General features: G+C 35.7%; 6 protein-coding genes and 1 long non-coding RNA gene across 11 annotated transcripts in view; 5 read left to right on the top strand and 2 right to left on the bottom strand.

The window, feature by feature from the left end:
- The window catches only part of atp6v1aa (ATPase H+ transporting V1 subunit Aa), a 13,205-nt gene extending 3,840 nt beyond the window's left edge, over positions 1 to 9,365 (bottom strand). Inside the window, exons 1-11 of the mRNA XM_056457730.1 lie at positions 9,186 to 9,365; positions 8,547 to 8,645; positions 8,250 to 8,378; positions 7,590 to 7,804; positions 6,030 to 6,167; positions 5,649 to 5,800; positions 3,412 to 3,574; positions 2,121 to 2,229; positions 1,311 to 1,433; positions 597 to 711; positions 335 to 398 (exon numbers count right to left, since the gene is read on the bottom strand). Of these exons, the coding sequence (XP_056313705.1) occupies positions 335 to 398; positions 597 to 711; positions 1,311 to 1,433; positions 2,121 to 2,229; positions 3,412 to 3,574; positions 5,649 to 5,800; positions 6,030 to 6,167; positions 7,590 to 7,804; positions 8,250 to 8,378; positions 8,547 to 8,628 (1,290 nt within the window). The 5' untranslated portion in view covers positions 8,629 to 8,645; positions 9,186 to 9,365. The remainder of the gene's footprint in view (positions 1 to 334; positions 399 to 596; positions 712 to 1,310; positions 1,434 to 2,120; positions 2,230 to 3,411; positions 3,575 to 5,648; positions 5,801 to 6,029; positions 6,168 to 7,589; positions 7,805 to 8,249; positions 8,379 to 8,546; positions 8,646 to 9,185) is intronic.
- Positions 9,366 to 9,637: 272 nt separating this feature from the next.
- phf23a (PHD finger protein 23a) lies at positions 9,638 to 14,719 on the top strand. Of its 2 annotated transcripts, none has more exons than XM_056457732.1 (5): positions 9,638 to 10,250; positions 10,833 to 10,866; positions 11,134 to 11,226; positions 12,775 to 13,318; positions 13,463 to 14,719. In XM_056457732.1, the coding sequence occupies exons 1-5, from the start codon at positions 10,225 to 10,227 to the stop codon at positions 13,648 to 13,650; spliced, it is 885 nt and encodes a 294-aa protein (XP_056313707.1). In that variant the 5' UTR covers positions 9,638 to 10,224; the 3' UTR covers positions 13,651 to 14,719. The 2 variants fall into 2 exon arrangements, with proteins under 2 accessions (XP_056313707.1, XP_056313706.1); XM_056457731.1 differs by having other exon boundaries at positions 9,638 to 10,255; positions 10,835 to 10,866.
- Positions 14,720 to 14,815: 96 nt separating this feature from the next.
- plscr3a (phospholipid scramblase 3a) lies at positions 14,816 to 19,656 on the top strand. 3 transcript variants are annotated; one of them, XM_056457733.1, is made up of 7 exons: positions 14,816 to 14,910; positions 15,305 to 15,370; positions 15,495 to 15,537; positions 16,828 to 17,048; positions 18,193 to 18,354; positions 19,157 to 19,315; positions 19,396 to 19,656. In XM_056457733.1, the coding sequence occupies exons 2-7, from the start codon at positions 15,311 to 15,313 to the stop codon at positions 19,453 to 19,455; spliced, it is 705 nt and encodes a 234-aa protein (XP_056313708.1). In that variant the 5' UTR covers positions 14,816 to 14,910; positions 15,305 to 15,310; the 3' UTR covers positions 19,456 to 19,656. The 3 variants fall into 3 exon arrangements, with proteins under 3 accessions (XP_056313708.1, XP_056313710.1, XP_056313711.1); XM_056457735.1 differs by having other exon boundaries at positions 14,824 to 14,910; positions 15,276 to 15,370; XM_056457736.1 differs by having other exon boundaries at positions 14,831 to 14,910; positions 15,309 to 15,370.
- Positions 19,657 to 20,924: 1,268 nt separating this feature from the next.
- LOC130229104 (uncharacterized) lies at positions 20,925 to 21,624 on the bottom strand. Its single transcript, XR_008837827.1, has 3 exons — positions 21,541 to 21,624; positions 21,334 to 21,420; positions 20,925 to 21,099 (listed from the first exon to the last, which is right to left on the bottom strand). It is a non-coding gene; the product is annotated as an uncharacterized LOC130229104 (long non-coding RNA).
- A 2,237-nt stretch (positions 21,625 to 23,861) lies between these two features.
- Positions 23,862 to 39,214, top strand: senp3a (SUMO specific peptidase 3a). 2 transcript variants are annotated; one of them, XM_056457727.1, is made up of 11 exons: positions 23,862 to 24,034; positions 28,098 to 28,799; positions 32,088 to 32,249; positions 32,333 to 32,444; positions 32,552 to 32,699; positions 36,632 to 36,679; positions 36,883 to 36,960; positions 37,750 to 37,887; positions 37,985 to 38,068; positions 38,201 to 38,251; positions 38,540 to 39,214. In XM_056457727.1, the coding sequence occupies exons 2-11, from the start codon at positions 28,136 to 28,138 to the stop codon at positions 38,648 to 38,650; spliced, it is 1,596 nt and encodes a 531-aa protein (XP_056313702.1). In that variant the 5' UTR covers positions 23,862 to 24,034; positions 28,098 to 28,135; the 3' UTR covers positions 38,651 to 39,214. The 2 variants fall into 2 exon arrangements, with proteins under 2 accessions (XP_056313702.1, XP_056313701.1); XM_056457726.1 differs by having other exon boundaries at positions 28,093 to 28,799.
- Positions 39,215 to 39,832: 618 nt separating this feature from the next.
- On the top strand, positions 39,833 to 50,756 carry eif4a1b (eukaryotic translation initiation factor 4A1B). The gene is made up of 11 exons (XM_056457728.1): positions 39,833 to 39,893; positions 40,500 to 40,548; positions 40,836 to 40,968; positions 41,091 to 41,230; positions 43,527 to 43,695; positions 43,811 to 43,920; positions 44,770 to 44,913; positions 45,067 to 45,204; positions 48,395 to 48,484; positions 49,628 to 49,707; positions 49,813 to 50,756. Exons 1-11 carry the CDS (start codon positions 39,871 to 39,873, stop codon positions 49,955 to 49,957), a joined length of 1,221 nt encoding a protein of 406 aa, XP_056313703.1. The 5' UTR covers positions 39,833 to 39,870; the 3' UTR covers positions 49,958 to 50,756.
- Positions 50,757 to 58,042: 7,286 nt separating this feature from the next.
- sox19a (SRY-box transcription factor 19a) lies at positions 58,043 to 60,303 on the top strand. Its single transcript, XM_056457725.1, has 2 exons — positions 58,043 to 58,946; positions 59,035 to 60,303. Exons 1-2 carry the CDS (start codon positions 58,300 to 58,302, stop codon positions 59,279 to 59,281), a joined length of 894 nt encoding a protein of 297 aa, XP_056313700.1. The 5' UTR covers positions 58,043 to 58,299; the 3' UTR covers positions 59,282 to 60,303.
- Positions 60,304 to 71,147: the final 10,844 nt, after the last annotated feature.

The raw sequence follows: 71,147 nt of genomic DNA, 5'->3' as shown, positions 1-71,147 counted from the left end.
TCTTATATTTTCAGATTTTTCATAGCATATGTATTAATTATGGTACTTTTACCATAAACCAACATATCAATCATTTGGTAGAGGTTGATATTTTAGAAATTATGGGATGTGTTGGAAAAAAAGGACGCATTGAGGGTGTTAACTAGCGAAATTACGAGAAATGCAATCAAAAAGTTTTTTTCTTAGTGGGGCAGTTAAAGAGATAAAAATACATGCCTGAGCCAAACATTAGGAGAGAAAATATTGTTTAAAAAAAAACTAATATAGACTAAAATGTCTAAAAGGTCGCATGAGGGTTAGTAATTTGAATTGTGTTATCCATTTTCATACCCACCTGCACAATACCAAGAGTGGCAGAAGTCACAGGATCTGAAAAGTCACCACCAGGGGGAGACACACTGTAGGAAACATCCATTTTGAAGGGATCACAAGAGAATAGAAACATCTGTAGTTACAAACCACCACACGATGCATCTAAGACTTTTATAAACTTACAGAAAATAATTACCATTACCCACTTTCACGTTAAAAAGGCAGCACAATCAATTTATACATTTACTGAAAATGCTCACTTAGTGTTCCTGAAATGTACTTACGCTCCCACAATGCTGACGCTGCCCTCCCTCTCTGGGTTACCCAGACACTTCACTCGACCTGCTCTCTCATAGAACGACGCCAGACGGGCTCCAAGATATGCAGGATATCCACTGTCTGTGAAGGAATTACAAGAAGGTTCGATTATCCAATAAAAGGAGGCTTGCATAAGACAAAACTGACAACTATTTGAATTAGAGGGTAAAGAAAATCTAAATATTGAAAATCACATTTAAAGTGGTCTCAATGAAGTGCTTAGCAATGCTGTCACCATTTAAAAATTAAGATTTGATACATTTACTGCAGAAAATTGACAATATTATTAGGGAACGTTACTTTTTCTTATAATCCTAATGATTTCTGGCATAAAAGAAAAAAAAAAAATCGATAATTTTATCAATATCAAAACTATCTCTTTTTTACAATAGCAACATAAGGCTGGTTTTGTGCTCAAGGGTCACATAAACTTTTGATTTGTATGACTGCAAGACCACTATTGGACATTTGCTAAGTCATCTTGGGTGGCTGCGATAAGCTAACATTTCTAGGATCTTTAACACATTGTTAATGTTATTAGCAGGTTTTATAACATAACAAATATACATTTTATTAGTGACATTTAAACAATTTTTTATTGTAAAGTTCTAAATGTTGTAAGTTGTCTCTATATAGATAAATAAAACATACATATACATTTGCAATAGAGCTGTACATACCAGCAGGCATCTCAGCCAGACGTCCTGAGATCTCCCTAAGAGCCTCAGCCCAACGAGAAGTGGAGTCAGCCATCATACTGACATTATAGCCCATGTCTCTAAAGTACTCAGACAACGTGATACCTGTTCACAGATACATGCATTCACATTTTGCAATTAATCACTGGTTTTATACAACCTGATTCTAAATTAAATTTTATTCCAGAGTTCCCACTCTAAATCAGATATCAAATTCCCTGACTAAAAAGCTGAATTTCCATGACCTATAATGAACAGACAGTTCGTTGTTGTGTTTTGCATAAAATTAAAATGGTTTTAGCTTGAATATAATTTTGCAGGATTTTATTAGCCAATATTTGAACAGCAATGGATAACTTACCTTGGGTTTTGAAAAAAAATCTGATGTACTTACTGTTCAGTTATTGAAGTGGTCATTTTAAAGCCAAAGCTACTAAAATGTATACTATCCTGACATGTTAGGCTAAGTAAAGAACTATAGTCTGATGACTGCCAGTTGATGAGTGTGAAAGGAATAAAATGTAGCTGAAAAATAGTCAAACCATAAAAACAAGCGTGAAAAATTCAAATAAAAAATTGTATAGAAACAATTACATTTCGATAAATGGAAACAAAAATGTAAAACTAACAAACAAAAACTACATCTTGGACAAAAAAATATAAATATTTCCTGACTTTCAATGTCTACAATAGACCTTTTAAAATTCCATAATAATCCAAATATTCCATAACCCCAGGAAACTCTGGCTTTCATCAAGTCACTCTATTTGTGCAGATGGCTCATGAGTTTACCAGTATAGATGGAGGCTTCTCTGGCAGCCACAGGCATGTTTGAGGTGTTGGCCACCAGTGCTGTTCTCTTCATAATGCTCTCCACCTTCCCGTCCACCTCCATGGTAAGCTATTCAACGAAAGTACTATTAATCACCTAAGCCTGGATCATTTAAATCAAACAAAAGGGTCACATGAACCCCTGCAGTTATGAAATTCATCTCACATTCATGAACATTGAATTATCAAAGGCTACGTTCACACTGCCAGGCTTAGTGCTCAAATCTGATTTTTTTTCTCAGATCTGATGTTTTTGTATGGCTGTTCACACTGCCCTTATAAATGTGGCCAATATCAGATTTGCAGTGTGAACAGATCATGGTCCTAAACTAACCCGCATGCGCAAAAGTACATATACGGACAGCACAAAATGTCTAATTATGCACACGTGATACTGTATGAAGTAAGCAAGTTGTCAGATCATGCTTATATGATTATTGTCATTTTCACAGACAACCGTGGTGTGTTTTAAGAACTGTAAATGATTGTTCTGCTACTACTAATGTGTATTTCAGCATTTGAAATCTAAAATAAGTCACTTGTGATTGAAAACACTGATAATTTCTTATTTATGACAACCGCGGTGTGCGTTTGTTTGACCACTGGTGTAGTGAACTCGTCAAGGGTTGATGAGCAGCCACAGACTGAACTGTGAAGGCGGAGTTGTTTTATCTCCGTTTGCATTTAATTTTACTTCGTTATAAACAGCAGACACGTACAGAAGGGGGGTTTGGGTGGCCGAGCACCTGCTCTTTTTTTCTCTTGGAGAGAAATTTCTCCCTCCCTTGCACATGGATCCCCTATCCGCAACATGCACGCCGCTCTTCAGCTTTGCGATCAACCCGTGCCCCAATCGTTAACAAGCACCAGTTTTGCCTTCAAAATCTTTTTCAAAATGAACAACCAACTTTCTGTGGTAAAGTAATCACCATGTGTGCCATTCTACTGTGATGCTGCGGAGTAGATGATATTTGCAGCAGAGAATGATGACGCATGTCGCTCAAAGATTATGTAAAAGTCACATGAAACCGACATAACCGTTCACACTGCGGTCGCATTGCAAAACATCAGATCTGTGTCTGATTTAAAACTACATATGAAAGTGGCACAGATCTGACCTGAGAAGATCAGATTCCATGCGGTTTGGGCTGTTCACACTATCATCATCACTGCAAAAAATCTGATTTGGGCCACATTTGGTTGCAGTTTGAACGTAGCCAAAGTGAGCAGGTACACTAACTGTCACACCAACCTCTGGAAAGTCTCTTAATACTTCAGACATCTCATTTCCACGCTCTCCGCAACCCACATAAATGATGACATCGCTGTTGGAGTACTTGGAGAGAGACTGAGAGATCACAGTCTTACCACAACCGAAGGCTCCTGGAATGGCAGTGGTCCCTCCTTGGACACACCTGCAAAAGAGCATTTTTAAGCATTAGAGATGGAAAGCTTTGGACCTCGAGCAGGGAATCAAACTCAGATCACAGTGAGCACCTCTGTGCTATATGTCGGCACACTTTAAAAACATTTTTAATCATTAATACAACTCAGAACTATCACATCTTCTTTGATCTAACGCATGTATTATTAATTTACATAGATATATCTGTCACACTGAATATTCTTGCAGCATTATTTCATCCATGTATTGACATTTTATTTTTTAGAAGTTATTTGAAACATTATGGAGGTCACTTGCATTTAATATTCCTTCTAATTTCAATTTGATGCAGACCCTAAAATAGGGTGTCTCATCTTTTACCCATATTTATTATATTTTAAACAATTCATGAATGAGAATGAGAAGTATGCACTTTCTTTTCCTGGAGTGCTTAAAACGTGTGCAGTAGTTTGAGAAGTTTAAATACGGCTATTAACTATTGAATTAGGAGATCTAGCCAACTGTCATAAGGAACAATTCAATGTCAGACGAAAGCTAGAAAGTTTAAACACTTAACAGGAAATGAATCCATTCGAGAAAAAAAGTGAACACAAAAAAGAAAGTCTGTGCAGGCTTGTTAGAGGCACAGAATGTAATTTTTGCCCCTAGAGGGCGTTTATGCAGAACAAACAAAAACATAGGCTGTTTCAATATGCATTCTTCAGCGATCTTGTGTCCTCATGTTCTCGTGTAACATCGTCATCAACCGCCAATGTTCAGTTCCAAAACTCAAGACCGCAAGAATGGAGGATGCGTGAAAGTTCCCTGATGTGTTGATAGAGGACGCACTGATGCAGACTTGAGCGTAAAACTCGCTGGAGAAGTCCTAGAAGTCATTGCGACTGAATAAAGGAGGTGGGGAAGTTCAGCATTTTATATAGATTTATTATTAAAATTCAGAAATAAAACTTATTTGCCTCAGGAGTTTCCCCTAAATGATACGGTGAAAGTAAACATTACCAGGAAAATCTTAATAAAGGCATAAACACATTACGGGTGTTTATTTGCTGAAATTTGTATTAAAATCTGTTTTACTTATATTGTGCAATATATATTTGCAAGGTTTTTGCACATGTTATATATATATATTGAATATTGAAAAAGGAAAAAAACAATAAATTTATTGTATGAATGCTGTAAAGTTTGAATAATTTTCTGTTAAAAATGCGTGAAGGTCATGTGACCATCAGGAAGAACGCAGCATCTTATTTCTCACAGGACACATTGTGTGTTCTCGCCGTCTCCCGAGTTCGTTCTTCAGAGGTGACCTGGTAAAATGGCTCTCCATGAGAACGCAAATCTGTTCTCTGCGTTCTTGGTATTGAGAAACAGCCTGAACTTGATGGTGCCGTGACTGAGCGTGGAATAGTGTGAGTCGTCTTTATTACATCCTATGGGACTCTGCCAGAAATCATGTACATGGATGAGCTAAAATATTCAAAACTTATGAATGTTGTAGCATTAAGCAGAGAAAGGCTGACAGCCATTGAATAAAACAAGGCTGCTAAAACAATTGCTGATGAGCGACGACCGCAACATGGCATAAATGTGGTGGAGCTTTTATTATGCCATGATCACATTGGGAAGAAGCAATACTGTTTTATCATACTAAATACATTTTAAGGATCTGTCATATTGCTGCTCCATGCAGTCTAAAAAAACACACATCATATTAAGGTGTCTTTTGTGTTTTCTTATTTTCTATTAAACCAAACTGAAAATCGAGCATCATTAGCATGGCGGCACAGGACACATTTTGTATCACTAATAAAATGGCTTATTTCTCTGGATTTGATCACACATGGGATAATGTAAACCAACACAATATAGAATACTAATTTTTTGGGATTATTTCATGAATAAATCTTGCCTTTAAAATGAAAAGTAAATCTTGCAATAAATAACCAGTTGGCCAAAATTGCAGACAATAGGTTTCACACTTAATTAGCTTTTTAAAATGCAGATTGCAAAATGTTTACAATCGATATTAAAATGCAATTGTGCAGAAATATAACCACACTTTTCTAGATGTGTTTGACACTCACGGAAAGAGGGCGTCCAGTACTCTTTGTCCAGTCAGTAGGGGGTGGTTGGCAGGGAGCTTCTCAGTAACAGGCCTCACTTGTCGCACAGGCCACACCTGCACCATGGTGAACTTCTCCTTCACTCCTTCAAACTCCAGCTCCAGCACCACATCCTGACACACACGCATAATGAAAAGGGAACTTTCAGTATTTCATAAGTCTGGGGTTTTTCCTCATCTTGCCCAAACATAAAGGAGTTTTTTTTTTACATTTAACGATTGCCTTAGTAAGGTGTTATATGCAAATACATCTGACCTGACATGAAGAGTTTTCCTGTCTATATATATATATATGTGTAGTAATGTCGAAAGACATGTGAGAATGAATTTGAGTGTGACTCACAGAGACATCATAATTTCCTGGCGGAGCAACATATGTGACTGTTCCTCTGCTGCGGGGTGGTAGCATGAGCTTGTGTTTGATAAGAGAGTTCTCATTCACCAGTCCATAGATATCACCTCCTGTAACATGGCTTCCAACCTAAAAAACAATATTGTAAACAATTTTAAATATGGAGAGATTCATTTCAATGTATTATACATCCTACCTACTGTTTTTAAAATACTCAGGCACATTCAAATTGCACTAAAATTACATTTAGTCATTAATAGTTACATTTAATCACTTACAAATGACATTTAGCTACTTTTTAAAGATGTACTCTTAAGTGCCCAAGAAAGAGAAGAGAGAAGAGAGGGGGATTATTGTACATGTAGAATATTTATTGTTGCTTTTTGGTGAAATGTTACTGTTTTGTAACCAAACTATGTTATTTGGTCTATATGACTGATGCCAAAACAATGAGTTAAAGCATGCAGGTAGCTGCAGGAATCAATCCAAACTACAATAAAATATCCAAATAATATAAACCAATAATATATCCAAACAGAGAGATAAGGTGCAGTTTACACATGCAATGATCAGTGCTAATGATTTAAATTCATTTATTTCTAAAAGCTTTGAAAAACACAGAATATTATGGGGATAGTTTACCAACAAACAACAATTATTATTTTTGTTTAGCTGGATTGTAGCCATTGTCTCAGATTTTTTGAATCATGAAGAAAATAGAAAATGTTCTTCTAATGTTAAGAGTAACATGCATCTTGGAAGACCTGAGGGTTAGTCGATTAACAGGGTTTATGGCCAGTGTAAAAGATTTTGACTTGCCCCGTTCCAATTCAAATTCAGTTACTCCTTAGCCACATATTTCAATAAGGAGTCAAAATAAGCAAATTCTAGAGAATAATAATAATAATAATAATAATAATAATATTAATAATAATAAATTTTTTTTTCAGCCTAATTTTTTTTTTTTTACTTCAACAAATTAAATGTATGCACAACGTACATTTATGCATAAATAAATGGACGAATACATTTTAATTGCATTTTAAACAAATGTCATTGTAAGAATGTAATGAAGACGATTAAACCCTATTAGTAAATAGAGTTAATAAAATTTACTTTTGTTAAATGTTTTTTTGAGATGGATTGTTGGTTGTACCTATTGGGTAGCTTTACATGGACAAAGAAAAATGTTATCCTGTTTAATAGTATTTAAGACCATGTTTCCAAATTTAAGACTTTTTACTCCATGAATTAACAATAAATTGTACTTTTTGGCTGAACAATTCCTTTATTATTTTAGATTAGTTGCAGTTTTCATTGGTTCATTAAATAAATACCCAGGGCTCACAAAATCTGATATAGCCCGCTGGGCAAGGTGTAGACCAGATTTTTCGAGCCCTGATACTTATGATTTGAGTATTTGAACCCAGCCACCAAGCATATAATAACTATCATAACTCACACAGTCTTGGAAAAAGAGACAGAAATGTCCAAAAAATAAATAAACTAAGTGCACAACACCTCTATATAAAGAAACACACATTTCATTACCCTCAAGTTATTAATAGGTGTGAAGTCCCATTTAAGGTCCCGGTTGAGTGCTCCTATATTAACACCTCTGGGGATGTAGATGCTCTGCGTGAGGTCATTGATGTCTTTGAGGGGGCGCTGAATACCATCAAAGATAGAGCCCATAATTCCAGGCCCCAGCTCTACAGAGAGGGGCTTTCCTGTGCGGAGCACTGGATCTCCCACACAAACTCCAGCTGTGTTACTTTGGTTCAGGAAAACATATAGACAATGCAGAGTAGACAAACACATACAAAACAAATTCTGCAACAGCACCACAATGCTGTAACAGTGTGAGATGGTAAGACCATTGTAATATGCCTTACAGTACTGTGAATGAAACACTATGTCACAATAGTACGTGTTGACAATGGGTTGATTTATTTTGCCAACAACATTATTTTGACAACAAAAGACTATGATTTGATGTGCGGGAGCAAGTGTACAGCAGGTTTGTTTATTGTTCAACACCATGGCGGAACCCATACCTGGGTTATTGAGACTTCAAACAGAATCTAAATCATAAATTCCTGTTGTTTTTTTCTCCTCTAATTATTCAACAATTTTATTTGGATTAACTATATTTAAAACTTTTTGGGAAATCACAGTGTAAGTAAATCACAGATGAATGGTAAAGGATACAAGTCTCCTCGTACACCTGGATGGTTGCCATATCTCCTTCCAATCGGATAATCTCTCCCACCAGCTCACTGTGGCCGACACGAACCAGTTCATACATAGCTGCACCTGCCATGCTGGTGGCCGTCACCACTGTATTGAATAGAGACACAAACTGTAACCTGCCCATCACATGACTTCACTTTTAACATCAGATGAAAAACTACTGGTGAGATAAACACTGTGCAGTTAGCTAATTTGTAACAAACTGACTTCATCTATTTGGCAATGGTGAATATGTTAGTTTTTTTTTTTTTTTACCGGGGCCTGAGACTCCATGAACATATCCAAACTGACTCTCACGTTCCTCATCTCGGATCTTAGGCAGCTTGGAAAAATCCATCTTGTGTATTACCAAACCTAAAAGACAGATTCAAGACACAATTGTGGTAAAAATACATCAATATCTCTCAGTTTTTTTAGAATAAAAACAACATGACAAGATTTATTTTTATAATGTTAACAGAATCACAATCTAAACATGTTTTGTTCACGTTAAAAGGAACATATTTGAAGGGAATTTACAGTAAATATCTCAATTACCACTGACAAGTAGCCTATAACGACTTGGATGACAGCACAGAAATACAGTTAATAAACTGCAGAGCCACTATGGCCGACCGGGATCAGATTAACACTAGATTTCTGCTGTAACGACTTTAGAAATTAAGGAATTTAGATAACCGTACTAAACGCACAATCGCGTTTAACTATTGAATGAGAAAATCTAGCAGACTGTCGTGAGGAACCATTGAATGTCAGGTGACAGATGGCTGCTAGCAAAGCCTCTGATCAGCAAATGAGCACAATTCGCCTGCGTAGAAAATGAGATGGGAGCAAACCGACAGAGATGCCAATAAACAAAATAAGAGTAACAAATAATGAAAGGATTAATCTTACTGTACTAGCATGAACCGAACGCCAATCCGTGGAATACCCTACCAAGCAGTAGATCGAGGGAAAAAACTGTCACGACATAGATCAGCTGACTTGCCAGGATTAAGGAAGTCCGTTTACACACTGCAACGGAAAGTGCGCCATTATGGCTCTCCTAGAGGATATTTTCGTGGAAAGGCATTGCGCGTATGATCCAAAATGGCGTCCATAAAGCCACAGTTTTCTTATTTCCTGTGCTCTTCGCGTGAAGGCAAGGACGTAACCAAGTTACCGAGCATCAAATCTGGACATTAACGCAACCTGGGCACAAGCATTTCACCACTGTTGAGAATCACAGACGAATAAAACACTGCTCTTGGCAGTTATTTTTCCAGAACGTATGCATAATCATTACGCTTTTATCAATATGCATTACGCAAAAAGTCTGGCGCTCTTTGCGTGGTTGCGTCACAGTCAGGGTGATTCCTGTTGAGACCGCGCGTAACCCAGACGTTCAAGACTTTGTTGAATGCAGTTGCAAAAAGCTCGTTCTTGTTTTATCAACATTTGGAATTTAATACTTGATCTGGTGGTTTTGTCGTGTTTTCTTTGCGTTCGTGGATGCATTCGTGGAGTCATCGCTTTTGGAAATCTAAAGCCACCAGCTTAAATTCGTTTGTAATCATCGAGGACCGAAGATAAGTCACCACCACCACCTTCATCATCATCATCGTCGTCGACGTCCATAATTGAAATCTGGGCGAAATAATACACCATTCGGTTTATTTTTGGCTGAACCTCCATCTGATCGTCGAAATATAGTCTCCTTTGCGTAGTTTTTACCGTTGGACCAGACGACCCCGCTGAGCATATGGCAAATCACCCTTCGGTTCTGCGGTAACGTTAGATCATTTTTGCCTGGTGTATTTAAAAACAACTGAAGTTACATCTTTTTTCACCATCTGAAAGACATTTTACCTTCTAAAGTGACACTGTAAGGTCATTACCAATACACCAAAGAGCCAGCAGTAAGAAGATCCCAACTTTGTGGTACCACCCCACCATGTTGGGCATTATGGATCATCATCATCAAGGTAAATGCTTTGATTATTGTCATATACACAAATTTAGTCTCGTTTCATTGGAGTCTATCACGTTAATAATCGAAGTTTTACACAAGCCTCGTGTAACACACCCATTTAACAAAGAGCTTCTGAATGGATTAACTACTCATGCTTGCAGCGACATATCCTCTTAGGTTAAGTATAAGTTACATGGCAAGACCTCGGTACTATCTCCAGATACATAACATGTAATTTTGTAAGCATATTTGAATTGCTCGGAGACTAATTCGTCGTCTTGTTTTGCTGAGTAGACGAGGATTCATCTGCTGTTCATTAGCTTTTAGCATAAGCAGCTTCAATTCGGATGTAAATATATTAACGTTAACTCGAACAAATGAGCCCTCGGCAAATTTTCAACTATATATAATGTTTTAAATGCGATTGCATTCATGTCACCTTCCACTAATCTTCTGCGAAAACGATACAAAAGTAACTTTAACAGTTCCAATATAGCTTAGGCTAAAGCTAGCTTGACAGTTCATCTAACGCGGTAGTTACGCATGATCAATGTATCGCCAATAATGTGGATGTCTTCTGTTTCTTTTACAGACACCGTCCGGAAATGTAAATCGGAGGCTTTGGTGAGTGCTGTCGTTGTTATATTTTGTAATAGTTTGAAATGGTGACACAGCCTCGTTACTTATTTATAGCTTAGGCCACATGTGCCCGAGCATGGGGGGAAGGGCTGAGAATAGGATCAGTATCTGCCAGTATGCACTGATAGTAATTAGCAAAAATATTTTGGTTTCGAACAGGATGTCAGACTGATGTCATGACATTATATATGTTTAAACGTGCCATTATTAACTACTACAGATCACTATTAATCACGTTGTTTTTTATTCCAGCCTCCAGAGCGTAGGAAGAGGACTGTAGAGGATTTCAATAAGTTTTGCAGTTTTGTCCTGACCTATGCTGGGTACATTCCACCCCAAAAAGAGGTGAGAACCTAATTTTAAGTCTCTGGAAGTGATACAAACATAAGTATTGTTTTTAGTATGGGAACTATAAAGTGAAATTGTCAATACTGTCAACATTTATATATGTATTGTTTGCATTAAGACACTTTGCATAATAATAATGTACGTGAAATGTATTTTCTAAACAAATAATTGTACATGTTTTTCCCAAGTTGCTTTGACTACTAAATTTCAATTTAAAAGTTCAATGAGCAAAAGAATTGTCTCTTTATAAAATGTTAATTCCAGAAAAATTCAATTGCTCAAATTTCAATTCAGTTGCTGATTGACGCTTTATATATATATATATATATATATATATATATAGATGAGTAGCAGTGCAATGTGGCCAGTGACAATATAGTCACATTGCACTGCTACGAGTGTGATATTGCGTTTTTACAACAGTTGGACAGCATAATCGTGTGTATAAAAAAGATAATCAAGCACATGGAGTCTAAAAACCCTTTTGTATGAACTATTTCCACCATTCATTCACATCTGCAGCTGACGATCAGAATACCAGAAATTGTTGCGAATTCACAAACGTCACCTTAGAGCTAGTATTTGAGTGATTCTCTAGCATAATGTCTAAAGCGATGACGAAACAGGGGATTTTGCTCACATTTTAAGATTATAAGACTGAACTACATGAAATGCCATCAGTCTACAGAGATTTCTCTGTTGCATCCTGGAGATCACAATAATTATCCCAGAAAAAGCCAAAGCAGCGCAAACACTACCAGATTACTGTTGTGTTTGCGATAAGGAAAAACACATGCAGGCATTTCTTTTTTCTGTCTGTTTACTGAACTAGTCTGCAGTAACGAAATCAGGAGACTCCTAAGAAACCAACAAATGAGCCAACCAAAAAAGTAACTCGGGTTATACAAAGAGTGGCCAACACAAAATACACACATTCCTTATATGCGAGTCCCATCACACACTTAATACACTACATTTACTTTGGTATAAATACAGCACTACAACTTACAAAAGAAAGAGATCAACTCAGAAAGTCACTTATTAATTTATTAATGATTTGATCAGCTGTAGTTAGAAATTACAATGTTTTTCCTCTTCTAAGGGCTCATTATGTGGTCTCTGTCGCTATCTTGTGGAAGGAAAACATCAACCGTCTTTGCTCAATGACAGACTAATGGTTGCCGACGTGCTGTCTCTCAGAAATTGTAAACATTTAAAAATAGGCACTATCCTTATAAATAAACTGCATAGCGATCTAAACAACTACATTCTCGACTAAAAAGCCTCAAAAGTACATTATGTTGCCCGAAAGCAGAAATATTTGTCGAAGAGTGTCCTCTGCTTGTCGCTGTATGTGGGCGGAGTAATACACAAGGGTGATAATTATATATATATATATATATATATAATAAAAGTTGTTCAGATCAATATGCATTCGTTTGAAAAAATACTCTGAACCATTTTAAAAAGCGAAACCACATGCATTATTCATGCAAAATCTCATTATTAGGATATTGTATTAATTGTATTAATGTGTGTTTCCAGGAGAGTTCATGGTCTCCGTCTTCATCTCCATGCACACATGACCTTTCTGAGCTGTCTGGTGAAGGCTCTGTGAAAGACAGCTGGACAGATACTCACTCCGATCTCAACAACATTCACAACTTGGTCCATAAAGCTGAAACGGACAGCAGCAGCAGCAGAGAGTTCAGCCATCTTCCGTCGGACAGCTCTTTAGACAAGATGACTCTCAAAGACTCTCTGAACCATGTCCATAGTAAAGCTGAGAGGAAGAAGGTGAAGAAATTCCACCGCTTGTCTTTAGGAAGGCTGAGAAAAAGCATCTCTGAGGCAGGAGCGCACAAACAATCAAAAGCAGCACTAAAGAAAATTAAGACCTCCATAAAGGCTGAGAGACACTTCACATCTTCAAGCCCTTTGAACGAGGGGTTTGCAAAGGAGGAGCTAACTGAGCAGGCCATTCACATGCATGAGGCAGGGCTTAAAGTGGAGTCCAATCAAGAAACAGACCTGAGCTCCTGTGAAACGGACACATTGGTGACTGATGAGGATATAATGGTGGAATCTGGTAGGTGTCTGATTCAAATCAGTGTGCTAAAAGTTAAAAGACCTTCGATGGTTATAAATACACGTCGTAAAAGTTATGCTGATAAATGTTTGTTTTTTTTAGTGCTGCATCTGATCATAACCTCTATTATTTGTCTACTTGTAGGAGACGATTCATGGGATTTGATTACATGTTATTGTGGGAAGCCTTTTGCCGGACGTCCCATGATAGAATGTGAAGAGTGCTCCATATGGGTCCATCTTTCCTGCGCTAAAATTAAGAAGTCCAACGTGCCAGACATTTTCTACTGCTACAGATGTCTGAGGAGACCAACGGTCAAAAGAGACCAATGAGAAACAGTGTATGGGAGCAGATCCTGCTTGTGTATTTAAATGAATGTTCTCATACCTGTCATTTTTACTTTTCTGATTAGTAATTAAGTAGCTTCTGTTAAATTAAAAGAAAAGTTGATTTATATAACTCCATCTGTTCTCCTTTGTTCTGTGTTGACAGACCGTCATGGTTTCTGCCATTTAGCGTTTAAGAAGCTGTCTTAAAAATGCACTTATTTGCACTACTGTATGCGTAGTGCATTTCTGATGTACACAAATGAACTTCAATATTGATGAGGAATGTGTATTGACGGCATATTATGTGCATAAACTAATGAGTGAATTTAATGATCCTCTGGTAGCCCAAAACAATCCGAAGCTAAATAAAACAAAACTCTGTCTGCACATATAAATCTAAAAAGGAGAATTAAGCATATGATAGCATCATGATTTGATTTTGCAGTGTTTTTATGATATTTCCCCACAAGTTTTCAGAGTTATTATTGTTTATTTGGTTTATCCAGATTACCCATTCAGCCAAGTCCACTTCATGTGCAGAGGCGGTGTTGTAATCCAATGTTTATCAGTGTCAGCTTGACAACTTGTACTGTTAATGGAGCCCCATAGGAAAAGTCTAACAAGCGCAATTAGGAGTGTTAGATGAGGGAGAACGGTAAGCTCAGATCCGTATGATGTGGACACTGTTTAAATCTTCTGTTCTCCAAAGTAATGTTCTGCGTAACGCTTTTCAGTCATGTGATAAATAGACTCTCTTTAATGTTCCCAAATTAACCTTTGACCACTGTAAAGCAGATTTCAACATGATTAGACCACATTCAACACTTTTATAGCTTGATCGTAGTTCTTTGTGTATTACGTTACAGTTAAGTTGCAAGGACATGGCTTTTATTCATGAATTTGGGTTGCCATTTTTGACCATCATAAACCTGAAATAAATCATTTGTCTTGTTTATCCCAGTGTATATAGTACATGTATGTACAGCTGTATATGTTTGAAAGATGAGGAGATGCTATATTTTTCTGAGCATTACATTAGGAAATTCTGAAAATAAATGTCCTTTAAAGTCAAGCCGAATAATTTGCAGTGTTTTGTTTGCTGATGTCACTGGTTTTCCAGTGAGCAATGTCCAAAGGGAGTGTAGTCAAAGGGGTGTGACGACTCCTGTTCACGTTAGTCACATGCTTCAGTGCAGGTGCATCACTCTACAGCTCGCCTGCTGTGATTGCTGTTATTTGTAATCATCAGCTACTTGACGTGAGGTAAGTGTATTTACGATTTAAAACTTAAACTTCGTTTTTCCATGGTGAGCATCTTTTTGTCAGTGTGTGATGTTTCATTGTTTAATTTACATAATGGTCCACTGGTTCAAAATTTGCAAGGTAATGCAAATTTTGTAAAGCAATTTTTTCCATGTTTATGGTAGGATGTTGAACATAACCTGTGCTTTAATGTAATTACATAGAAATGGTCTCAAATGAAAAGCTCTGTGTAAGGGAAAATGTTGATCTATATGATGAGGAGCAAATAAAGCTTATTTCTGTAATTTTACACCAGGTTTACATTTACCGTGGTTAGTTTTACATGTGAGCTGCATGGAATAATACAATTTTTGCTAACCTTTTAGGGATCATTTTGCTGTTTTCTTTTTCCAAGTTAGACATGGAGCAGCCTTATTTTAGCCCAGCAGCTGTCCCACCGGGTTTGGAGTACCTTACACAGGTCAGATTGCCATTTAGAAGTAATTAATTTAAATTATATGGGAGTTGTACAAGTCCCTAATTCAACTATAGGCAAGTAATACGTATTTTATGATGGATAAATGTATGTATAAATATGTTTGCAGATTGACCAGATATTAGTCCATCAAAAGATTGAACTTCTTGAAGGTACGTTTTTGTTTTTTAGTCATAATTTAGATGGGTACGACGAAGCAAAGTTTATAATTTAACGTAAATATAAGCATTTGTGAGTGTAAATGCATAAGTTTTGAGGATCTCTAAATTTGTGTCTCTGGAAAACCTTGACATTATATTGAACATCAAAGATTTTGTATACATTAGTTAATTGTGGATTTGTTGAGTAAAAACTACAGTTTTATTTATGTAAAAAGACAAAATTACTCCCTAGGACAAAGATGATCATGTTCTAGAATTGGCACGCATACAATGCTCAGCAAAATTAGGTACACCCCATTTTGAAAAGTAATATTTTTATCCATTTCTCTGTGAATATAGGCAATATATTTTGGTGCTTTGAAAAAACTATTTATTAAACATATTTATTAAAGTATTTTAGTCACCAAACATATTTAGAAATTGCAAGATCATACAATTAAATTCAAGCAAATTGCAAAACAAAACTACACTTAAATTTTTTTGGTTTTTTTTTTTTTTTTTTTTTTTCCCTCATTTTATGAATTTGCATTTAATAGTTTTCTATAACAAATTTGGGTGTACTAGTTTTTGGAGCGTTATCATAAGTTATTTTGTTAGATAAGCTCCAGAATTGGCTTTAGTACTTACTAATCTAATGAATATGCACAAATATAATATTGTATAGCTGTGTACTTGTATATGCTGGGCACTGTATGTGTATGTATAACTAACTAGTGTTGTTGTTTTTTATAATATGTAACAGATTGTATTTAATTGGGTTATTCAGGTTAATCATTAATTAGATACATGTAATTTCAATGGCACTGATAGTGTTGCTCTTATGACATATCTATGATTAAAATATGGGCAATAGTATATGTCAATATTCATGTGCCTTTAAATAAGTCATAGATTAAGTTTACCTTTTGGATCTAATTATATGCGCTTTACATAGTGGTTTTCCACCAGGTCCGTTTGTGGGAGTCAGTACAAGATCTCAGCCCAAAATTAATGCAGTTCTTCATAGAAATAAGCTTTGTGACCTTGCATATGGTTGTCAAAACAATGCAATGAAAAATGTATATTATAATAGAAACTAAGGATGTTGAGTGTCTGACCACTCTGTGAAGTCTACTCCAGCAAATCTCAAATGCATCCAGTGGGGTTCAAATCAGCTGGTGGCCAGTTCATTGGAAAATTTCCGGATTTTGACCCAGTGAATCTTGGCATTGTCATTCTGTAATATATCTCTGTGTTGGGCGCTCTTTACAATCACTAAAAAGACATTTCTCTTTTTTCCAGCCATTATTGGCTTTGAGACAAATAACCAGTATGAGATTAAGAACAGCATGGGCCAGAAGATCTTCCACGCTAAAGAAAACACAGACTGCTGCACTCGAAATATCTGTGGCCCTCTCAGGAGTTTTGAAATCGAGATTCGAGATAATTTTGAGCAGGAAGTGATTCACCTGAGCAGGCCTTACCGCTGCACGTCCTGCTGTTTCCCCTGCTGTCTTCAAGAGGTAACATCTCAAAGTGAAATTTGATGTTTTCTGGCCTTTGGAGAGACAAAATAAAATGTTTCAACAAGATATATGTGACTGTGCACCACAAAACCAGCCATAAGACTAAATGTTTGGAAAATGAGATGTATAACTGTAAAAGACAAATAAATAAGCTTTCCAATTATGTATGGTTAGTTAGTATTGGGCAATATTTAGCTAAGATACAAATAGCTGTATAAAAAGTACAACTAGCTGTATTAAAATCTGGAATGTAAAGGTTAAAAATATTATGAAATATTGAGAAAATCAATACATTTTCACATTTGTATTTTTAAAAAAAAATTTAATTTCTCTCAATGCACATTACTAATAAATAATTACGTTTTGATGTATTTACATACGGAAATATCTTTACAGAAAGGAATTTACTAATATATATATAAATATAATTTATTTATTATAATATTATAATAATTTTGACTCACTCAACTGATTCAGTCTATTTTTGGCTATTCCCAAAAATATAGACTATTTCAATGTGGTCATTTCACTGGCTCATGAACATTTCCTGCTTGTTATCAAACTATTTCATAACTGTAATGAGGCAATTCAATCATATTTTAAAGTTAAAACAGCAATCATAACATTATCAATATGTGGCTCTTTTTGGATTCTCGGAAGCTATAGAAATGTAAAACAGGAACTAGAGACGGTAACACTTTACAATAAGGTTCATTAGTTAATGCATTTACTAACATGAACTAATCATGAAAAACACTTGTACAGCATTTGTTAAACATAATTGAACATTTACCAATGCATTATTAACATCCAAGTCCATGCTTGTTAACATTAGTTAATCCATTGTGAGTTAACATGAACTAACAATGAAAGACTGTATTTTCGTTAACTAACATAATCAAATACTGTAGTAAATGTATTGTTCATTGTTTGTTCATGTTAGTAAATGCATTAATTAACATTAACTAATGAACCTTATTGTAAAGTGTGACCCTAGGGACTATTGTTTTTGTTTACATAAAAATGGTCTATACCCGGGCAACATGAGACTGGAAGATTAAAAGATTTTCAGTAATTATTCTAAACGATAAATGGATTATTATAACCCTGATTCCTTTTTCTGTCTGGATATTGACAAAAGTTGGAGGTACAGGCGCCACCAGGGAATCCGATTGGCTACATCAAGCAAGACTGGCACATGTTCAAGCCCATGTTCTCACTGTATGACATGTCCAAAACAAAGATGTTGACCATCGAAGGACCTTTGTGTGCCATCAGCTGCTGTGGCGATGTGGATTTTGATGTATGTATTATTGTGTGATCATGTCTGATTATCATCTTGCCTTTAATTCATTATAATGCTTGGTCTTTTTATTATTTTGAACCCTTTTATTTATGATTTTGACAACTTTTTGGACCCGATAATTACAGATGAGGGGGAAAAACTAATAATTAAATACTTAAATAATAATAAATAAAATAAAATTATGCCATCATGACATATTTTCAGAAGAAACATTTAATTTGCACATCAAATTACACAAACAAGTTACATTCATAAGTTAAACAACCTCTAAGTGTATAAATTTAAATATCTTACGATACTTTTCCACCTCTTATAAAAAAATATCGGTTTTTAATTGTAGATATGCATTCATTATATAGACATGTTTCATTTTTGGAACCACTGAGCCACCTTTGGAAGACCTTCTTCCAATGTACTGTTATCAGTTTTTTTTTGTTTTTATTTTTTGCTGTTATTAACAATATTACTAATATAAACTGTTTTATACATGAGACATTTCTTTTCGCAATTCTCCTGATAAGCTCACAACTAAATCTAGGGGTATTTCTTTATCTAATATTTTGTTTATTTCTTTATTTTTATCATACTTGGTCTTTTTAAATGATTTATTAATATTTAAAATGCATTATTTTATATTTTTTAATTTCTGCTCTTCTACCTTGAGCCATTTTGCACAGCAATCGCAACTATTTCTGAGTTTGTTTGTGCTTTATATGTAAATAAATTAAATAAAATTTTTCTAATTGTGTCTGTTGGGTGATTATTTTGACACAAATAAAATGTTCTGTGTTTAATACAGGTATTGGGTAAAGACGGGAATCCTGTTGGTCGAATCAGTAAACAGTGGGCTGGCCTGATCAAAGAGTCACTCACTGACTCCGATAATTTTGGCATTAACTTTCCCATTGACTTGGATGTGAGGATGAAAGCAGTTCTGCTGGGAGCGTGTTTCCTTATAGTAAGATACCACACAGTCATTCATTTACCAATCTATACGTCTATTCATGTATTTAATACCACCGTCTCTGTGTTCTGCAGGACTTCATGTTCTTCGAGCAGACCGGGGACTCAGGACAGAGATGCAGCGTGTTTGGCTAATAGCAAGAGGGTTCTTGATCATGTTTGTCTGAAATATATTCAACTGTAGTATGACTATGGTAAACACTTCTATGTATGGATGTACCACTAATTGTAGCGCTACTAAAATAACGTTAAAGTACTTTTAGAAAAAACTGGTAACCCAGACTTTTTAAATATTTTTCTTGTTAAAAATATCAAATAAAGCATTTTCATACTTCATTCTCATTGCTCTCTAGATTTGTTTTCATAAGCACACCTCTGAAATGTCATGAATCCCCAATTTTGATAACCAACTTTCAATGGAAATATTTTGTCTTTAACAGCCTGACATTTGTGTCATCACATTTTCTCATTTACGATCATTTGATTTTAAAAGGGACACGTAGTTTATCGTTGCTGATTGTAAATTATTATTAGTTTGTCATAGTTCATAACTACAGTGCATGAGTAGGACTTTTTGACACCCCTGGTAGACCATTCTACATTTTCATAAATATTTTTATTATTTGGCACACACTTTTACCCACAGTGATTTACAATACAACAAAAATATGTAAATAATATGATAATTGCTAGTTGCAACACAAAATGTATTTGTGTGTATATAGACAGAGTTTGAGGAAAATGTAGAAATAGAAAATGGATTGTTCAGGTCAAAAGTACTTATTTTATATATATATATATATATAAAACGACAAAAGAATAGAGAGCAGATAAACGAGTGTTAGTGTTAGAATAAGGGCAGAATTTAGAGTAGAAAATTCAACAGACCTAGAGTAAATAAAAGGATTCCAATTTATTTTTTTATTATTGCTTAAAGAACAGTACAGAACAGGAAAGAAAGGAAAGAAAAAAGGGTCAGGGGTGTACAAAGCAAAATATAAATAAGACAAACAAATATATGAGTAAGTAAAGATACTATGAAAGGGTAAGGGCCTTGTGGGATTATAGGATCTTAAATGATTCAAAAAAAATATTTCAATGGACTTTTTATTAGTGCTTTGCTTTATGTTGTTGGTATAATGTTCTAACTCTTAGTATAGCATGACATGGTTTTCAGTTAATACATTTGCATCTGTGAATATGGTACAGTACTTTTAAATATTATCAAAAGATTAATAACATAAGCTTCTCTATCTTTTTGTTACACTGTAAAAAAATGAGTAGGATTTACTTAAAAAAAGCTAGGCAACTTTTTCACTCAGAAAAGGCTAGTAAATTTTCAAAGCTTTGCCAAGTAAAAGATTAACCAAAATTATTAGTACATTTAATTAGAAATGTTAAATTTACTTGGGCAATTCTAAGTAAATTCTATTGACTTTTTGTTTGTAAAATTTACTTAAGTCGTACATTTAAATATTACTATTTTGAGATTTATATCTTATCCAATATTCCTAGTTATCTTTTTTAGTTATCTTTATTTTAAAATGTTAAATAAAATATGGTGATGCATTGCAACTGTTTCTTAATTAAAACACTGCCACACATTTTCATTGAGTGCTTTAATTTGAGTTAAACTTCTCAATAAACAAATTTAAAAAGTCCTTTCAGACAGAATGATGGGGTCATCTATGTTGGCATCTTCCTCTGCTGTAGTACTGCCCAGTACAATGATCTTCCCAACAATTGGTGAAGCAGTCTTTAAGCGAGTCTCTTGACATCCTGTCAAATACACAAATAAGTGCATTAAAATACTGTAGATTTAGTTGCAATGTTATCTCTTGCTTTATGATATAATCAACTGTATGATATAAAAGACCTGCGCTCTGTTGCTTAAAGTTTTTAAAAGTTAGCCAAAAATTACAATTTTGGGGGATAAAAATACTAACATGTCTTAAACACTTAAAGAACCTTACATATCCAAAGTAAAAAGTAATTTAGACATTTTTTATGTACCTGGTAGTCTCCAATGAGCCCCTGAGATGATTCTCCCAGGTAGGAAAGCAGGCAGCGGATCACAGCATCTCACTTGTCTTCAACTTGCTGACTTCAACAAAAATACATTTCTGTGGTCATTAACCAGCAACAGTGTAAATCTCCATCTCCAGATAACTGCATATCTAAAAGGCTGGCACCAGCTGGATGTGCAATATATACGCTTACCTGGTTGAGTGAATGTAGTCCAGTTTTTGCAGAAAGGCTGGCTACAGGGTGTTGTGGTTATGCTTCTGTTCTCATTATTGATCTAAGATAAATGAAATAAAAATAACATTTACGATTTAGTAGTCAAATCAACACTTTTTTGCCTATAACACACACATGTTGAATACATTAGTATATCTATATAAATGTGTTATCAAACCTATACCTTACATGAGCATGAGTGGTGAGAGCAATCTTGAACATATTAGAAATGTTAATGTCAGAAAATTGAATGAACATATAATAATATTACTGATTTAAAATATGATCAGTTCATTTATTTTGGACTCAGCAATAAATGTTCGCAGGTATAGAGGCTGCCTGAACATACTCAGTACTTTATATCTCCATAGTTTAACAAGTAGAGTATTTGCACATGTTAATGTGGATGGATTAATAAATAAATCTTTCTGTCATGTTTTGGGCTCTCAGGGCTCGGGCAACTTATCAGTCTGGGTTCAAATGAGTTCTGAGGTTGTCCAATCTAAGAAAACTCATATTTATAGTGCAGACAGCACAGCAGGCTAACTTCAATGTTGGGTAATTATGTCCTTAATGCAATTTACTGCTATGCTTGGACACTCGTATTCATTAAAAAAAAATCATCTTTAAGTTCACTGTAGATTAACACAGTTGTTTTAGACATGGATGCCGTTTGCTAATATTCTTATGCTAATCGGATCTTCAGAAAACTCGCTCAAATAACACTTCATGCTACCTCTTTAACCATCAAAATTGACAGGAACCCTATAACTTTCTGCAAACAAAATCAAATTGAGCAACAAACAAATAGTGTAACTTACCTTGTAAATATCACATTATTCTGTGTGAGGAAATCATCGGTTGCTCTCAAGTGCTCCACCCGAAAGGTTTGAATCAGAGAGCATGCACATAGATTTACAGACTTTGTGGAGTAAGTTTTCCTCGCGTATGTGTATTTTCTTTTGGATTAGTTCACTAGATAGTTCAGTAGATTTACTATTGTATTTTAAGCACAATAAATTAAAATAAGTATTAAGTAGCTTATTGAATCAAACGTGACATTTTGAAGTAAAAAGACAAAATATGATTTATTTGTAAAATGTACTTGGATTATGCTATCTTGATTTACGAGCCCCAAAAAACTTTTTTTTCAGTGTACAGTTCAAAATCCAAAAATAACATAAGGGGGTTTCTAAATGGAAATCTGGCAATAATTTGTGGTTTATGAATTTCAACAAAATGAACAGTTTTGATTTATATCCTGTCTAAACTTGGAAAGAAAATGTTTGACGGTAAAAATTTATGCAGAATTTTAAATAAGAATTTTGTTTGTAATAAAAAAATTGTTAGGCAATGAGCAAATTTATTCCAATTTAAACCTCTGATGAACCCAGACCAATAAGGGATTATGTACACTGTAAATAAAATCCTGGTTGCCTTAAATTTTTAAGATGAATCAAATTAACCTTATGAGTCCATTAAACTTATATTATGTTAAAATGACATAAAACTGCTTGCATAACTTACGAAATTGAGTTAGAACATGATTGACTAATTGGTCATATATTTTATACAGTGTATGGTTTACCGACTGAGGGATTGAAATAAGGAACGTATAGTCTTAATTTGGTAAGAAGAAAAACATTTCCCACATAGTGTATCTTTAGGGTGTAACAGAGCTATCGCATTTCTGAATATGAGTAACTTTTACATAGTGAGACAATACATAGCAGCAAAGACCATTGCACATGCTTTATGGGATATAGGACAATTAAAATGTGATAAACATTCTTCATGATTCATTAAGTTAAGTTTGGGATTCAATACCTGTCCCACCAAAAAAAAACCTTTTTCAAACCAATTTTTTAAGAACAAGCTTTTATATTTGTACAATATATTACAGTTGATCCAAATATAAGATTGATGTGGGGAGAAGTTGTGTTGGTAGAATTTCCTAGCTAAAAGAGCTATTTGTGAAAGTTTAATTGGAAGCTTTTCTGCTTTATAGTCACACATCAGCAGGAAAGGAAGACCACCCATCTGACCCAATACAGCGTTAGAGACTATATTCCAAACTTAGGAGTAAATACTTAGAAAATACTTAGGAGTCCTATTTTAAAGGCTTGAGTGAGTGTTTGTGACTCAATTGGTATAATTTTAGAGAATAGTATTTGAAGATATTTTCATTGCTTACAATAGCATAACTGCGTATTCGTGTATTTTAATACTCGCACTTTATTTTATCTGATGTATTTTCTGTTCCTGCTCATCGCCAACACCGACGTGACGTCATAGAGACGCGGCGGAAGAAGAGCGTTTTCGCTGTAAAGAAGCGCCAGCTCTCATTGAATGAGCCAAGATTTAAATTAGCCTTTATTTTCTCTTTCATTTTCTGTCCTCGAAAAGCTTAGTTACCCGCTTTTTGCCTTGGCGGACAACGCCTGAGCTTTTGGCGAGAGCATACGGTTAAACGGTGAGTAATCGGTGGTGCCGACACCCCACATTTTCTGCATCGCGACACCGGAGGCCGAGCAGTGTTTATGTGTGATGATCGGTGCTTGATTTGCCCGCTGGAATGATGTGTTGTTTGACCAATGCCAGTTGAGCTCAGTTATATTAAAAAGCCCCCCTTAAAAAGGCAATATATAACGGTAGCCAAATATCAGCCACTGGTGTTTTAGTTACATAAAACAAAGCCTTTCCCAGTGCAGCCCTTTACCATAATTCACAGTAAAAAGCAGAACAAAGCGCGTCGTGCACGAGTTTGTGTCCGCAGCTTCAGCACTGCTTCTGTAGTCTCTCAGTCCATCTGTAAACACTGACATCTGCATGAGCAAACTACAGACAAATAATGGTTCGTTTTATGTTTTGCCGCACCGAAGAGTAACGATACAATGTCAGATCGATACAATGTGCGACTCTGAGACTTCAGTGGCTGTCCAGTTTCCCCGCTTGGATTTTTAGCCTATTCATATTCAGAGACCCCCAGTGCTAGTAAACAAACGTTGATTTCATCACTTTTGAATAACTTTCGATAAAAAACACTGAATATGGTTGTACATCAGAATATGCTAAACAGGTTATTTAGATACTCATGTGTTCGCAAACATATAAATATCATTAAAAAGGCCCCCCTAATAGGTATCATATAAAACTATTCGTATGAGGTTTTATATTAGAAGTTTTTAAGCCTACAGGAAATAAGTGGAAATAAGAACTTTGTTACCTCTTATTACTGGTGTTTTGTTGAGCAATTCATATAGGCTAGTTAATTGTTTGTATATTCAATGTTTAGTCAAAATCCAAAAAATCACAAATTCATGAAAACGCAGTTTTAGCGAGCCATTTTCCACATTTTGTTCTTGTTTGGTTGTTCTGAGTGTTGGTTGTTGCTTATTGCACTTTCTACATTAATTCCAAACAGCAAAAGCTTAAAATGGGCAGAAACACTCATTTAATTGAGCTACAAGATTTGTTTTCAGTTCCAGGTCATGAAATATGCTTGTGTTCTACGTTTTTTACATTTTAGCAGCTGATGTAGTTTTCACAAAGCATTTTTTATTGATATAAAAGGTTGTCTTCACATTTAAAAAACGACAACATTTATTTGGATGAGCAGAACATAAATACACTTTATTAGGTACACCTGTCTAACTTCTCATTAACGCAAAATTCTAATCAGCCAATCACATGGCAGCAACTCAATGAATTTAGGCATATAGACATGGTCAAGACGATCTGCTGCAGTTCAAACCGAGCATCAGAATGGGGAAGAAATGTGATTTAAGTGACTTTGAATATGGCATGATTGCTGGTGCCAGACGGGCTGGTATGAGTATTTCAGAAACTGCCGATCTACTGGGATTTTCATGCACAACCATCTCTAGGGTTTACAGAGAATGGTCCGAAAAAGAGAAAATATCATGTGAGCGGCAGTCCTGTGGGCGTAAATGCCTTGATGAGGTCAGAGGAGAATGGCCAGACTGGTTTGAGCTGATAGAAAGGCAACAGTTACTCAATTAACCACTCGTTACAACTGAGGCAGGCAGAAAAGCATCTCTGAACGCACAACACTACCAACCTTGTGGTGGATGGGCTATAGCACCAGAAGACCACACTGGGTGCCACTTTTGTCAGCTAAGAACAGGAAACTGAGGCAACAATTCACACAGGCTCAGCGAAATTGGACAAAAAAAGATTAGAATAACGTTGCCTGGTCTGATGAGTCTCTTAGTGCTGCAACATTCAGATGGTAGGGTCAGAATTTGGTGTTAACAACATGAAATTATGGATCCATCCTGCCTTGCATCAGTGGTTCAAGCTGGTGGTGGTGGTGTAATGGTGTGGGGGATATTTTCTTGGCACACTTTGGGCCCATTAATACCAATTGAGCATCATGTGAACGCCACAGCCTACCTGTGTATTGTTGCTGACCATGTCCATCCATTTATGACCAGAGTGTACCTATCTTCTGATGGCTACTTCCAGCAAGATAACGCACAAAGCGTTAAAGCGTGAATCATAGACTAGTTTCTTGAACATGACAATTAGTTCACTGTACTCAAATGGCCTCCACAGTCACCAGACCTCAATCCAATAGAGCACTTTTGGGATGTGGTGGAAAATCTCTAAGGAATATCTCCAGTAGCTTGTTGAATCTATGCCACGAAGGATTAAGGCAGTTCTGAAGGCAAAAGTGGGTCCAACCCAGTACTAGTAAGGTGTACCTAATAAAGTGGCCGGTGAGTGTATATTTACTGTCATTTTTAGACCACTTTGAATCATGCGTAAATTAAAATAAATATTTAGTATTAGCCTAATTGCATACCACACATTTAAATAGTAGTATATGTACAACAGGCTAAAAAGAGAGGTCCTGATGTAATCTAGGTCTATGTAAATCGACAGACAGAAACCAGTTATAATGCAAAAAAGTTGTTGTTCTTATATCAATGCGACTTTATATAAGGGCTGCAGAATATATCGTTTCAGCATCGATATCGCAATGTGATAATTTGCAATAGAACTTAACTACACTGTTCCAATTTACTATGACCTTTATGTAAAGCTGCTTTGACAATCTACATTGTAAAAGCGCTATACAAATAAAAATGAATTGAATAGACACATTGCAGGATATATGCAATGTTGAGTTTGTATTATAATTTATCATTTGCATGTGTTTTTGATGCCCGTGATTGTATAATGATTTTAAAGCAAAGCCCTTGTGACTTTAACATTGATTAATTTTGAATTATTTAAATTTTTATTTTTCAGTTACTGTACTACTATATTTTTCTAATATCGTGCAGCCCTAATTTATATATATTTATACATCACTGGATGTGCTTGCATATTTGCGTTTGCTCTTCTGTCACTGCTCTGCTTTTACTGTATATTTTTATTAGATAAATAGTATATATTTGTAGATTAGACTGCACAGTGATATGACTTAGGGCTGCACAATATATCGTTTCAGCATCGATATCGCAATGTGATCATTGGCAATAGTCACATATTGTGTATACACAATATTGTGACTGTGTGAGGGTCTTAAAAGCATTCAGGCTTAAGAAATTGTACCATTTGTAACTTTGACAAATTAATAGCGATAAATTCTATTGAATTGTTTATAGATCAAACACTATGCAGTATTATTTTCCATTTGATTATTCAATTACTGTATACCTGAATACAGTTGACTTTAAAAAAAAAAAAACAATAAAACGCTGTTTATTTAATTTGTATCTTTTTCTTCATTTAATTTATCTCTGTTTGTAGATTTTCTTATATTTTATGCAAATGCACTCCCCTACAGAATCAAACAATATAAAATTATAAATTATTTCTAAATAGTTATTCAACACATCTAGTGAAATTGTATTCATATCGCAATATAAACCGCCGAATAAAAAATATTGCAGTGTTAGATTTTTCCAATATCGTGCAGCCCTAATAAGAATGAAACCTCTGAGAGTTAGTTCAGTCAACCTTACACCTCCGCAATGTTGTTATTAAGTTACCCTTTTAGTTTATATGGCCTTCAACTTCTCCTGATAAAAATTAACACTGAATCATTCTTTTGCTCTGGCGGTCTCCCACCTTTACAACTGAGACATGAAATGTTTCCACCGATGTGTTCATTGCCGTAGTTTGTTTTACTCAGTATTATTCCTTCATGTGGTGTATCTAGGTATGCAGTTGTAATTAATTTTGCTTGATTTGATTTTACTCCTTAAACCAGTCTGTTTTTTAGAGATTAGGCTAACAGGTGTTGCCACACTCAATATGGCTCACTGCGGAAAACAAATAGGAAGTTCAAGGTTGGGCATAGTGATAAAAAAAGAGCACCCATAGCTGATAAAAGTAACTGTTTAAAACATAAGTAAGAGTGTTTTCGGGAAGAATAGCAGACTTTTAGCTAGATTTCTCACTTCGTTGTTTGATACTTAAAAGTTATTTTCTTTGGCAAGTCAAGAGACTTTCTCCATGATATTGACATGTTTTTAAATTTTCTTCTTCATGTGTTAGTGAAGGAGGCAGGCTGGCGCAGGTTGTAGGGTGCTCCTGGATCATGAGAGACAGTGGCAGCAGCCTGGCTCAAACACACTGGTCCAATGAGCTGACGCTGACCGCTGGGCAGGAGGGCGCCGGGGGTGGGGGGGCCATTGGAGGGGGTCATTTAATGAACCCAGCCATGGCTCAACATGCCCTGAGCCCAGCCCATTTCAAACTAGGGCGCAGGGAGGAGGACGTCAGGATGTGGGGTGCAGACTATACTGTCCCCGAGGTGGAGGACGATGAAGAGGAAGAAGAGGATGATGTGGAGATGGAGAGTGGAGAGGATCTGGAGGATAAAGACGTTTTCCGTCTTCAAGATCAAGGTGATGACAAGGATTGGGGCACTCCGGAGCACTCGCAGGTAGCAGAAATGGATGTCAGGGTTACTGATGACTTTACCCACTGCACGGCGCAGAGGAGACCCATTCTGCTCAAAGAAAGAAGGCTAGCCCGGTTGCCAAATCGGGGCCGAAGGTACCTGAGCATTCGTTATCGTCTGGCTCAGCACTGGAGAACTTGGCGCCAGCGAGCCAAATGGGCTGGAACTATGGGATACAGGAGGGTTCGCAGATGTCATAGAAGACGTTACTTTGGCAGTCAACATTTCCAGAGGCCGCCGGGACGTTCGTTGTTAAATGGGGACCCAGAAGGCCGTTTACATGGAACCGAGACATCTGGTAAGAATTAACTGTAGATACAACTCATTGTTACTAGTTTGAAGGCAGTTCTTTGGTTTAAATTGTACAGTAATATATGGATTGATAAGCAATTTATTAGAGCAAAAACAAAAAATGTTATTAATTTTATTTTACAGGTATGACCTACGCTATAGAGTAGGGTTCTCGCAATACCGTTAATTCATCTTACGATACTTTACCAGCTGAAGTATCACGATACCAAGTAGTATTGCTATACTGTAATTCCTAAATCAAATTATGAAGATAATTGTCAGAAATAATGTTTTATATGTTGTATTAGGTCTACTTGAAGTTCATTCATAATTTCCTTATTATTGGAAAAAGTATTAGTCCAATAATAAGTATAATTCCAATATAAGTATTATCACTTCACCTAAAATGTATTCATTCTTTTTGTTTGAATTGTAGATAACTGACCAACAAAACATCCATTTAAATAAAGATACAAATTAAACCAAATTAAATTTGTTACAAAAAGAGCTTTTTCCCAAAAAAAATGCATTTAAGTTTTAAAACGGTGTTTTATAATGAAAACTATCCACGTCCACACTGGCATTTCACATAGCGTTTCTGAACAACTCTCCCTCCATACTACACCACTGAAAACGCACATCATGTGACCACACACACACACACACACACACACACTCTGGCATGCAATGCAACGTATGTGGACGTCTGAGCTCCAGACAGACTTTAACCCAGATGAGAGCTGTGCACGTCGGACTGTTCATTAAGAATCTACCGCTGGATGTAATCTGACTATATTTGTTAAACGTGATATTTAATTAATCTTGTTCTCTATCCAACAACATATTCCCCGACTTTTTGAATATGTTACTTGTTCTCAGGTAACATATTTTGGCAAAGCGCAAAGATAAGTTAATGTAACCGCGTACACTAATTCTGCATATTGACTGATACGTTATACTTTTATAATGGCCATTTTTGATTATTAAAACTGATATTCAGCAAAAGAGACAGGGTATGTTTCGTATTTTTTATGAGAATGAAAGGAGGCTGTTATGTTATAGGCTCCATTTTGTTATAAATATGCATACAGTGTAGATGATGGTCATTTAAATATGGAGCTATACAATGCCTCAACATTTTGATGTCTGTTAAGTTGTTAATATCAAAATGAAAATAGGCAGTTCCTTAAATCATGTTTTCATTTTATTGCTAAGAAAGTTAAATAACGTAGCCAGGGTGATGTGAATGAGGTCATAAAGTACACTGTTCCCTTTGAAGATTTACCCGACATGTTCTCGGGAGTTTGTTTTCCATGTCAAACTTGCGAAGTCTGAACTTACAAGGAGAGGATGGAAGACTGAACTGTGTGTAGGCTACATAATATATGAAAAAGAAAAAGAATTGGAAAAAGTCCCAATCAGATAGGCGAATGTCTGCAGCCCCACCTCCATTTTCAGATGTCTCCGATTTTCCCCCATCCACACTGACACGGAGCAGCAGCGTTTTAAAATCAGAACCTCTTCTACAGCGTTTTCAAAAAGCCCCATTTTCGGCACTAAAAACTCTGGCATAGTTTGGACGGATGGCGTAACCTCAGCAAAACTTAAGCGTTTTCAAACTAAAACGTATTAGTGTAAACGGGGCCTAAGGCCATATCAAGTGGTCAAGAATTGTTTCAGTGTTTCCTGTTGCTATTTTGGGTTTTTCATCTATTGTTGTTCATCAGGTAACGATCCAAATGTCATTTAAAATGTCACTTTTTGAGTCGTTCTTTTTAAGAGATTGCCGCAGTTGTCGTAGCTACTCAATCATATTGACAGGAACAGAAATGAACCGATTCAGCTGTGCGTTTGAACAGAAGCGTCAGAAAACGTGCAATTTGCTAGCATAAATGTGCGAATTCTACAGTTTTACAACCTTTAAAATAAAATGGTCTATTGTTGCACAAAATTTTTGTGACTTTTCCACATGCAACATTATGTACTGTAGATAGACCATTAATGATGATACTACCATTTACAAACTAGAGTGACACCGGCAGTATTTTGGAGCCATAGTATTGTGATTAGTACCGGTAAACCATCCAACCCTTCTACTGAGGATGTTTGTTTTTCTTTTTTTGCATGCACAATTTTGCTGAAATTAGATGCACCTTACAGAGATGGTACACTCAAAAATGTAAATTTACTTGGTTTTTGCTAACTCAAGTGTCACTTGACCATTGTAAGTTTCTTTAGATTGTTGAACACTACAAAGCTATTCTGAAGAAAGCTGAAATCTAACATGACTCCATACTAGGAAAAACAAATTCTATGGAAGTCAATTGGCACAGGTTTCCAGCTTTCTTTCTTCAAAATTTATTCTTTTGTGTTGAAGAGAAGAAAGTAAGACAAACAGGTTTGGAACCAGATGGTGAGTAAATGATGACAGAATATTGGGTTTTGGGTCATTAAAGTATCTCTTATTTCAAATATTAGTTTTCAAGTACTGTGTAACTGTTTGTAAATGTAAAACATCAGCAAAGTTTTAAAGATTAAAGTCCATGAGAAATAAAGTCATTCTCTCCTACAAGAAATAATCAAATCTGAAATGAAACTGAGTTATCTATGCAGATTCATAACACATTTGCATCTTATCTTTGGCTGTCTGAACTGCTTTGACCTGTCCTTAAGCGCTTTGGCTGGTTTGTGTTGTCAACGTCATGTCAAGTAGTAGCATTTACTGAGCCAAACGGTTATTTGAACAGTCACTCCCATTATAATCACTGAATCTGAATCTCTTTAGTGTATTGTAAATGCACTTTGTTTATAATGAGAAAATGAAATGTTTGTACACTTAGCAAGACTTTTTCAGTGATGACTTAACGTTCATTAGTTCAAAATAATATCAAATTCAGAGTCATTTACTCATTTAGCAGATGCTTTTATGCAAAGAGTCATTTTATATGGCATAATGAGGCATTTTAATGTGATTTCTTTAATGTGAAATTGAATTTGTAAAAATAGTGGCAAATTATTAATAAGTCTGTGTGATTATGCATTCACATTTTAAATTTAGTTTTCACTAATAATACCTTATTTAATTATTGATTTAAAAAAAAAAGTAAAAATAGGATCAGAATCTGCTTTAGCAAAGCTAGATTGCAAGGAATAATAAAACTATTCGATTAAATGATATTGTAATGCTTATGTTCTTGAAAGAAACTGGCAAAGCATTGGGCAGCAGTTCTGCTTGTGGCTACAGTGCCCAGTACTGTAGTGTTCTTCAATACCAATTACCCTTTTGATTTCTCAGACTCCTGTAGCACAAATGGGGCCCCGAAGGGAAGAGATGGTCTCCATGGAGCAGTCTTGGGAGACCGAGAGGGACGAGCCTCCCCCGCTAATGTCCAGTCTCAACGGGAAAAGACCTCCTTACAGAATCAACTCAGCAGTGAACACATTTCTTGTGTACAAGGTATAATTCATCATCTCTCCCAAAATATGAAAGAGTAACACGCGTCCAAGGGTTGCTCCTTTCTCACTCCTCCTCTTCCTCAGGTATTCTGGATGAGTTTCTCCAGCAGTATGGCAGTTTGATTCCCGTTCATGTGGATGAGGTGGTGGAGAAGCTTCAAGAGATTTTTACTGAGAGCTTCTCAAGTCTTCAGAGGTCAGACACATGGCTCATACCAGCTTACGGAATCATATTATTTCAAATGCCAAACTAGATAAAGCCTTGACTGCAAAGAGTCTGTTTGTATTTCTGCTGGTTTACAGGAAGATAATGGTGCAACATTTAATGCAGTCCTACCAGCGTATGTCTGGAAGTGCAATGATGCGGGGGTTTCGTGTAAATTACAAGCGTCACGTCCTCGTCATGGATGATCTGACAACACTTTATGGCCAGAATTGGCTCAATGATCAGGTGGGCACTTATTAATATACATTAACATTATGTCGCATCAGCTAACCATGTATACACTTAATTTTGTGTATGAATATGTGAATGGACCCTTTTCACATTTCTGGGTTTCTCAGTAGAAGACGATGTCATAGTGGGGTAAACTTTGAGTGCAGTGAATGGGAGAGTTCAACAAATACATCTTTTACAATCTTATTCGCTTCAATAACAATAGAATAACTCCACTATGGTGTTATCAAGACTTTCAGAAAAAAGGAAAAAAATTGTGTAAGACTGAATTAAGAGAGTCAAATTTACTCTCTTGCCCATACACTCTGCATTTCAAACGCCACACATAAGTGGTAATTATTTTTTTTGTAATTTGATGCAAAGATCGCAGTGGTTCTCAAACTGGGGGTCGCAGAATAATTTCAAGGGGTCGCGAGAGTGATTTTAAAAATTGTGTAATTTTCAGTGATTTATAATAAATATTTTTCAGTATTACAAGTGAAAGCTAATATTTTCAGATTTTTTTTAACAGATATTACTGATAAATCCATGAAGTATTTAGGACATTTCAGGTAGAGTGCATCTTTGTACTCTAAACGCAGCCTTTAGGAACAGTTTAAAACTTTTCATGTTAACTTGCCGCAGTAAACAAAGCCGGCAACGCTTGCCCCGCCTTCGCGCTCTTCTTATTGGCCAACTGCTCTAAGAATTGAACACGAATGGATTGGTTAAAATCAGCTGTCAATCACTCAGTCAACGCCTCCTGTCTTCAGATGACAGGAGCTACAACCATGAAAATGTAAAGCGCTGAAGATGAGAGAATGAAAACAACAACACTGACAGATTTAGTTTTAGAAACCAGCTAAAGCTACAAATAATGGCACATCTGATTACTGATCATGTGGTGAATGTTAATCCACCATCTACATTTTTTTTGAAGAGTGGATAAAAGACTTCCATTAGCTTCAAGTCCGCTATGAAAATAACTAAAGCATTCACTGTAAAGTCTGTGGGATGGAATTTTCAGGTAACTGTTTGCCACATCTACACATATTAAGCACAAGAGGTTCTGTTTTATCCTTCATTTAATCGCCAGACGCTGTCAGCCGTACAAGTGGCAGCTATATGTAAAATATAACACCACGTTCACCATCACAAAAAGGGCTTGCACTGACTAAAATTAAACTAATATTGCAGCTCATGAAAAGAGCAGTATTGCTATTAAAATGTTAGAAAATGCACAGTTATCGTTAACAGATTCATTAATGAATTCATCTCAAGCAGTGCGTGCAGAGCCGGTGAGCAGTCCGTCCGTGATATGTTATAAAAATGTATTTTCTTGCGATAACGGGATTTCACTGAGACATATTTTCCTCACACATGCATATTTTTTTGCTTGTTAGTTTTGATTAGTGTTGATTTCAAATGCAATAAATCTGTTACTTGTGGTAACAGTGTGATAATTGGTGGGAGCCACTAAATTTTGGCTGGTGCGCCGACATTTTTAAAGTTAGGAGCACCAGTACTACCAAGCAAAAATGTTAATTTTGAGCTCTAATGTATAGTAAATATAGTTAAAATATTGTGAACCGCTTAAAAAGGGTTATTTTTATTGTTTGTATGTGCTTTTTGTAGAGGGGGGTCGCGAGTTCTTGACGATCTTACATTGGGGGTCGCTGGTTTAAAAGTTTGAGAACCACTGATATAGTACATACATGAATGCATATAACGCATCAACAGTCTTGTGAAAAGGGTCTGTGAATTGGTTTTCTTTACTTGGATACAATTAAAGTTGCCATAGAATGAAAATCAGGGCTATCTTAGCTAGGCATAGCTGAATAATACGAGTTCAGTATATAGGGGAATGATATACTTTGAGCCTTGTTTTCAAGTAAATCCTGTGAGTGTAAAATTCCAGACCAAAACTGTTACAATGCACATGGGATCATTAATATGCACACCCAGGCTGCTTTTGATTGGCCACAATGTTTCTTGGTGAGATTACTACAATGATTTTTTTTTTCCTTTTATTGTCAAGTTGATCCAAGCTTGCGCTATATTTACTATTTATGTAGGACTCTTATTTTGAAAATGGGACCAGCAGGACATGAACTCTGGGTAACGTTTGGGCATGGAGATCTCGGCTTTTTCTCAATTCCAATTACGCAGGGTACGGACTTGTGTTCTTGTGAAGACCAGACTTGCCAGGTGTCCTCGGAAAAATGAACTCGGGAGACCACGAGAACAGACAACGCGTCCTGTGAAAAATGAGATGCTGCGTTCTTCCTGAAGGTCACATGACCTTTACGCGTTTTAAATGTAAAATTATTTAAACATTACAGCATTCACACAACCATTTATTGTTTTTCCCCTTCAAAATGTACATTATGCATAAAAAACATTATTAATATACGTTGCACAATATAAATAAAACTGATTTTAATATGAATTTCAGCAAACAGACACCCTTAATGTGTTAATTCCCTGAATGAGATCCCTAAAAGTCTTAATAAAGGAATAAAGACTCATTTAGGGAAACTCCTGAGATGAATAAGTTATATCTCTGAACTTTAATAATAAATCTAAGTAAAATGCTGCTCTTCCCACCTCCAGTCGCAATGACTTCTGGGACTTCTAGAGCAAGATCGGTGCTCAAGTCTGCATGGGTCTGCAAGTCTGCATCCTCGATATCAAGAACACATCCGGGAAGTTTCACGCGTCCTCCGTTCTTGCGGTCTTGAGTATTCGAACTAAGCTTTGGCAGCTGATGATGACGTTACATGAGAACACAAGATAGATGAAGAACGCATATTGAGAAACAGCCCTCATCAAAGCTTGCTCAGAACGCTAAATATGGGGAAGACGGATTATAAATTTATTCACAAACCACACCAACCCCCTCCCCACCCTGGTTAGTTTAAAATGTATATTGTGAAATATGCTGTGGGTTTTTCTAATAAGGAAACAGTCATTTACATTTGTAATGAACCACATTACACAGCTGAATTAGTTTTAAGCAAGTTTATGTATCATGTGATGTCACGCAGCTACTACAAAATACAACTCTAAATACATCTCTGTTGATCCCATTGTCAGGTAAAATTATAATTAGCCTATATTTCATCCACAACACATTACTCTGGAACAGATATGAAGACAGCTCGCTTGCTCCTAAAGTGAACATCTTTTCCACAAATATTTTCACATTTGTATTTAAGAGTATATCACAGTGTATGCTTGTGAGAGAGAACAGGTACTTACAGGAGCTGTCATAAAATGTGGTCAAAAGAAGCTTTTCATTCTAGGTATAGAGTATTATCTGTAGCTACTGTATAAATGAGCATATAAACTCAATTCTGGAGAATTTCTGAAGCCACAGACCTACTATACAGATATCAGATAATTTTTTTTAACATATTAAATCACTATTGCAGCTGATTTGGGGTTTAAGTAACATTTATTCTTAAAAACCGTGGAAAACCATTTATTTTTTTGTTCTTTGAATCGAATGTTCAAAATGTCAACATTCATTTGGAAAAAATATTATATGTAACATTACAAATGTCTTCACTCTCACTTGTGATCGCTTTAATGATGATTTTAACATTTTTTTGGGGGGGTTTGGGGATTATTTATGAATTTCTCTGTATTACATTGAATAAATATGTGTGCACTCACCTGCAAATTTTATAACCTCACATTTGTAATTACTAGTTGTTATTTTTGAATCTGACCAAATATTTTTGTTCATAATGTCTCTTTGTAGTTTTCAATTTTAAAATAATAATTTTGTAACTACTATGGCACAGTCTTTTACATCAGTTTGTCTGCATTGTATAGAGAAAATATCCACAGTTATGACTTTTATTTGATGAACGGGGGGCCCTAGTATTGGGATTGTGCTGAGTTTGCACTCTCTTATGCCTGTAACTCTTTGCGTCACCCAGGTCATGAACATGTATGGGGATTTGGTCATGGATGCTGCCCCTGAAAAGGTAGGAAAAACATGTACACACACATACACACACACACACACACACACACACACCTTTACATTTCCAAGCATGTCAATGGCATTATATGATGTATGTCGAACAAGTGACTATGAGAACAGTCTCTCTCTCTCTCTCTCTCTCTCTGTCTCTCTCTCTCTCTCTCTCTGTCTCACCGTGTCTTGTTTTTATCTTTTAACTTACAGGTCCACTTTTTTAACAGCTTCTTTTATGACAAACTTCGGACAAAAGGATACGAAGGTGTCAAACGGTGGACAAAAAATGTCAGTACTGGGAATTTGGTTTTAGATCTTTTCAAGATTTTTAGGTCTTAAATTAAGCAGATTGATTGTTAAGCTATAATTTGGCAACAATACTTATTTGTTCTGTTACAGAGTTAATTACTGCATTACTATAACTATTTATTCATTCATTTTCTTTTTCGGCTTAGTCCCTTTATTAATCCGGGGTCGCCACAGCAGAATGAAATGCCAACTTATCCAGTATATGTTTTAGGCAGCGAACGCCATTCCAGCCGCAACCCATAACTAGGAAACATCCATACACACTCACTCACACACACTCATACACTTTGGTCAATTTTAACATACCCAATTCACCTGTACCACATGTCTTTGGACTGGAGCACCCGGAGGAAACCCATGTGTACACGGGGAGAACATGCAAACTCCACACAGAAATGCCAACTGACCTAGCTGAGGCTCGAACCAGCAACCTTCTTGCTGTGAGGCGAACGTGCTACCAACTGCGCCACCTATATCTATTTACTATATTGTTGTTGTACAAATTATTTTTTAAGTAGGAACTGTCAAGGAATGTGAAACTTAAATGTGAGGAAACAAATGTGCAGAACAAAACAACATTATGCCACTTGATGTACTATTATATTCATTTATATCCCCTTCATAAACACATGGTTTGAAGTGCAAATGAATTCCCTTTGTGATATATGCCTCGCATGTTAATAGGGAAAGGCTTACTTTAATAATAATATGTACACATCATAATTACTGTGGTACATTTGTTTATTTCACTGTTAAATCTCCCTGTAGGTTGACATTTTCCAGAAGAAGTTCTTGTTGATCCCTATTCATCTGGAAGTGCACTGGTCATTAGTGTGTGTGAACGTTCCTCAGCGTAGCATCACATACTTTGATTCCCAGAGGACCCTAAACCGCCGATGTCCAAAAGTAGGCATTTGTAATATTTTAATAGCTTTGCATCTATGCTTAGCATGACCCAGAGAGTTAAAACTGATGAGCTGTATTTTTGTGTTTTATTTTACAGCATATTGCCAAATACCTGCAAGCAGAGGCAATCAAGAGAGAACAGAAGGACTTTTACACAGGGTGGAAAGGCTTTTTTAAAATGGTAGGGTGACAGGTGAATTTGATGTGTGTTTGTGTGTTACTGAATATATGAGAGAAACACAAGGTAAAAGAGAGAGGAAAAGCTATTTTGTGTATGTTGTTGTTGACTATTGTGTGTTTTGGAATCTTCTAGAATGTGGCAAGGCAGAACAATGACAGTGATTGTGGAGCTTTTGTCCTTCAGGTTCGCACTTTTCCCTCATTAGTCAGCTCTGTTTCTGTGTTTTGTCGTCTTAATGAATGATTGATTTTGTAATTTAATGATGTCTGCATCTAATTAAATTTGTGAAAGTTATTTTATATACAATTCAAGTGTCTTAATTCAAAATATTAAAGCTATCCTGGATGTGTTGTGCTTGAAAACCTCTGACCCATATAGAACTGGTGCTGTAAGCATGTAATAAGTATATAATAACAATCTTCTCTGGTGTGTTTTACTCACATGTTCACTCTTCTGATTATTGTCCTTCAGTACTGTAAGTGCCTGGCCCTGGAACAGCCTTTCAGCTTCGGCCAACAGGATATGCCCAAGCTACGGAGACAAATGTACAAAGAACTGTGTCACTGTAAACTGTCTCTGTGAGACCGTAGAAGAGCAAGAGAGATCCGTGACATCTTTCACTTCTAAATAAGCTCCAAGTCCAGACAGCAGGGGACGTGCAAACGTTTTATCCCCCTTTTCTTTCCATGACTTTGTATTTTGACTTGGTGAATGCCATCCTCCGTTCGGCCCAGTTGTTTATTTGCTCAGATAAAAAAAAAGAAAAAAAGAAAGTTGGTTTCTAGAAATGAGAGGGAGATCAACCTCAGTGAACTGTTCATTAGGTGCCGCCATTTTGTTGGCAATTACTTTTTTCATGTTCTTGATGTCAGTAACTTGTATGCTAAAATGGTAATACCATTGAGTGGTGAAAGGAGACTTGCAGACATTTTAAAAATGTATTGCGCTATACACATACTGAGTCAATATGGACCACGACACTATATTATTTTTGTTTGTTCAATATTGTTTGTCTGTCGTTATGTACCTGTGCGATTTAAGATGCAAAAGTATGGAGACGGAAAAAAAAAAGTGCAGCTGTAAATTAAACCGTTTTATATCTTTTGAGATGCATACGTTGTTGTAAGCTGTACTAATAAAAAACATGAAGACAATAACAGTGTCATCCATGTGTACAATTTATGTGTTTAAAGAATTGCTTGGTTTAATTAGGATATTTAAGGCTGTTCTTGAGCAGTTGTTTGTAAATTATTGACATCAAAATGAATACAGCAGCTATGTACAAGCTAACCTGCTGTTTGGAAAGGTATCTAACTACATTTATGCTCATTATCTAGACGGTTTTACTACAAAATAGTAAGGTAAATGTCTTGAGTTCTCTTACAGTTTAGAAATAATCAGACATAATTTATACTATAATAGTAGTTTGTAATATAATAACAATTTACCACCTAAATACTATTATTTATAGTGTATATCTGTGTAAGATTACACTGCATTGCCATACCTGGATATAATGGACGCTTGCTACGTGACCGTAAGCGAATGATATTTTGAGGTTAGCTTTAGTCCAATTACATTTCAGCAAGGGCAGGAATAACACGTCAAGTCCCGCCCCTGCAGCGTTATCCAACACCTAAAGGCGGTTACTACTACTGACTGACGTCTGCATTGTCCAATCAGAATACGCGAAGGGCGGAGCATATTCTGACTGATGGCCGAATGCAGCAATCACAGTTTGACCAAGAAGCCAGTGTTAAACTATATAAAACATTTTCGCGGTGTGCTCGCCCTTTGTGATAATGTCGGCAGATTATGAAGGGAGGTAGGGCCGCGAAAACTCAACGATCTTTATGTATTTATTTAAACACCGCAGGTCGCATGCGTACATGTTGTCAGTCGCTACAGACGTTCCGCTTCTAGATTTTGTTGGTCGTGGCTCGTGCTTCGTGGTCTTGAATGTCGTAAACGAGTAGTAAAATGCCCACCGTTTTTAGCATATGCGCTCTTAGCAACCCTGGCCTGCGTGAGGAAATTGACGTTGAACGATATATACTTTTCAACGGCTCAAACTACGATTAGACTGTCAATGATGTGTGTTATGTCAATCTGATGCATTTAATAATCATATCGCTACCTAAATTAGCGTTCATAGACTACAGGCTGCTCGACACATTACCTTCTATATATGGCCCCTAGTAAAGCCTGATTTCCCTATACACACACTCGCACGCATTCAATCTAAATACATTTTCATTAAGACTTCGCGTGGAAGGTTGTCTGCATTGACAAGTGTAACAAATGACAGATGAATACCAGAATACTGCTGTGTTTGTAAAATGCGATTTGTTTATATATAAAACAGTAAACATATTATTACTCAAGTATAGTATACGTTATTATGAGGTGATGATGTGACATTTCTTTCCAGACCCAGAGACAATGGCCCCGAGGGCATGGAGCCAGATGGAGTCATTGAGGTTAGTGGAAAAAATAAAAATGTATATAATGCATGTCATTCTTGGCACAGCTGTAATAAACAGGTTGGCACTAAACTGAAAGTGCTGTCAGTTGTTTTGACAGTCTTGTCCTCACTGTGGGGGTCAGCAGTTCCTTTTCTGAACAACTGCCAACCTGTTTTCTTTTATGCGCTATGCATTGACAAATAGCTAATCATTCGTTCTCGGAGTGAGACTACATAAAGATGAACTCGTCTATGGTCTTTTTATTAATTGACATGTAATTATTTACTTCCTTGTGACTGCAGAGTAACTGGGATGAGATCGTGGACAGCTTTGATGACATGAACCTGCGTGAGACTCTGCTCAGGGGAATCTATGCTTATGGTTTTGAGAAGCCCTCTGCCATCCAGCAAAGGGCTATCCTCCCTTGCATCAAGGGTAAGAGACTTTGAAGAATGTTTCCATGTTGAGTTTTTGCTGCCATGGCTGATCATTGGAGGCTTGAAAACCATTCATTCTGTATCATCAATAATGCATGTCCACCTCTTTCCCTGTTGTAGGATATGATGTCATTGCACAGGCCCAGTCGGGTACAGGCAAGACTGCCACCTTTGCCATCTCGATCCTGCAGCAGATTGACATAGAGCTGAAGGGCACTCAAGCTTTGGTCCTGGCGCCCACCCGTGAACTGGCTCAGCAGGTCAGTGCCTTTTTATTTGTCAATGTGATCATTTGGTTTTAATGAATGTTCATTTTATAAAGCAATTTTTCATATCGCATTTTTGTATGCATGTATCTTACTGAAGTTGTCCATTAGACATTTATTTTCTGTTTTCAGTTACATAATTGTATTGGTAGACCAGCGTTTCTTAAAGTTTCAGCCATTCCCCACTTTAGAGGTAGAGAAGTGTTCCGATCCCGACCTGTCCTAAGTTGCCTGAACAAAATGCTAATAGACTAAGATTTCAAGAATAACTTTTCGAATGTATTGAAATAATAATAATAATAATAATGCAATAGACTAGGGCTGCATGATATTGGAAAAAAATTGACATTGCAATATTTTATTTGTCTGCGATTATAAATATATTTCACAAGATAACCACTTTGAAAAAAAACTCTTTAAAACAATTTAACACAGTGATGATTTTGTAGGGGAGTCCATCTGCACAAAATATACAAAAATATACAAAAACACAGAATAATATCCGTTTTAAAAACAAACGAACAAAGATAAATGTGAAATAAACAACACTTTATGGTCTTCAGTGGAGTCTAACAGCATTGAGATGTAGAAATTCAATAATCAAATGTAAAAAACAAACAGTGCCTTTACTGTATAAATGTATAAACCCAACCGATTGAATCTCTGTTGAAATGTCTTGAGATCCTGCGATATGACTATTGCAACTTCGCACATTGTGATATTGATGCTGAAACAATATATTGTGCAGCCCTACTATAGACCCTATGGATGAACGCTTCCTCATAGCGTGTTCTACAGCGAATCGAACTAGCAGCAAAACCCTTTTAAAATGGCAGTTTGACAGATTTGATTAGTAGGTATTACATAGTATTAAAGTATTGTATTACAAACACAGGTATGAACTGAGACGAACAAACAGTGTTAGAATGGAAATGCGTATATAGTCGAATAGTCGCCCTCAAAATTATTAATGTAACTCGAAATGTATCATTTAAAGCCCTTCTCTTCTTTACTATTTGCTGTCTGTCTCACGTTTTCATTAATGTTGTTCACGGTAATCTGCGGAAGATCTTGTAAACAATGAGCGTAAAAAATCATCCCCTCCTGCGGCATCCTCGTACAGTTATCACCAATAGGGAAAATGGCTTCTGGTGCAGTGCCAGATGCATCTCTGCAGGCTGAGATCAAATGTGGAAGTAATCATGCATGGAGTCTATTGTATTTGCCTCTGATAACATCAAAATCAGAAACTAAAAAAGAAAGCAGTGTGGACTAGTGTTTTGCTTTCCAAACTGCAAGCACATTTTTTTTTGACAAAGTAATCATTTTATTTCACTATTTTAGTGGCTGTGAATAGCCTGTTTTGCAGTACACATCTATTCTAAATAAGAATGGAAGCATCAAGCCTACAACCTCAAGTGAAGCTCTGTTAAGACGAGACCTGTGTTTTGCTCACAGTGGAGCGACAGCTTATTTTTATTTTGATTTATGTTGCAAACTACCGTTTACTGCCTTTACAAAAGTTATAAAGTGTGCAAAAAAGTGTGCAAATTATACATTTCAGATAGTTTGTGTAAAACATGCTTCAGTTATTTATGCATTTATTTTTAATTACATCTAGTTTATTAATAAAACGTATTTAAGTTTTCAGTGTTTTAAGGGATGTTTTGTGTAGTCTGACCTACAGTGTTTTCAGATTAGCTATTTCAGATGTTACTGTAGGTCAGACTACAAACGTTATTATGCATCTAATTTGACTTTACCTTTAGGCTAAATGTAGATACCAACGACTATTTTACCAGAAAATCTTCCAATTTCAGACTTTTTTTTTCTTGAATAGGCTGATTGGCTCGATTATGCTTTCACAATGGTTTTGGGGTGGTCAAATGTATATTCATATTATCTATTATTTTAATTATTAACATTGTTATTTAAAAATACATATTAGAGTGAAATATTTCTTAGTATTAAAGAACTGACCCCCTCATACATCTTGTTTTGACATCCATCAGGGGGATCAAGCATTAATCAGGGGGGTCAATTCCCCCCAAACTCCCCTGTAATTCGCACCCTGTTGTAGGCTACTATGCTTTAGCGTAACAATTTCTTAGTAGTCTCATGTTGTTTGAAGTAAGGCTTACATTTAAATATGCTGTTATTTTGTTTTGAGTGCATGGGCAGTAAACGATGCAATTAATGGGCACAAAAACTATGCAATCTGAGTACACATATGTTTTTTCATATAAATATATGTATATATACACGTTACAATATATTTTTTTCTTTATAGATCCAGAAAGTGATTCTGGCTCTTGGAGACTACATGGGTGCGACATGCCATGCCTGTATTGGTGGAACCAATGTCCGCAATGAGGTTCAAAAACTGCAGGCTGAAGCACCGCATATTGTAGTAGGAACTCCTGGTCGTGTCTACGACATGCTTAACCGGAAGTTCCTCTGTGAGTAAGGAGTAATGTATGGGAACTACAAGTCTTTTTTTTTTCAAACTTTACTTCATGTTATTACTGTGTCATGTCATTAACGCTTTGTTTTTGTGTTTACCCCCTCTTCCAGCTTCTAAGTACATTAAAATGTTTGTGCTGGATGAAGCAGATGAGATGCTGAGTCGTGGTTTTAAGGACCAGATCTATGAGATTTTTCAGAAACTCAGTACAAGCATACAAGTAAGGATAAATATGATATAGTTATTTATAGTGTAGTAACTTCTAGTAATTACTGTAGTGTTTTTGAAACATGCTTTAGTAAAATATTAGAAATATTCTGTTGTGATATTTCTATAGCTTCTGTGGCACTAATTTAGTAATATACTATGTACTAACTACTTTATTAATATAAACAAATGACCAAATACAGTATTTTAGATTTCTACAGCTATACTGTATATAATATACTACAGTACACCACACTTTACTGTTGTAAAAACAGTATTTACTACAGTATGTTACAGTTTACAGTTCATAATAGTACTGTATGTTGTAGCATTATTATAGTATTTACAACAAACTGTTGAATACTGTAATACAGTATAATACACTATATTATTGTACAAAAAACACCATAGTATTTACCATGAATTACTACAGTATGTTTTCACGTGGTGCATATGAGAATATGCTTTTATTGAGTATAACCAATTGATCTAATGTATTTTAGAATGTTTGTCTAATATTTACCTGTAATGTCTTTTTTTTTGTTTACCTGTTAACTTTGTTAATCTTGAACCTCTCTGTGAAGTTCACCGTAAAAATAGCCTTGGCATTAAAAAGTGAATAAATAAATACACTAATATAAAAGCAATTTTACTTAAAAATACAAATGTATGTCATGTAAACCTATGGCAAAGGGTTGAGAAACCACTTAAATGTATTTTGTTGCTGCTTTGTTCTAGAAACTCTGCTTTCCACCACTATTCCATTTAACTAGTAACAATAGGAGAGCCAGCTTTGTAAAAGAGGTCAATTGTGTTTGTTTCTAAATGTGAAGAGGATGTTCTTCTACCTTCTTTCCTCCAGGTGGTGCTGCTGTCAGCCACCATGCCTGCGGAGGTGCTGGATGTCACTACTAAGTTTATGCGTGAACCGGTGCGCATCCTGGTAAAGAAAGAAGAGCTCACCCTTGAGGGTATCCGTCAGTTCTACATCAACGTTGAAAAGGAGGTACAGTGCTGGCAGCTTATTTGGGACTATTCTTCTGGAAAGCAACAGAAATGCATGAATCATTTGTGTGAAGACTTATTGATTTTGGGCAGTAGCTGTTAATAGCTCATTGCATTTTGAGTTTTAAATATTATTATTCTTTATTGCCCCCAGGAATGGAAGCTGGACACTCTGTGTGATCTCTACGAGACTCTGACCATCACTCAGGCTGTGATCTTCATCAACACACGCCGGAAAGTAGACTGGCTCACAGAAAAGATGCATGCCAGGGACTTCACCGTCTCAGCTCTGGTCAGTACATGCCATCTGTCATGTGTTCTTGTAGTTTTTTGTGCACAAGCAGTGTGTTTAAACATGGATATGCAAGCTGTTGCCTCCTAATGAATACAAAATCTTTATATGTGGTGATTTTTGTGTTATTTCACTTAGATTTTACCAATTGTTTGCCTATTGATTCAGTGGTTTAAATATGAGAGACCCCCTCACATGATTGTAAAAGTGCTTTGGGTGTAAAGCCATACAGAATTAATGTGCTATATAAAATGCACATTACATTACAATATCTATATTGGTTGATGTTGAATAAGTGACTGATGTTTAATGTAATCATAATGCAGGGCAGGCACTTTACATGTGGACATAACCTATTTACTAGAATCTTTTTATTAATTTTTTTAAATGGATTGTTTATACCAGTGGTGTCCAATCCTTCTCCTGTAGGACCACTATCCTGCATATTTTTCCCCTAACCTACATTTTCATACAACTTAAAGAGCTAATCAAGATCTTATTTGGCTTCTGCAAACTTCAAGACAAGTGTATTGAGGCAATTTGGAGCTAAACTCTGTAGGACAGAACAACTATTTAATGTAAATGAAATGTGTTGTGCCACACGTCCCTAGTGTAAACACTAATATAGTGGTATTATTATAGTTATTGCTTTTGTTGGTAACTAAATTGTTGATTTAGAAAAAAGAAATGTGTAATGGTTAAACCGGAACGAGTGATTAAATGATGGAATTTTCATTTGAGTGGACTGTGCAACATTAAGAACTAGCTGCAGCGAATTCCTTCTGTTGTTGTGTCAGCCTCAAAGTGTTGAATTATAATCAGTTAAAATTCATGTGTCTGAGTTAGCTGGCTTTTTTTGTTTATTTGTTTTCTAAGTAAAATTGCAAATGCAGCTGAGCAATGCTGTGATTGTAATGCGCATTTTGTCAGGGAAGAATGACATATTTGATCAGTAGTTAATCTCAGAGGGCGCTTTCATGCAGAAACCCCAATCTAGGGCTGCACGATTTCGTTTTACGTTACATTTTCTGCAATAGATACCCCTTAATTCAATTGAAAGAGTATTGCAGTAATTGGATCTGAGAAGACTGACCCTGTGAATGCCTATTGTGTACAGCTTAATGTCCTGGTAGAAGAAGTAATGGTAGAAGATTTTGTGTAGCTTTTTAGTGAACTAGCGTAGTAATTGCTGCTTTGTCTGAAAGCATGTGCTGGAGGTTTACAATTGCCCAACTCTAAAATGTGTGAGAAGAAATCATAGTACCAAATAATCAATATCATTTTAAATGTGAATTGTTATTAAATTTCATATATATTGTATTTATTATTGATGGATCAGAATTCAGGAGGATATACTTGGTCAAAAACCAAAACTGCAAACTTGCTTTGAGTAATGGTGATCACTTTTATCATTGCAGACTTTTCATGCTGCTTTTTTCTCTTGCTTGCTTTTCATGTAATTATCATAAACTGAATTGCCAATCTCAGCAACAGACACAGATTCAACATGAAAAAGTAGTTCTAAAAGTGTTCAAATAGTGCAGAATAATGGCAAACTCTAAGCTCATTGATACTCAATGACTGCTTGTACAGAATTTCAACTGTTGATTTTTCCTCCAAGAGGGACCGATCCTATTAGATATTTAAAGTCTGCATGAATTAGAAGTTGTTGCGACTTTTATTTCAGTATGTTGGTGTACTTTCAACTTAAACAGAATATGGAATAGGGTCTTTCTTTTTTAACATAATTCCATGATAGAACGCTTAATGCAGAGCCAAAGAAGGAGAGGGAGAGAGAGAGAGAGGGAGAGTTGCACTAACAGAAGTCCAAAATAATTAATATGGGCTCAAATAGTTCAAGGAAGTGCTTTGCAGTTAATTCATATGTTGTTAGAAAATACACAATCTTTGTGGGGTAGAGATCTGGTAAACATTGTTGCTTTGGAGAGGTTGAGATATATGAATAATGATAAATTGGAGATATTTGATAAAACACAGGGACCGCTTTTAGAACACCTTAATGTATTGGGAGAAATGCAAGCATAGCCAGTGACCCCTGTCAATAACATAGTAATGAAAGATTGAGCACAACCAGCCATCTTCAGCAGTAACTCTGCTGTAAGCAATAACGTTCGGGAACTAGTGAGTGGCTTCATGAGTCACCATTGCTGTTGGAAAAAAAAAAACGTTCCATTGGAGTCAAAGGAGTTGTCGCAACTCTCTCTCTATGGCTCTAGCTTAATGGTAAAAAAGGCTATTAACATGCAGTTGCTATGGAAACCCTCAGGTTGATGACAACAGAAGGACCATCACTCCAAACATGAAAGCAAATGGTCAGATTTTAATTGAAGACTGCCGAAACACACATTTTTGTCAGTTGATTAACTTGCACAGAATAATTATTAATCTTAAGAATAACAATGTGAGCTAGCTAAATAAACACTGTAAATGTTCATATCAAGCGGATTTTATTAACATTTTTCTGGTGGTCTTGACTGTATTTAAGTACTTGCTGGGACTCCTTGACTTCCCTAGTAGTTTTTATTTCTACTATTGAAATCTATAAGTCCTATCAACCAGTCAACAGAAGAAAGACACTCATAAAGGTTTAAAACCACATAAGGAAAATTAATGATGAGGTCATATTCATTTTTGGGTAAATTATGAAATTCAAATAGTCCAAATACGCAGAACATTGGTCAATTATTTATATTTGTTAAAGCATTGTTTAATTTACGAAATTTAGGATTCATTCATTCATTTTCTTTTTTAGCTTAGTCCCTTGATTCATCAGGGGTCGCCACAGCGGAATGAATCGCCAACTTATCCAGCATATGTTTTACACAGCGGATGCCCTTCCAGCTACAACCCAAAACTGGGAAACCCATACACATCCTTTCACATACATACACTAAGGTCAATTTAGCTTACCCAATTCACCTATAGAGCATGTCTACGGACTTGTGGGGGAAATCAGTGCACCCGGAGGACATACAAACTTAACACAGAAGCGCCAATTTTATTCAGAAATAACCTTAGTTTAGAAAGAAAGATTACGTTTCTTGCATTATTGACTCTACAGATTGATTGTTGGATTGTTCTTCTCTCTTTAAGCATAATGAATACATGAACAAATGTCAAGGATGCATGTACAGATTGGTGTGTGATAATCATGTGTCATCTTTATCAGCATGGAGACATGGACCAAAAGGACCGTGACCTGATCATGAGGGAGTTTCGCTCTGGTTCTAGTCGTGTCCTTATTACCACAGATCTGCTGGTGAGCAAATACATCAGTGCATCTCAACTAATCTGCTACATTTGTTCTGTACTTCCCGATTAATTCCAGATGAGGTCATCAGACTTCTTGGACTCCACAGCACCCTCTACTGCTTTGGAGTAATTATTGTTTCTAATATATAAATATACTGCGTTCTTCTATGGATTGGTCATTTTATCCTTCTCCAAAGCTTTAGCTACACATATTTTATGATGTATAAAGATATAATCTTTCTTCACCAGGGTTTAAATAAATACATTAAAAATAAATCCATTTTAAAAAGTGTTGACAGCCACTGCCAGCATGTATGTGATTCCCCTAAACTTGACAGCCCTCAGAAGGTTTTCTGCTATGAGTACATAAGCATATATCAATATATCATTCTATGCTTTATTAATGTATTCAATTTTTTCAAGGGGAATAAGCTGAAGGAAGGTGAGAATGAGATTGAGTTATCGCCAGTGTTGGGAAGTAGCATCGCTCCAATTAGTGCTGTCCCATTTCTTAGGGGTAAATTTTGAAGCCCTTCCCCTTCACACTCAGTTTCAAGGGGAAGGGGTAGGGGTACAAAAATAGAATTGGGATTGGGCCTTAGTGTAGTTAAGCTACATTTTGAGTAGTTAATAGCTTAGCTCACTACATTTTTCAAGTAGCTTCCCCAACACTGGTTATTGCTCTGTCCACAACATTAGAAGTTTCTGTGTATGTAAGGGGATCTGTTTTTCATTCTTCGCCCCAAATAGATCCAAAATAGTCAAATCATGAGTGATCTGAGAATCAAGGTCTGGAGTCAAGCTACGCTTCCCTGTTCAGTTGTTTACCTCTTCGTTTTTAGATCTGACCTACACTTCCTCTGATCGTCTTTGTATTTCACACCTGGGAAGACCCAGTACGAAATCTCGTAACACATTCTGTGCATGCACAAGGGCTTTCCTTACCTTAATACAATTAGAACATGAATTGCCATTAAAATTCAACTACGGGGAAGTGTTATCTCAATTAAAAAGTTATCTCATCAGTAGTGGGGAAAGAGTTAAGTGTGAATGTTGGCAGGGATTGTAAGTCAACTGTTGTTAAAAGTGAATTTAAAAATAAAAGATTCGATTGGTAAATTTATTCTCTCATGTCTTTGCTTATTTACAGGCCAGAGGTATTGATGTCCAGCAGGTGTCTTTGGTGATCAACTATGACTTGCCAACCAACCGTGAGAATTACATTCATAGGTTTGTGTTTGACTTGAGCTTGACTTTAGCTAAACGGTTATTTTCGATGCGACTTTATGCTAATTATTTACATTTAAACACATGGATGGTCTGTGCTCATCGCAGGATTGGTCGAGGAGGCCGTTTCGGCAGGAAGGGTGTGGCCATCAACATGGTGACTGAAGATGACAAGCGGACCCTGAGGGACATCGAGACCTTCTACAACACCACCGTAGAAGAGATGCCGATGAATGTGGCTGATCTGATCTAGAGCTTGAGATCTAGAAACACCCCCTCTCTCCACCCCCCCCCCCCCCACAATCCCTATATCTTTAATAAAGCACTTCTAGCTGGAGTAGGGCACATGTAACTCCCTGCTCTTCCACAATTGCAAGTCAGTCGTTTTCATCTTCCCCAAAATTGATCAAATTTTATAAATCTCAGATGCTGAATGTTCATCTCTCTCTATCTCCATAAACTATCGTCATAAACGTGTTGAAATATGGGCTCAAAGCAGCATGTTCTCTCACTGCTCTTAAATATTCATTCTGGGCTCAGTTTTTAGTTGGAAATCATAAGATGTTTTTGGCAGGGTAACTGGACTACAGTTCCTGTTTTCTGGCTTCTGCGCATTGATGTTTTTTTTAGAGCACACCTCATGTTGCTAATGTACTTGAGCCATGTGGTAAAAGTGTGCAAGCTTTTAAACCGATATGAAACGCTTTGGTAAGATTTGATTCATCTCTTTCAGATTCAGCTACTGGGACTGTAAAAATCCAAGTAGTTTGTGTACTTGCTGTACTGTTTGCTGTAAAACTGTGCCAGAGCTATTTAATCACCCTTGAGCGGTATTATAGAAGATGGAAGATGTCTGAGAGAAGGCTTTCAGAATCGAAACGTTTGAAAGGTTTTATTCAGATGACTTTTGACTGAAGGTGGTACTAAAATGTGATGGAAATATCATATTACAACATTATTGGTTTATTTTTTACATTTAAGTTATTTTGTAAATTGATTTTGGTTTTGGAGGAGGGGGAAACTTCAATAAAGCTACAGCCTACCTTGTCAAACCGTTTCCTAGTTCTGATTATAAAAAACATTCACATATTTTAGTTAGTGTCGCAGTTCAGTGTTTTTAAAATAACAAGTCTCAGCATTTTCACTTGTGGTGATGTGGAGAGAACCTTACATAATTGTAAAGTGATTTGGGTGTATGGCGGCACACAATAAATGCACATTACTTGGATTTTTTTCTGGTGAGCTAGCGCATTGACTACATTATAATGTTCAAATTCAAACTTGGTATATATTTACTTTACAGTTTCAGATATGGATGTCAGTGGCTGCCAGTTTCTTTTGTGTTCAACAGAAGAAAGAAACCTGCAAAGGTTGGAAACTATTTGAGTTCCAACCTGCAAAGGTTGGAAACTACATAAAAAATATTTTTGGGTGATCTATCCTGCATATCTCAAATTTACTTTTGTATTTTACAGGCATAATCTAGTTTGAGTCCCCTATCTTTTATTACATAAACATTTTGAATTGCTAACACTGATCTTGCAGTTTAATTACAAATTGATATAGTATTCTATATATTTTATATATACATTTTTATTAAAGGTTTTTAATTTGGCATTGCACCATGTTGTCATAAAATGTAAATCCACAGAATATCTTGGTTGAAAGACACCAGACGTTTTAGTATATTGTACTATATAGTATATTGTTAAGTTTTAGTATGTTTTCTTACAATGTACACTACCAGTCAAACATTTGGGGTCAGTTTTTTTATTATTTTTATTATTATTATTATTATTATTATTAATTTTATTTAATAGTTTAAATAAAATTATTCTGTTCATCAAGGCAGCATTTATTAACTGTAAAAAATGCATACTTACTGAATATTTATTTATTGTATTTTTAAATGAAACTATTAGTCAAGTTATTATTGCTTTTATTACTATTACCATGAATAATAATAACAATATTAGACAATATAATATAATATAGACAAACAATATTTTATACTGCGATAACATTTCACAATTTTACTGTTTGTTATGTTTTTGATGAAATAAATGCAGCCTTGGTGAGCAGGAGAAGCTTATTTTAAAACATTTAAAAATCACACTGAGCCCAAACTTTAGACCGGTAGTGTACCTAACTGAACAACGACTATAAGTAAGCCAATAAAGATTTATCATTAAATAACTGTTATTGTTGAACAATTGGAACAACAACTTGCATGCAAAATTCTCCCAAAAATAAAAAAGTCATCAGTTACTCTTGAACTCGAGAAAACATTTGTTGGATACTGGTGACCATTTACATCAATAATATTTGTTTTTCATACTATGAATGTCAAAGGGTACTGCTTTACAGCATTCGTCAAAACATTCCTAAAAAAAAAATACTCAAAGGGTAGCATTTTTCTTTGTGGGTGGTGGGGGGTGAACTATCCTTATCACTTATGATTTATCTACTGTTGTACACCTCACCGCAACACTATTATTATTAGTTTAGAATTATTATGATTGCTATTTTAATTATTATTAATAATAAGATTAATAATTATTACTGAATTATTATAATGTGTAGTAATCATACCTATACAAGTGAATTGGTCCTGTAATTCATAGAAACAATATGTCCTTTTTCTATAATTTGAGCCTCTTTAGGAGTTGCTAAAAGTTGACAGATTTATGAAAATTGCTTAAAATGCTGCTTTAGGGTAATCTGAAAAGCTGCTAAACCGAACAATAAACTTGAAGGTTTGTGAGCTACTGTAATGCCTGTTTTCAACACTGGAGGGACACAAATTCACACAGCTGATCTACAAATATAACTGCAATAGTTCCAAAGACAAAAACAAAACCCAAACTTAAATAGTGTTTGCCTTTTAAAGTATACGCCTAGTAAAATCTAATCTAATATTTGTAAGTACCTGAAGGTCTCTATTGCCAACACTAAACTACATCTGGTTAGTGCTGAAAAAGAAAGCTGGTAAAACTTTAGGCCACAGTTCACGGTATTACCAAACCATTAACAACACTACTAGCTTAATATACTACTACTAGCAATAGAAAGGCAGAAGTTGAGTTTAGGTTTTGGGCAGGATTAGGGATGCAGAATATAAAGTAAGATCATACTTTATAACTAGTTCATATCTTAATAATAGGCAGGTAATGAGCCAGTAGTTAATATCATGAATTGTGACCTAAACCAAAGTGTTACCAGAAAGTTTTGTGTTGCCTTTGAACAGAAAAAAAAACTCTATGCCAATCCACAAATATTACATTTCACTAAAATAAAGTCGTCTGGAAGAGTTGCGCAGTAATGAACGAAATGTTTTTTCCTCTTCGTCAGCTTCATCCCCATGGCTATTCGGTGGCACCTCACCATCAACGGCAGTTTCTCGCACAGCGTAGGTGGCCTTCGAGCCTCCCCACCCCCCCTTCTGTGGCCATAGTGTTTGTGGGGCATGGTGATTTTGCAAGTGGGAGGCTCGTAAAGGCCTGGCTGGACTACCGGGCAGTGTGATGGATGGAGGGAAGGCCGCAGACTCCATTTACATGAGAACAGAAGCCGGAGAGCTGCTGAATAGAGGGGCTTTCAATCTGCTTGTCATTGAAAAAGCTTAAGAACTTTCTCCAGCGACTAACCAACCCCCCCTGTTCCTCTGCCCTCTCTCTCTTACTTTCTTCTTTCTTCTCTAACCCCCTTTTTTCCCCCCTTGCTGTCTCTCTAGCTTTTCTTCCAGCACCGTCCTCCTCCCCTCCCTCTGTTCATCGCTCTTTCTTTTCTCTCGATCACCCCCTCCACCACCACCTCCCTACTTCATTTTTTCCTCTCTCTTTTATCTCCGACCATCCAATCTGTCATTCTGGATCTCTGCGTCTCTCGCATGTATGATGTTTGGCTTCTTTCAGGCTTTCTCTGGACTCTACAGCTCTCTAGCGAGGCCCCCACTTAAATTTTGATTTGATTGTCGACACAACACCAGGAGACATCAGTGTGTTTCCTCTCTTTATTCTCCTGCTCTTGCTTATAATGAGACTGATCCCATACATGAGAATGACTCATGCACAATAGCTCCGGCACACTCCATATTCAGCCTCCACATAAAGTAAGGTTAATTGTATAATAAGTGTGTGACAATGACCTGCGACAATGGCTCGAGTCAATATTGACGCCGTACAGTGGGGTTTTGCAGCATCAGGCCGTGAGCCAGTGAAAAACAGCAGTTCAAGTGTGACGTGAATGATTTTTTTTCGTTCTTTTACGTTTTCGGTTTGAGGTAACACCACCTGTTGCTCTTCTGCGGAATTTCAGCATTTTAGGTTTCAGTCACTCAACGCGTCTCAAAGCCAGAGGAAACATCCTAATCCAATTGGAGATTTTGGTTTTACAACCTGTGGTTTAACACAAAGACAATGGATGGCCCTTGCTCGCTAACATCGTCAATTTTATACACTTTCCATGTTAACTTTGTATCGACATACCTAAAATTGTTTGTACAATAGTGCTTGTCGATATATAAATTGATAGATCTAACAAATTAATAATTACTTGAATTTTTATTTTATCGTCAAGCAAAATGCAATATGGCAGCAAAAGGATTTTTAAGAAGCAGTGCCTTACACTGCAACAAAGAAATTCCATAATTATAATTTTGCATAGTTGTAAGTATATTCACAAAGGTTCTTTAACGCATTATTTTCAGGTCTGGCATCCTCAAAAACACTAATTATTTTTAGATACAGGTAAAGATAAAAATAGATGCAATGCTATACAGTGCTCAGCATAATTGAGTCCAGCCCATTTTGAACATGAATATTTTTCTCCATTTCTCAGTGAATATAGGCATATATTTAATAAAATAATATTTTAGTCACCAAACAAATTTAGAAATTGAAATATAACACAATTAAAAAGCTTCTCTTGTTTTAAAATCTCTCTTTTTTAAAATATGTATTTATTATTCTTTCTATAACATATAAATTTGGGTGTGCTCGTTTTTGGACCGTTATCGTAAGTTATTTTGTTAGATAAGCTCCAGATTTGGCTTCAGTACTGACTCATATAATGTATATGCACAAATATAATATTGTTTAACTTCCTATTAAAGATATAAATTTAAAAGAGATTTGTGAGGGGTGTACTTATATATGCTGAGCACTGTATTTCAAATTTACATTTGTATTTTACAGGCATAATCTAGTTTGACTAAGTCCCATATCTTTTACTGCATAAACATTTTAAATTGCTAACATTGATCTTGCAGTTTAATGAACAAATTGATATAGTATACTATATATTTTCTATATACATTTTTCATTAAAGGTTTTAAATTTTGCATTGCACCATGTTGTATTTGAAGGTCAAAAAATGTACATGTGCATAATGTATATATGTTATATATGCTGAGAACTGTGCATTTAAGACAAAAAAGGGGTTTCGAGTTTTAAAATAATAATGTAGTTTTTTTTTGTATTTTTAGAGAATACATCCTATTACATTTGAATTTATTCAATTATTATAATAATCATTATTATTAAAGTCCTGTCTCTGAGTGAATAATTCTAAACATTATACATTTTACTATGATTTACAGAAAAAAACCCAGGGAAATGTCACTCAGTGCAAAAAAATGTAAAAAGTGTATATGCCAAAATATCTTGTCATGCACATATATAAAATACTATATTAAAGCATCACAGTGCAGCCCCCGAAAATTAATTAACTGTAAAATTCAGTTTATGTCTTTTACTTGGCCACGAATCAGTTTTGCCCATTTGCCAAACATGTTACAATACATTACGTTAAATTACTTCATAAGGATTTTTACATTTGAAGAGTTTTTCTAAGCCTCCTGTGTTTGTTCGATTATTTCACTTTAAAGTTAAGTAAGCTAGTAAGTAAAGTTTATTCATAAAGCACATTTAACTTCAGTTTGGCACTGACCAAAGTGCTGAACAAAACCATAACACACATTTTAAAGCAGTACAATAACAATAAAAGTAATAATAAGAATAATAGTATTACGACAACAATGCACAATAAAGATTAGATGTGTCTGAAGTCTAGACTTAAAAATAGAGAGCAAAGAAGCACTAGTAATGTCCAAGAAGCACTCGTAATGTCCATGGGAATGAAAATATTCCATTCTTTGCCATAAAAGTGAAATTGTTGAACTTGCACACAGAGCCCTGAGAACAATAGTAATTTCATTTCAACCCTTCATTTGATTTTCCCAAAAAGTTACGTGAATCTAGATTAGTAGATGCTTGCGTTACTGTTTTTACATTAAAAAAAATCACAAGTTTCATTTGATGTGAACCTCAAAATAAAAGTTTTATTGTGTCGCTGGGTTATGTTCTAACCATGCATTACAAATTAGCTCTGTACCACTAAATTCTTTAAGCATCCTCAAATCTGTTACTACATTGGTAGCTGATACAAACAGAACAAACCTAAACAAATTACAAATATGTTCCGACTCTATTAGCAAAATGACCCTCAGCCTGCATTATATGTGTCATCAATGATTAAACAGGAGAAAGCAGAACAAAAGGGAAGAGAAAGGGCTAAAGAAACTCCTCATCCTGTTCTGGATGCATTTGTTTGCTGATTTAAAAGTAATGCAGTCTATTGAACAGTAACTTTTCATAAGTTGTTAAAGTGAACCTAATGAAGTCATTTTTATAACAGCTTTTTTGGAGGCCTTATAGGAACATTCAGATGATGTGTTAGTACAAGCTAAACTCAGAGGGGGGGAGTTCATTGTCACACTTCTTACTGATGGTCAGTCGTAGTGGCTGTGTTTGGGGATGCAGGGCTCACAATAGAAGTGTGAAGTGATGCCTATAGAAACTAATGTGTATGGATGGTTGGGTGATAAGGAGTAACTACTCACACCTGCGGTCATTAGAGAAGACGACTCACTGGGTTGGAAGACACCAGAGTTCAGTCGAATCAGGGAAGATAGCTGAAAGTGAAACAAGAAACAAAAAGTTTTCCACCTATCCATATTTCTATTAAAAGTGCTTTGTTTACAGTTTACTTTTTTATATTTACTTTTTCAGAAATCTATAAATACAAAATAACCTACAGACAAAAGAGCACCGTCCTATTGAAATGAACTTTGTAAATGAATTCCATAATTATAATTGTAAATACCATCACTGTGGGGTTTCCTAGATCACTGACGAAACACAATTCTCGACTTCTTGAATAATGAGCACATATTTTCATCAACATATAATAATTTATACCATTTTGTTGTTAGATTACGCACCAATCATGCTAACTCTACTTTTAATTTAATGATAAAATATCCTTTGTCATGATGACAACATATTATTGTGAACTCGTCATGATATAATAAATTACTCTTTTGTCAGTAGCTATTCAAATCAAGACAATGCAGTGATTTGCAAAGTAAACTTGTTACAAAAATAATAATAATATGCTGGCATCATGTCTGAAAAAACTAAAACCATTGTATAGTAACAATAAAATCTATTTTAAACTATATAAAAGGTTAACCTTGTTGCTTTTTTATCTTAAAACTTTAAAGCATCCTGTAATAAGTTTACTTTTGATATATATAAAAATACATACATATATATATATATATATATATATATATATATATATATATATATATATATATATATATATATAAATAAATAAATAAAGTTAAAAGTTGTATATTAGATGCAAATTAGATAAAAAATAGAATGAAAAATAGAATAGAATAGAATTCTATTTTTATCTAATTTGCATCTAATATACAACTTTTAACTTTGTTAACTTTATATATATATATATATATATATAGAGAGAGAGAGAGAGAGAGAGAGAGAGAGAGAGAGAGAGAGAGAAAAGCAATTTTTATGGAAATTTTTGTAAAACAATTTAATGGACTGACCCAAAGTTTAGTAGACGGTCACCTGTCACGTCTTATTTAAAATAATTAAAATGAGGGAAAGTAGCCATAATTAATATTTGAGTTATTTACAATTTCACCGAGTTGTAAAGCACGCAAGTCTGAAAAACAACAACAAACAAAACATTTAACAAGTGAAACTGATTAACATCGTGCAACTGACGTCTAATGGTTTTGTGGTGAAACAAATCTAATAAGGTGGCTACTGTAAAACAAAGCGTTATATTGTAAAGTCCGTTTAAAGAGTTGCAGGTGAAGACAGAAACTCTTCTCCCCAAAACCGAGTCCTCCTCCTGCTCTTGGCCTCTCCACATTCACCGCACCCCTTCTTTAGTGATGCTAATGTGCAGAGAAAGAAAGCAGCTGGAGGCGGACAGTGATGAAATTCTATTATCACTCAAGCACTGAAAGAGTTGCAGGCAGGACGCACAGCGAGCTCAGCTCGGACCTCTTTCGCTTTTAGGCAAACTAACGTCACTTCAGAACTTGTTGCTTGTGTTCAGGCGTTTACAAACCCCTCTGCTTATAGTCTCAGACGGTTCGCTCTCGTTTTGGACGCACGTGTTCACGAAACGTTTAGCGTCAGTGGATTTGATTTTAAGCTATTTTTTAGTTTTAAGGTGATACTCCGGTATCACCACTAACTTCTGTTGGCAGCCATGTACAGCATGCTGGAGCACGACATGAAGTCCGCCGTGCCACCGACGCACCAGAGCGCGCAGGGGATGACCCAGCTGAACGGTGGAGTGACCCACGGATCCGCCAAACCGGCTGTCAACAGCCAACAACAGCAGAGTAGCGATCCTATGGATAAAGTTAAAAGGCCCATGAACGCGTTTATGGTGTGGTCTCGGGGTCAGAGGCGCAAAATGGCACAGGAGAACCCAAAAATGCACAACTCTGAAATCAGCAAGCGCCTGGGCGCCGAGTGGAAGCTGTTGACGGACGCGGAGAAACGACCCTTTATTGATGAAGCCAAGCGGCTCCGCGCGCTGCACATGAAGGAGTACCCAGATTACAAATACAAACCCCGTCGTAAGACGAAGCCCGTGCTGAAAAAGGACAACCCGGCTGCTAAGTATCCTCTGTCAGCCGGTAACTTACTGGCGGCAGCCGCGGCTCAAGGGTCAGGTGGAAGCCCGAGGATGGACAGCTACGGCTGGGGTCACACCGGTGGTTACCCCGGCATGCAGACCGATGCGCTGGGCTACAGTCAGCAGCTGCACCGCTACGATTTGTCCGCCCTGCAGTATCCATCCGCCATGGCCACCGCACAGACCTACATGAATGGTGCCAACTCCTACAAGTAAGTTTACAATTGCTCTTGCGTGCTTTGTAATAACATAATATTCACTAAATAAGTGTACTCATAGTCTTTTCTTGGTTCCCTCCAGCCCCATGTCCTATAGCAGCACTCCACAGCAGCCCAGCCCAGTCATGTCCATGGTGAAACCAGAGCAGGTGTCTCACTCTCCCACCGGAGCCCACAGCCACCAGCGGGGTCCTTTACAAGGAGACCTGAGGGACATGATTAGCATGTATATCCCTGGAGGAGACACCACAGACAGTGGAGCACAGAGAGGCTACTCTAACATCCAACAGCATTACCTCACCGGTACGGCGCCTCTCACACACATCTGATCAGGAAACTTTCTTTACCTTCCTGTTTCGGGTCTGGAGAGCCACCGATGTTGGGTGAAGATGCGTGAACATTAACTTGATACTGTAAAAAAGGATGAGGGTGTGTGGACACATGGTCGAACTGGAAAACCCAAGGCAGCTGGACTTCTGGCCTTGTTGAAGTGCCTCAGAATATATTGTGTGGAATGTGTGTCACCCCTTTCTATCACAGTTTTTTTTAAGGTCCATGTCTTTGTTTTCTGTTTAGCATTCAATGATTTTGTCATTGAGGCCCGGTGCACTGTTGGGACTGCTTGTAGTAGTAAAGTGACACTTTTTTTTCTGTAATAAACTAGCCGTTGAGTTGAGCCAACCAGTTGACTGGTTGAACAGCTTATGATTTGCATGGTAAACCAGCTAGTTTAATTTCTCACTGATTTCAAAGGCATGGTTGTGAACACTATATAGGGAAAGAAGGGAATGGAGCACACATTCCCTCAGTCGCTGCTTGTCCTGATGATCTAAACACCTCAAAATGAATCTCCCAACTTTTAAGCTTTCGTACCATAAGACTCTGTAACATTGTGCTGCTCTTCATTGTTTAGGTAAATGCAAAATTTGAAATGCACAGCGGTTTAGACATTTTTGTTAGTGTAGGTTCATGTATGCCATGAGGTTCAACAGATTTTTGTTGCATTAAAAGTGAAAAATGAAATAGAGATCCCGCTTAGAGGGATTTGACTGTATTTTCTATTAAAAAAGAACAATTAATTCTCAACTGCTCTGAGAAATAGAAGATTGTGAATAGAAGAGTTGTGTAAAAAGGGGAGTCAAAACGTTTTGAATAATGTTCATTAAAAAAGAAACCTTTATGAGCTTGTTAAAAGACTGTTTGACTAAGAATGTATTGTTGTGAAATGTTTTTTTATTATTATTTTACTTTTACGCCCTTATAGTAAGGGTTAATAATCTTGTTTGTGACTTGACAACCTTGACAGAAAAACCACAAAAAAAATGTAATAAAGTATTTTATTATTTTTGTACACTCGTCTTTCGTCTTTTGTTTACATTATATTCAAATATGAAAATTCAATTCATCTTTCTTTCTATAGCACTTTTACAATGTAGATTGCGTCAAAGCAGCTTAACATAGTTCTAGTACAGTCCAGATTTCAGAGTTGAAGTTCAGTTTAGTTCATTTCAGTGTGGTTTAAATTTCACTGCTGGAAGTTCAAACACTGAAGAGCAAAGCAATGCTACTTTTTTATTTTAATTTTACGGTGAGAACAATAATGTAATGCTTTAGAAAAACTATTTCAGTATGCGTTACACAACATTAATAATCAGTCTAAAAAATCTAATTTGATTTTGTAGATCAAAAAAAAGACGCAATGTGTTGCAAAAATAGAGATAATAATAATAATAATAATAATAATAATAATAAAAACATCTTAAGCAAAATGAACCCTAGACATAAGTCCTCTTAGAATTACTCTAAATTTTCTGAACTGATAACAGGATTATGGCAGCGGGCCCCAGAAATGTTGAGGCCTCAAGCTACAGGTTATTAAAAACTTTCTGGTACTTATATAATTAGCATTTCATCTGTTCTTTTCCATTTTACACATTCAGTTTGATTCAAAAACACTTTAGACTGTGAAATTCAAAAGCAGAAATTGCTGGCAAGTGAGCCTCGAGTTTGTTTAACGATAACATGGCAGGTGCTGCTTTACTATGGCGCCACAACCTACACACTTTCACGCATTAGACGATAATGTGATAAGCGAGACAGCCCAGCCCAAACACATAGTCCTTTATTGCGAAATTACTGAAACGAGCATTTTCCAATGATTAATCAAAACTCACTTGGATATACTATATGAGCCTTTCCCATTTAAAAGCGAATCGCTCCATTCAGCGGACCCGCTTAATTCGTCGTTAATACGATACCGGGCTTGTGGACCAGACATTAACGCGTTTAAGTCGATATGACTAATATTATAATGAGCTAAAACGCACCAAATTAAGCAAGTAAAGGGAACAATGAGAGTAGAGGACACTGGTTTGGGAGGGACGGGGCCTTGGTGTTGGCGAGTGCTGAGAGGACATCTGACCTCCATCACCTAACCCCGAGAAGAAAGTGGACATCGATTAAAACTGATAAAAGTTAGGAGGATCAAAACACAGAGGTCGGAAGAATATCCCTCCCTTTCTCTCGTTTTTTTCATACTTTACCCGCTTTTTCCAGGAGAGAAAGCGAGTGGCTGTCCGGGCCGTAATTGGCCGTTTCGGAGGCTCATTGTCCTGCGCTTTTGAGCACGCAGGTGCGCGCAGTAAAAGCGCGCGGTTCTCAGCGCCTCTTATGCTCGCCTTTGTTCTCCTTTCTCTCGCTCTCCTACCGGGCAGAAAATTAGCGTTGCATTGAGTGCCTCGTCTCCCCTCTCTCAGCAGTCCCGAGCTTAACCCGCTCGCTGCTCCCCGCTATTCTCATGGTAATGGTGCAGTCAGGACCGGCTAATCGGGGGTGGAGGGGAGGGGAGGACTGAGGGGGAGATGCCGAGGAAGAAGAGTTTTGAAAGGGGGATGGGAGTTATAAACACTCGCGCAGATGACGACAAATATAGTCCCATAAATGCTATTACAGGAAGCTGGACAGAGAAGGAAGACGTCTATAAAGTCAACAGGTGTTTTAAAAAAGGGTTAGTATAAGTGATTTTGTATGAGGGGGCCAAGCTCTGTTTTTGATCAGACTGAACAATAAAGTTCTTTGAAATTAATATAAGAAGAATCTACAGGGTGGGCCATTTATATGGATACACCTTAATACACTTGTTGGGAATTTCACAAGAAAAACAATGATGTGCTTGGTTTTAAACGAAACTTTATTCTTTCATGAGTTATTTACAAGCCCCCCTCACATATACTAATGTGCCACAAACAAGACGTTAATATCACCAACCATTCCCATTTTATTAAGGTGTATCCATATAAATGGCCCACCCTGTATATCCATACAACATGAGAAAGAGATATCCCATATGTCTATGCACAGGTGAATTAGAAGTCATACTGATATTTTTTGGGGTTATAAACACAAATGTCTAGGTGGTGAAAATATCAAGAGATGGATCAAGTAAAAAGGTATTATCGATACTTAAAAAATATGTATATATTCATAAAGAACTATTTTTAAATAATATTTTTTTAAATTACTTTGAATAATTGAAAGATATGGAAAGGGACACACAAAAGGCTTACTTATAATGTCAAAACAATTTAATTCCATTTTGAAAAAACTTCAACAAAAGTTCAACCAACAAACATCAGGAGGCCATTTTGTCATGAATAGGAAAACACAAAACAGGAAGGTTCTGTCTTAACCTTTTCATGAAAGTCTCTTTGTTTTAATAGGAGATACTCTGACCTTGAGGAAAATACACTTTTAGTGCACGATAAATGTAGCAACCATAAGAAAACACATTGGAAGTTAATTATAATTGTACTCTGCAGATGATATATTAAAAACCTGAAAATATATTGGATTTAAAAAATAAATAAATTAAATTAAATCTATCCACTCATTTTTATCGTCCTGTCTTTTTATTTAATGTATTGTTTGTTCTAAATTGTGAAAATTCTGTACCAGCCTGTTAAGTAGGCTATACATTGCAAGGGTACAATTCATGAAGCCATAGAGAACATCAGCTAGTCTTTTAAGTTTGTTTTGATATTAACATCTTATTTTCAGAATTAATCAGTTGGCAAACTCCAAAACCGAGTGACCATTGTGTGTGTGTGTGTGTGTGTGTGTGTGTGCTCATGTGGGGGTTCAGTTGAAGGGGGAGCCAGATTTTCTTGTTGAAAGCATAAGATCTCCTAGCAACAAACAGAGGCTTCCACAGGTTGTTCCCAAAGCAACAGCAATCCCCCAAACTAACCCCAAAACTCAGCCCCACACCCACCAGACAGAGAGAGATCAGACTCCACAATTTCACATCAACAACATTTAAATGGCCGTGTGCTTACACAACTGAAACTATTTATCTATCAGAGCATTTATAATATCTTGATACTATTGATTTGATAATATCACAGTTTTAATTGGATGTACTTAAAAAAACCTTTGATAGTTTCTCATGTACACTTGCCTCATTTTTATTCGTTTAATTTAATCTTACAACAGATTTGATGGTATTTTCATTTAATCATGAATTGACCGTATTGGGTCAAAGTCAGTTAAAAGGCATTACAACATTATTCCTAACAATGAGCAGGTGTTGGGGAAAGTTACTTTTGAAAGTAGCGCATTAAAATATCAAGTTACTCCCCAAAAAAGTAGTGGTGTTACTTAGTTATGTTTTTATGGTAAGTAATGTGTTATGTTGGGTTACTTTTGCCTTACTTTTTATTACCTGGCTGAGGCGTGATCTCTTTCAAAACTAGTTTTTTTTGTTAACTTTATTTATTGAACACAAGTGAAGAGCATTCGCTGTATACAAATGTCCAATTTCTGCTTTTTTTCCCCTTTAAACAATTCTATGAACATTTAACCCCCTCCCCCACACACACAAACACACACACTCAAAAAATCATTACTGCTGCTTGTTCAAACTACCTGTTAAAAATGAGCTGACACAACACAATTCTTGCAATTTATTTGGCTAATTTAGTTGTTTTAAGTTCAGTTCACTTAAATTTGTAAGCCACTAAGTTATCTTAAGCGTTTTTTTGTTGGGACAACATGAAGGAATTGTGTTAGTCCAACTAGCTGGTTAAAGGATTTGTAGTTCCCAACATGCTTTGTGTGGGATTGAATTAAGAGAAGAAAATGTTGACAATAAAAGTAATCTTAGGTGTTTAAGGTTATTAGAAAGACTTGTTAGAGTTTAATCTTCACTTTAGTTTGAAGATTTAGAAGAGTTTCATGTAATGCTTTGAGTTTTGAGATTACCACCTTGCAGAAGCACCCATGCTTTGGGTGTTGGCAGCTTAATTAGCAAAAATGCAGTTTGCTGCTTTGCTTAGTGAGCAATAAATGTCCTCAAATTATTTCTGAGATCAGTCTCAATCAACTGTATCTAATGGCTCTTTTAGTTCATTTAGAATAACTTTGAATAAAACTAAGAGACTTCGAAATGTACAACACATAATAGACATCCATGATGTCATCAAACCTTTGATTTTAACTTAAATAAAAATACAAATGTATTTCAACTTTCATTTGATAAAATCATGTTGGACCAACTCAATTGCATTTAATCGTGTAAATAGTTTTTTAGTGCTAAATAAATTTATTGGATGGAAATCCTGCCCTCAACTAAACTGAGCTCATCCAATGAGTTATTTGTTTGAGGGCACATACACATAGCCAGTATTTTTGTAAAACATTTAACAGATGACGGAGTGGACAAAAATAAATAAATAACAATACAAAATTCAATTATATACAATTATATATATATATATATATATATATATATATATATATATATATATATACAGTTTACTTATTTACTATATATATATATATATATATATATATATATATATATATATATATATATATATATATATATATATATATATATATATATATATATATATATATATATATATATATATATATATATATAGTAAATAAGTAAATAAAATAATAGTAATGCAATGCAGGGCAAAGTAAAATAAGTAAATAAATAAGTAAATAAAATAAACAGTTACATTAACAATAATCTGCTATCTAATTCTTGGTGATTGTAATTTTGGTTGTGCTGAATTGGACCAGTGAGTCCAATTTAGGGCATGACAATACCGGAGTATAAATGCAATAGTGAGGGCTAATTCTAACCTTTAAATGATTTCTTAAATAATCACTTCAAGAGGTGTTAAATCATCAAAATAATTTAGTATTGGCCTCCAATGAGTATAAAACTTACGAGATGAGGCTCTATAAGAGAACTTAATCTCCAATTTCAGAAGACTTAAAATGTCTCTTTTAGAACCTGTATTAACATAAAAAAATAGAGGAGTTCAAACAACGCACTGTATAACACACAACTACATTTACTTTTAAAAAACACATCAAAAAACAATATTTTAGGATAATGTTATCTGAGAACTACCTGACCCCAGAACTCTGCATGCCGTATATACAGATTATTGAAAGTTTAAAGCAATGTGTTATTGCTTTTTTGTACTATTTGTCTTGAGTAAAATCACTGTTCATTAGGACAATCCCCTTTTCCTTTCCTTCTATGTGTTAAAATTAATGAACACGTTGTCTCATTGACTGCGTGATTCATTATGACTAAGTTATTTTTGAAAAGATAATTAATTAAACTAAAAAGTAACTCACATTACATTTTCAAAAAAGTAACTCAAATATTACTACTTATTTTTTTTACAGTAATGCGTTATTTTACCTTTTACTTAAAAAAGTATTATTACGTACCTCGCGTTACTTGTAATGCATTACCCCCAACACTGACAAAGAGTACAGCATCAAGTTTTTCCTTTTGTTATATATAACATCATTCATTCATTCGTTCATTCATTCATTTTCCTTCGGCTTGGTCTCTTTATTCATCAGGGGTCGCAACAGCGGAATGAACCGCCAACTTATCCAGCATATGTTTTACGCAGCGGATGCCCTTCCAGCTGCAACCTAGTATTGGGAAACAACCATACACACTCATTCACTCACACACACTATGGCCAATTTAGTTTATTCAACTCCCCTATGGCGCATGTCTTTGGACTGTGGGGGAAATCGAAGCACCCGGAGGAAACCCACAAGAAAAAGGGGAGAACATGCAAACTCCACACAGAAATGCCAACTGACCCAGCCGGGACTCGAACCAGCAACCTTCTTGCTGTGAGGTGACAGTGCTAACCAGTGAGCCACCGTATCACCCTTATATCATAATGTCTCCTGTTTAATTACTTTACTGATCCAACATTGTAGCTATCATACATTTTTACTATGATTTACACTTACTAAAATGTCAGTGTAACAAAAGTTTATGTAACAAAACGTCTTTTGATCATATTTTAAAACAAATCTTTGATGATATGTTAGTAAATATAAAGGAACATATTAAAAAAACAACTCTATTTAAGGATGACAGTGCAGTTCTGATATACGAATTGAAGGTCATTTTATATCTTTAAAGATTAACTGAGGAAAGCAGTTTTTAAAGTTTTAGTTTTCTCTCAACCTGTGCAATCAACACTATAAAACACGATTACTTGCTTACTCCCAGGGCCATTTATATTGAAGTTGATATTTAGCTGCTCCATATTGGTGTTTTGTAACATCTAGTTTTTATGAGGTGGGTCGTTAGCTCATCCCCCAACCTGGAGGACCAGGACATACACACATACACAATGGACAATTTAGCTTACCCAATTCACCTATACTGCACATGTTTTTGGGCTCCCAGCTGCAACCAAGTACTGGGAAACACCCATACACTTACCCAATTTATCAACACCGCATGTTTTTGGACTGTGGGGGAAACCTGAGCACCCAGAAGAAACCCACGCGAAAAAGGGGAGAACATGCAAACTCCACACAGAAATGCCAACTGACCCAGCCGGGACTCGAACCAGCCAACTTCTTGTTGTAAGGTGACAATGCTAACCACTAAGCCCACTATGTTTCCCCAAACAAAGTGATTAGTTGACTTTATTTTTAAAAAGTGAGTAAAATTAGCAGAATTATCAATATTAACAGTCAACAATTAACATTAACAGGCTGACTTAATTTATTTTTAAGTAAAGTCAACTAGTCACTTTTAAGGCAATGGGCTTACTCACTTTAAGTAAGTAATATTTTTGTACAGTGAGACAAATTAGTTACAAGAAAACTGCAAAAACCTGAATAAAGCATGGAATTGTAGAAAAACAGACATATTATTTTGTGGGAAACTAATCATCTTTGTTTTATTAACAACTTTCAGTCATTTTTTGTTTACAGTTTGCCTTTAGCAGAATATATAGCGATTTTCCTCTAATGTAAGTATGGTAAACCACAATAAATGAAAACATGTATTTAACCAGACGAGGTCTAATTTTGTCTCAATATGCATGTTTGTGGCTCGGCAGGACACAGTTGCTATGCTCCAGTTCAGAGCTACAATAGAGAGCAGGACCAACCGCATACTTATGCACTACTGTTTGCTTGAATGCCACCAAGAGCATTATTATGGTTGACTTACATGCTCAAACGACAACAAAAAAAAGCAAAGAGAAGTAGTGCAGGTTTGTCTGTGCAGAAGTCAGATTGTAGGTGTGGCGCTTGTTCGTGAGAGCGCAATATAACAAACATTCGCCACAGAGGGATTGCGCAAGAAACCACCTGATGACTGACAAGAAAAACTCAACTAATGAGCAGAATATCGTCACAATCAGATTTACTAACGTCACACAGAAATCCTACTGTTAGTGAGTCATCAGTTGAATCAGTTGAGTGAAACAACACAGTTTCAGAGTTTTAGGGGGACAACCTAATAGTTTTATGTTCAGTCTACTTAAGTCTGTAAAAACGAATAAGTCAACTTAATTCCTTAAAATCGACTGTGTGGAACATTTAGTTTTGTTTTCTTGTCCGTATTGCCTCTTCTTGTTGAATCACTGAATACCTCCTCAATTGTAAATCACTTTGGACAAAAGCATCTGCTAAATGACTAAATGTAAATGTTATATTGTCTTTATAATTGAAATTACTAAGAAGTGACTTTTTGTAAATATCATTTAGATGCATGCATTATTACACTCAAAAAATATTTTTACTGCTTGTTCAAACTACTTGATTATAATGAGCTGAATCAACACAATTCTTGAGATTTTTTTTCGGACAACTTAATTGTTTTAAGTTCAATCAACTCATTTGTAAAAAAACAATGATGTTAACCTAATCGATTTGTGTTGGGACTAGACATGGAACGATAACCGTTTTCAAGGTATACCGCAGTTTGGAAAATCAAGGTTTTAAAACAGCCAAAATTTCCTGCTATATCGTTCCTAAGGTATGTGTAAGATTTTTTATTTACGTTTTGTTTTTTATTAGTTTTTTAGGAAAGCAGTATCTCCAGCAGAAAAGATCTTTAAAGATGTCATTTTAAATTGCAGAAGTCTTTACCGATGTTTGCTGCTCTAAAACATTATAAATGTTTCTCAAAATATCATATATTGTGTTTAAAAGGGTAAAAAGTTTCGGTTTTTCACCCAGACCTTTAAAAAGAGCATTTATTAGAGCAATAATCACAATACTGTGAAACTGTGATATTTTTATTCAAGGTTATCATACCGTCAGAAATTTATACCGGCCTATCCCTAGTTGGGACAACATGAATGAATTGCGTGGTACCCTGCATTTTTTACAGTGTATCGCAACAATTTATTTCGTTAGACATTAAGATTTAATAGAATTAGCTGATATTATATATTTAATGGTGTATGTTAATTTCCTGGGTTTCTATATTTAGATTGCATCTGCTGTCAACAAATGCTCACTTAAAGACTACACAATAAGATTTTTGTTAAAATGATTAACAATGACATTGTTCACACTAGTTTACAGTCAATGTTAATATAAGTCAACTTAAGCGTTACAAAGCGATTACTTAGTCAAAAAATGATTTTTGCTGCTTGTTCAAACTACTTATTTAAAATGAACTGAATCAACACAATTCTTGAGCTTTTTAGGGGGGACAACTTAAATTATGTTTAAACTACTTAAATAATAAAAAAACAATAAGGTTAACTAAATTGATGTGTGTTGAGACAACATGAAGAAATTGTGTGGAACCCAGCATTTTTTACGGTGTACCAAAGTCGTCAACTAGATGATTTTATGACAAAGGTTTCACTCACTTTAAGTAAAATAGCTAATAGTTTTTTAAAGGGTATCAACTAAAGTTACTGTAATGTTAATGAATGAAACTGTATAGTGTCAACAATAAAATAAAAAAAAAATGTTAAAATCAAAAAATACTTTATACTGTAGATAATACTGTTGCAATAATTGATTTATTAGTATTTTGCTTTATCAAAATTGTATAAGTTATAGTATAAATATTTTGTACTGTAAAAAGTGTCTCTTTGCCATTAAAAGGTGAGAAAACCTGTTGCCCTAAAATTTAGTATCATTTTGAAAATGTGCATAATTATAAAAAAAATAAGTCAACTTACCAGTTTTACAAGTTACAAAGGGTTTACTTACTTTTTAAAATAGTCAACTTGTTGCTTTTAAGGCAATGGTTTCACTCACTTTTTAAATAAAATAGCTAATCACTTTTTACAGTGCACTTTAAAAAGGAAGTAAACGCTTTGTAACTTGGAACTGATATAAGTTGACTTAATTTGACTTATTCTGATATTTTTAAAAGTTGATGGACAGTGAACTAACATGAACAATGTCATTGTTAATAATTTTAACAAAAATCTTATTGTGTAGTCTTTAAGTGAGCATTTGTTCAGCGTATACAATCTAAATATAAAACACAGGAAATTAACAGGCACTATTAAATATATAATATCAGATAATTCTATTAAATCTTAATGGCTAACGAAATATAATGTTGTGATACAACAATTGTACTGTAATATTAATGAATGAAATATTGCAAAGTGTCAACAATAAAATAAAATAAAAGAATTTCCATTTCCATACTGTAGATAAAAATGTTGCAATGATTAGTGTTATTAGTATTTTGCTTTAAAAATTGTATAAATCTTTAATATCAGCCAGTTGTCAGTTATCATGAATTATCTAAACAATATTCATTATCATATAATCTCTTGAAATATAGAAATTGTTAAATAATAACATTACTTCACTGTATTTAAAAAAGCAATCTAAAACACTATAAAGTGCAACAATGAAGTGTTTCTGTTTGCTAGAAAGATTTTAATAAAGCTCCACATGCGTGGTTTGCTGACGTCTCCTAACCTAAATCTGCTTGATAAACTGGATTTCTATTCCAGTAGTTGTTCTTAACATATACACATTCCAGTCACTAACTTTCTGCTTCACGTGAATTCATCTTGGCCAGACAGACAAATATTCAAGATTGATTGTGGGTATGATGGCTGAAGTGTGGCCTTTCCACACCTTTCTTTTTTATCTCTTTCACTATCTTGCTCTCTCGTTCACACATATTTTGTTTTAACATGCAAACAACACGTCATTTCAGGGTACTCTTTTCGCTAAACTTTATCAGCTCACAGGTGGAACACAAGAGAAGAGTGTTAGTTTTAACATGCTGCACTGAACGAGAAAGGGATTACAGCACTCAGATTGAAGTATTGATCCAAAGCAGCTGCTTGTGAATGAAGGATGAAGAAAAAGAAAGAGAAAGAGAGAGAGATAGAGAGAGAGAGATAGCGATGCTTTATTTTATCAGATTTCTTGAGGAGTGTTTTCCACTTTACTTAAAATAACCGCAATGGGGTTTTCTTGAACTTGGGAGAACTGTTGATCACGTGGACTAAGAAACTAAACACTAAGAAACTCAAACACTTTTCATCTGCTAACAATGTCAATTTGAATCATACATTACAGAGAAATTGACCAATTTTTAGCAGCAGCATCGTATGACATATGGAAAATTATATCTTAACATCTTAATAAAGTGGCCGATTCCTTTGGCTTTCTAAGACTGGCTATACGTGCTATTAATACCAAAAACTTGGGGAAGTGGCTAGATTTAATGTCTGTCTCAAAAATGTTTCGTCAAAAAATCCTCCATTGTGTGCTGTAATTTTGATTATTTTACGACTCCCTTTTGACTCACAGCCTTCTGATCTCAAATACTAATTATTAAACAATTATCAGGAATTGTGATCAAGCTGCTTCCGATGGGATACACAGAATATCCAATGAGAG

The sequence above is a fragment of the Danio aesculapii genome, chromosome 5 (genome assembly GCF_903798145.1).
Source record: "Danio aesculapii chromosome 5, fDanAes4.1, whole genome shotgun sequence".
NCBI classification, from domain to species: Eukaryota; Metazoa; Chordata; class Actinopteri; order Cypriniformes; family Danionidae; genus Danio; species Danio aesculapii.
This window is presented reverse-complemented; position numbering and strand designations above follow the sequence as displayed.

Bases quoted from the DNA above. Each gene is read 5' to 3' on its own strand.
- eif4a1b (XM_056457728.1), top strand. From the start codon at position 39,871: ATGTCGGCAGATTATGAAGGGAG. The intron at 40,549-40,835 runs GTTAGTGGAAAA...TTGTGACTGCAG, and splicing joins AGCCAGATGGAGTCATTGAG to AGTAACTGGGATGAGATCGT. The intron at 43,696-43,810 runs GTGAGTAAGGAG...CCCCTCTTCCAG, and splicing joins GCTTAACCGGAAGTTCCTCT to CTTCTAAGTACATTAAAATG.
- senp3a (XM_056457727.1), top strand. From the start codon at position 28,136: ATGAGAGACAGTGGCAGCAGCCTGGCTCAAACACACTGGTCCAATGAG. The intron at 32,700-36,631 runs GTGGGCACTTAT...TGCGTCACCCAG, and splicing joins AGAATTGGCTCAATGATCAG to GTCATGAACATGTATGGGGA. The intron at 38,069-38,200 runs GTAGGGTGACAG...GGAATCTTCTAG, and splicing joins GGAAAGGCTTTTTTAAAATG to AATGTGGCAAGGCAGAACAA.
- phf23a (XM_056457731.1), top strand. From the start codon at position 10,225: ATGTTGGGCATTATGGATCATCATCATCAAG. The intron at 10,867-11,133 runs GTGAGTGCTGTC...TTTTTATTCCAG, and splicing joins AATGTAAATCGGAGGCTTTG to CCTCCAGAGCGTAGGAAGAG. The intron at 13,319-13,462 runs GTAGGTGTCTGA...GTCTACTTGTAG, and splicing joins GGATATAATGGTGGAATCTG to GAGACGATTCATGGGATTTG.
- sox19a (XM_056457725.1), top strand. From the start codon at position 58,300: ATGTACAGCATGCTGGAGCACGACATGAAGTCCGCCGTGCCACCGACG. The intron at 58,947-59,034 runs GTAAGTTTACAA...GGTTCCCTCCAG, and splicing joins AATGGTGCCAACTCCTACAA to CCCCATGTCCTATAGCAGCA.
- plscr3a (XM_056457733.1), top strand. From the start codon at position 15,311: ATGGAGCAGCCTTATTTTAGCCCAGCAGCTGTCCCACCGGGTTTGGAG. The intron at 18,355-19,156 runs GTATGTATTATT...TGTTTAATACAG, and splicing joins GTGGCGATGTGGATTTTGAT to GTATTGGGTAAAGACGGGAA. The intron at 19,316-19,395 runs GTAAGATACCAC...TGTGTTCTGCAG, and splicing joins TGGGAGCGTGTTTCCTTATA to GACTTCATGTTCTTCGAGCA.